Source organism: Pyrus communis, chromosome 9, assembly GCF_041283825.1.
Source record: "Pyrus communis isolate YQ-2024b chromosome 9, ASM4128382v1, whole genome shotgun sequence".
Taxonomy (NCBI): Eukaryota; Viridiplantae; Streptophyta; class Magnoliopsida; order Rosales; family Rosaceae; genus Pyrus; species Pyrus communis.
Window position 1 is genome coordinate 24,956,968 of NC_142573.1, and position 72,089 is coordinate 25,029,056.

Consider the following 72,089-nt stretch of genomic DNA (forward strand, 5'->3'; position numbering starts at 1 on the left):
GACCTTTGACCGTCAGCTTCACACCAAATCGTTCGAGCGTTGACTTCGTCTAGAGATTATACTTTTCTTGGGAAACTCCTCGGCAGCAGACGCTATTCTCACCAATTTCCCCAAAATGAGTTGAGATTCTTGTTGTTGTTGTAGTTGGACTTGGATGATGAAGATCTAGTCTTGTTTGGATAAACAAACTCCTTGAACTTCACCTGGGTTTGGTACTCGGCGGTAAACCCTAGCTCATTGTCAAGTACTTTTTGGTAGAGGTGAACTTAGGCTCTTGCTTGTAGCCCAACTGACAAGTGTTATTGTCTACTAACTATTCAGCCTTGTAATTTTCAGTGTAATGGCTTAAGACTCCACCATATTCATCATTGTACGAAGATTGAGCTTTGCTCTGAACTTCTCTAGACTCATAGAGCTTTGGTTTGCTCAAGGGCGTCACTCTAAGGTAGCCAATCGAGCCACTGCATGCATATGTAGGCTGCTTTGTATCTTTCTTCTTCGTCATTCTATTGATTCAAAGGTTCTATGTTTAATTTTTGAACTTTGAAACATCTCTCACAAAGTATTGTGAATTACGATGTCTTTGGCCTTGTCAAATCTTATTAGCAATTCTTAACTATTCTTTGATATTAGACCTTTTTTGGCTAAGAAACCAATTAACCTTACTGTGATGATTAACCAAATAATCATAAACAGTGACTTCTATTCCTGGTTCAAATCCTGATATCTTGTACTCTAAATTTTAATGGACTTGTTTTAACCCTCAAATTCTTGAGTGTTCTTTCAGCCTTCTCGACATGGTTTCTTGCTCAATCAGTGAGGAATTCACACTCGATCGATTTGGTGGAAGTGTGCGCTCAATTCTTATCGATTCAGACCGAAACGTTAGGAGCATAACCTTTTCACGAGCTTATCGAACTTACCAGGAAGAGTTCCACATGGCTGTGAGATTTGAGCCGCCTATTAGTAAGGATTGGTGAAGGTAGTGGTGCGAGTGGTTAATGGATTGCATCAGCAATCACTATCTTCATGCAGAAATGATTAGCCACCTCATATTATCTTGCTATAATTCATAGGCATCACATCCTACTCTAGTAATTCTTTCCCACCAATAGATAAGTTCGGTTGCTCAATTATTTTCAGTGTATCTTCCACCCAACCCTAATGCACCTTTGATAGACATCTATTGAGATTAAATTCCATCTTGAGTTTCGAGTCTTGTATCTGAACGATCTATCTAGACCTTGGAGGACGTGTTGTGTTCACTCGTATTGTAGCTTTGGCACATTTAGAAGTTGCACTTCTCTCGAAAAGTTTGTATTCTCATGGGATTTTTAGGTTGATCACTTGAGAGTCCTTCTTCTTTCCACTAACTTGGGCTTTGTTTGGCTAGAAATCTACGACTAAGCAAAAATGGAGAGGTGGTTTAAACACTACAATAGCTTCCTAAAGATACTGCTTATTGAGGAATACGACTTCTCATTTTCTGCTTGCTTGACTTGAGCTTTTGGTTATACCATTAACACGGTAGCCACTTCTCTTGAATTCCAAGATACTGTTTTCAAATGGATTCTTTAATGGTGAAACACTGGTGTAGTTAGTCACATTTGGAAGAACTGAGAAAGATGGTATGCTTGGTATTGGATGAAGTCGTCACGACGACATTTCTTATTTTGTTCGCATGGGGATGGCACTTTTTGCAACATGGTACGAGAGTTTTCTACATGCAACACTAGTTAACAAAAGAGTTTTGTGAACTTGTTTTCGGAGGATTGAATTTATGACATATGAAAGTGTGCACCCTTAGGAAATCACTGCTTGCTTATCGAGACAACAAAATGTGTGGTCGATATCGCGGGCAGTCGACTGTGATATTAATGGCTTATTCGTCAAGCAAGTGTGCATGAAGACCCTTCTACGGTAGATGTTACTGATTTGTTATTGTTGGGGCTCGGCCCAAAGATAACTTTTCTCGTAATACATGACATTACATATGTTTGGGCGAGACCCACTTTCGTTTTCGGTTTTGGCTTTTAGTACGAGTTTTCAACCTATATGTTTGTACATATTTATTTTGACGCTATCAGATTTTACGTACATATTTTTGACCTTGTGTCGATATATGTTTTTAGCTTTATATCTTTATAAAGTATGGTTTTTATTTGTACACTGACAGGGGAAGAAGGTATGAGCCTGGAGGCATGAAAGATGGAATCATTGCAACTCGATCATGACGGTGTGGCATTTTTCCTTTTATGCAACTACTCTGACTTGATTTATTTGTTACGTGTGTGTATATATATATTTTAATTTTTATTTTCTTCTCCCTATTTTCGAGTATTTCAGTGTAGTAAGTTATTTCAAATTTTGGGGACGAAATTTTCTTTAAAGGGGGTAGATTGTAAGACCTCATCCCTGTTTTATTTAAAAAAACAAGGTTTTTGGGTCTTAATTGGTGAGCTCAAAGGGCCCACCCCTTTACTTGTGTCCCCCGACTCCAATCTCTCTTCATCTTCTCATTCTCTCTCTTTTCCCTAACTCTCTCCTCTTTACCTATGCTCTCTCTCTGCACTCTTTTTTTTTGGCTCGAGCACCACACCCACGCACCCACCACCAACCTTATCCCTCAAGCAACCATCATTCTAGATCCTAAACTAAGCAAGGAAAACTCTTCTTCTCCTTCAAATAGCACGACATAGTTACTATGCATCCATTTCCGACGATGTATCGCCGTCCCCGTTGAAGGTGAGCTTCGAAACTCCTTCTATCTTCCTCCCCCTTAGGCTAGATCACTTTATTGACGATTAAAAGTGATTTTGGTGAAGGTTTGGACGTGAAAACAGATCAGGAATTTTCCCTCATATTTTCCGGCGAGAACTCGGCCTTTGCAGGCGTTTTTCGGTTAACTCCAGCCACCATTTGCCTCGAAATTGGTAAAGATCTCTTTCTTGCTTCATGGGCTTCATTTTGGTATTTTGGTTTATGTGAAATGGTTATGTTTCGAGCTCTGTTGGAGCTAGGGAAGTCCCCGGCTGTGTTTCAGCCTTTCTCTTCCTTTGGGTTTGGCGACCTATGTGTTGAACTCAGGTCGGGCTTTCAAGCCTAAAGCCCTAAGGAGCCAAGGCTTTTTGGGCCGTGCAAAGAGGGCCTAAGGCCCGTGAAACCCCCAACCTTTTTACTTAGAAACCTAACCCAAAATCATAAGTGAACTAAGGCCCTTGGGCCATGTGAAGCTTGGAGCCAACTCAAAAACCCTAGGGCCATTCGGCCCAAACCTTCCAGCCTATCAGACGGAATATTCCCTTGTTGACTTTTTTTTTAACTTTTTGAAAATTTAACCGGGACCCTTCTTAGGGTAATTCAATGTCCTGAATCCATTTTTTGACGTCCGTTTCCCAAATTCAATTGTTATAATATAGTTTTATTAATTGGACCCTTTATGTGCTTAGGTGCATATATTGTGGCATCTCCATCTTCCCTAGTTTGCGCGGCTTTTCGGCAGCGAAGTATATGTGAATTGACCCCTTCTAAAATGCATGTTTTAATAGTAGAAATGCATACATGAAAAATATGATTTACTATGTTTTGTGAACTTTTTATGAGAAATTGATTATCATGCTATACTAAGTTTATTTTGGAATACCATATTTTCTATCAAAACCATGTTCTTGTAGGGTATTTGATGGATGACGATATACTATTTAGAACATGTTTTCATACACTTCTTTATAATATAGATGATGGATGACTTTATACTATGAAGATGCTTTTGAAATACACGTACCTATGTTTGGAAATATTATTTTCAGTGGTTTTGTGCGTATCTAGTGGTCCTTATTAGTGACCTTCGAGTTGGGTGCTGTAGGAGCTTTCAGGTGATTGATACTTATATACCTTCAGGTTGGGTGCTGGGTGCTGTAGGAGCCTTCGAGCGATTGATACTTATATTGACCTTCAGGTTGGGTGCTGTAGGAGCCTGCGGGCGATTGATATTTGTGAAGGAAGTGTTCCGAAGGAAGAGTTATATGTTCTGCCTTTAAGTGATTATGATACCACTAGTTAGCACACTATATACGAGATACGTTTTATGAAAAGTTTTATGGCATGCTAGGGTTTTTCGGAAAAACCTACTATATATTGTGCTATTAGTTTTCATAAAACTTGGTCCACTCATATTTGTTTTGTGCCCCCATCAGGACTTAGAATCGAAGCGTACAATCCCGATGTCAAGGCAGTTCCGCATCGGCATCTTCGAGTGCTCTCGGTGTATGACCCACTCCTTTATTCATTAAATTTTATATTGCTTTCCTTTTAGTGTTCTAAATTAGTGTATGCTCTGAACATGTTCCTCATTCGTATATTAATTATATTTAAATTTCAATTATTCTTATTCATATTTTTTTAGTTTTCAGCATTTGCACTTAATAAATGGCTTTCGTCACCCTCGGGTGTTGTCCAACAAATGACCATCCCAATATCCCACGGACATCGGGATCAGCGTGTGACATCGGGATCAGGGCGTGTCACAACATGTCACGTCAGAATTTATAGTGTAATTTAACCTACTTTAATTACCTTGGAGATTTTTGCCAAAAAAAAATTACTCTTAAAGATTCTCTACACATGAGATTAAGGTGAATAAAATTGTGGTAATAGTTTGAGCTCCAAGGTGATTGATGACTGCGTTCCCAGTTGTGTAACTTAGAAGAGACTGGGAGCGGAAAACAAGCATTCTATCATGTTTAAGTAGCAAGGGTGTGGAGAAGAAACAACCTTATATTAGGAGGTTACTAAGTTGGGTTTTTGCCGGTCCTATTTGTAATTGTTTGATTATTGATAGGATTTTTACCACCTGTAAAAGTTAGGATAAAGACACTTAAAAATACTTGTAAGAGTACAAGGTAATCGTAATATAGTCGGCTCTAGCAATGTCATTCTTTACATGGGTTGAATGAATAATTTATGTTAAAACCAAATCTTAATTAATTATATGAAAACAAAGTTTAGAAAAAGATGATTTTATAACCTAAAATTTAGAAACAAAATTTTAGTAAAAACAATTAAATAAACTGAGAAAGTAAATAAAAAAAAAAAGTTTTGAAAGTAAATTTGAGCACTACGGTTTTGCTGTCACCTTAATAATCCTACACAGTTCTTCCAATTACTTATGAATTACATATGTATATTTTGAAGGTTAGGTTTTGCTAAAGTATGTCCTACTTGGAACCTCCAACATAGAACCTATATATAATCTGCAACCCGTCCTTGCTATCTAGATCGAATGTGAACATGCAAGACTTATTAAGTTTTGTGAAACTTTTGAAAAACCATATAACCCTTAAGACGTGTCGTCTATCCTAAGAAGTTACACATATTAGTCACAAGAAGCCTTAATCAATTACAGGGATATCCCTCCGTCAAAATTGCATCTAATTACTTTTCTAAATATTCTAATTGTGCCCAATCAGTAAGACAAATAAAAAGTTTCAACATAGTGATTAATAATTCAAAACTTGTATGCATAATATCATAAGCAAATTGAAAAGAAACTAGATATTCTTGCTAAGGCTTGTTGCCTAGCCCTGGCAAAAGAAACTAGTTACAAACAATCATAAAATAAAATATTATTAAGAACATGGATAAAAAACACATTAAAAATAAACTTAAATCATCAAAAGTAGGGCCTCCCTAAAGTCTTACCTAAATAAATCTTACCTAAAAAATTGTCTTCTAAACACTAAGAAACATAATAGAATAAATAAAAGGTTTCTATTTATACTGAAATTCGGATTGCAGAGCCAACTAAATCAACTTCGATTTCATTTTCCTCTGCTTTTCCTCTCTCTCCGCTCCCCATATCTCTCGGCTTCAAGCCCACAAACCAAGTAGTGACGATCGAGCCTCAAACATGGCGGAGGCAAAATGGAGGTACAGTGACGGTCGACAACCACCTCCGGTGTTGATGAATTTGGCTGTCGGAAAGCGTCCTCGCTCCGATTATGGTATGTTGAATTTCTCGATTTTCCCTTTATTTGAGTTTCCTCTCTCCTTTTGCGTTTGTTTAGGGTTTATAAATTAGGGTTCTTAGGGATTTTAGGGTTTTCTCGCTCTCTCTTTTTTTCTTCAGAATTGCACTGTATTTCTCAGATCGGAGCTGTTCTTATTTTGAAAAAATTGGACTAATGTTGATTTTAGCTTTCGTCTCTCTGGTAATTACTCTGAACCCCCAAAAGATTTGAAATTTTTGGGAATTATTCTCATTGTTTTTGACAATTTGTTGTTGGAATTTGTATAAATTGCTGCAATTATGTTGTGAAGTGTTATGATTATTTCAAAGAACACCAATTCTATCAGTTGCAATCTGCAGATGGCTTATGAAATAATGCCCTGCGAAAGGAAGGGAAAAAAAGCCTAGAAAACACCATCGGATGATGTTTTAATCAATGGAGAAAACTGTAATTACCCACATTTTAACAAATGAAGGTTTCTTATTTCACTTTTTTGCAGGAAGCTATTAATTCTGCATCATCGGTGACTCAAACCTTAAGCGGAGAAGTGGCTGACGTTCAACGTAAGCTCATAGCTCTTGCAGCTGCATAAGGAAACTCAAGTGCAGTAAATCCTCTGGTCACACAACTCACTAATGGACCTTTGGGTGGTCTTCATGATAAGGTTTGTTCTATCTTAAATATGTGGAATATGTGGATATGTAACTCCACATGTTCAATTTTATCAAATGAGTGTTGGTTGGTAGGCTATTTTAATCATGAAAAGAAATTTATTTTAGTTGAGCAAACATTATGCACGGACTTGGAACTTCTTCCTTTGAATTGTAGTTGGAAGGGTGTATGATAAATTTAGTGGGATTTGAGCATAAGCCGGTTGCCAGCCCAATACAACTGATTGCATCCCGCAAGATTAATTTATCCACATTGAAGAATTTCTCATTATACAATTCTACTACATTTTTTTTCAAATTTAAATTTAAATATAAATTTTAAAATTTTGGTTTTGATTATGCAGTTCGTGGATTCCGTCTTGCTGCGGTATATTTAAATACTGCTGCCTGCTGTCCTCCACCATTTGAGCCTGGGCCTCCTCCACCCCCATAGTGGTATATTTTCTTAGGAGCGTACTTTGCATGAATTATTTTGTGTAATTGGTTGACTTAAATCTTTATTTGATCTAACTATTCCAATTTGGCTAATTTGTTTTTTAAATTTTTATTATATTGGAGTTGAATTTGGTATTTTGGGTATGCTATCTTTGGATGCTTAGAAAGATATGGATATGTTATATAAGAAACTGTAATTTACTTTTGTCTTTGATTTTTTACTAATGGGATGTTGTGATGGGGTTTAGTAATTTCCAGTATTCTTCAATTATTTTGAATTTACAAAATCAAATAACTCATGGAAATAAATTAATATTTCATTAATCTGTATGTAAGAGGACTTTACAATATGTCATCAAGTTTAGACCGACAACAATGAATGGCAAACTTAGGATTAATGCCTCTATTAATGTGATGTTTTCTCATGGTTGAGAAATATATACAGCTGTCTTATTTAATGGACAACATCATTCATCCTCTATATTTAATATTAATTGCTTTTCTTAATCTATTTTTCCGTCAATCTTTTCTGCTACATAACCTCATTTGGTTTTCCATTTTGTGAAATGTTTTGGAAGCGGGAGTGTGTGAAATGTGTTGATGCTGATGATAGTGCCGAATTTGGTGACACTCCTTAACTAGCAGAGCAGGTAACATAGCTTCTTCCAACTCAAATTTAATGATTCAAGCTGCCTAAGATTTGCATAACATTCCCAAGTTGTAGTTGATGTGCCTGAGTGGTTGAGTGCTTGACTAATGAATGTAACCACTAAGATTTGGATTGTTTTTGGGGGGTAAGAAATAAAATTGCTAATTTCGGATTTATGGGTTTGAATTTTTCTCGAGTATATGATTTTGTGTTTTGTGTGTATTGATTGACTGATGAAAATATGTAGCCATAAAATATTGATTTTGACATTTTTTTTTATAATAAAAAGGTTGTATGATTTGTAAAGATCCATGATTGATGATTTGGTGTTTTTGGGTTCGTGGGTTATTTTGATTGTTGAATGCCTTATCAATTTGGTTTTTAATGTCATTGTTTGTTTATCTATTTCCATAATAATCTTTTCAAATAAATGTTACTTTTTGACTTGTGAACTGTAATTTACCTTTCTTATTTTATCTTTTCTTGTAAATTTGATTTATAGGGCTCTTGGGTTGTGAATTGTGACTGAAAATTTGATCCTCACATGGAGTTAGGCAAAAACCACTATTTTTTTCTTATTACTTTTCTTTTAAATGCATTCTGATTCTGAGATTGCCTCTTTATATAATGTACAATTTTTGTAGTTGCCTTCAATGTTATTGTCATTGGCTCGGGTGCTCAAAAGATCTATACAATATGGTTTTGCCAATAATGTGGGTATTGGGTTGAATATCATAAAAGCGAATATCTGTAACTATAGATCTGCAAATGTTTGGTAGATAGAGCAATTTGGGAATTTGTTACCAAAACATTGATGGATAACATGTATATCATTTTTTTTTACGTGAATGTTGAATGTTGAATGCCTTATCATTTTGGTTTTTAACATGCCATTGTTTATCTATATCCAAAATGAGTCTGAATCTTTTCAAATAAATGTTACTTTCTGATTTGAGAAACTGTTATTCACGTTTTATTGATCTTTTCCTACATATTTGATTTACAGAGCTCTTGGGTTGTCAATTGTGACTGGAAATTCTACTCCTCACATGGATCATAGGTAAAAAACACTATTTTCTTTTCTTATTACTTTTCCTTCAAATGTGTTTTATTATGAGATCGTCTCTTTATATATTGTAAATTTCCAGCACTTATGCAAACTTCAGAGCATATAGGAAAGCAAATGTTTTCCATTTTAGATGCAAAGAACCAAATATGTTATCTATGTCTTCAATGAAACGCTTTAGTGTTATTCCTTTTAATTGTTTAGTTTTAATTGATGTTTGGATGCTTAAAAATATTCTTCATTTTGTCCTTTTGAACCTGAACGGATAATCAAATTGGAATAGTTTCTAATTTTTTAGTTCATTTTGCTTATCAGTTTATCGTACTTCTTTGAACCAAATGCAAATTCCAATCTTGCATTGTTAAGCCCTGAAATTAGAACAAAAAAACTTGCATGAAATAGAAGTTCTTTCTGATTGAGAACTCATTGTTCTTCTACTTGAAGTTTTCTCTGAGTGATTTCTGAATAATTTAGAAATGGGTATGTTAAATTGTGGGTTACGATTTCAAAACCCACGGTAGAGCACGGGCATTTTTTTTTTAGTTATAACTAAGATTAGGATAAAATATAAAGTATAAAATTGACTCGTCAATTATATATAGTGATTTGTTTTTTGCCTGATAAAATGCCTGTGAACGTTAATTTCTCTAAGTGGTGAGGTTTTACCTAGTTAAATCATGTTCACTGCGAGTTAACTTGTTGCTTCGCTTACTGTTATATAATATAAAGAATTGAATCTGTTTGTTGTCCAATTCTCATAAACTAGCAGAAGACTAGATAGTAACGCTATTTCAATCTTACTACCGGATTTGAACAAATTGGTGCATCATCCCATTGCGTTTTCAATTGGCACCAAACCCATCTTGCAAGTATTTTAATCCTAATGGATGTATGAGGTGCGTATATCCAGTTAGGCTTATGTACTCTATATTGGTGTTATACACGTTATAAATAGTATCTCCATTCAATATCATAAAATCAGTAGATATTATTTGTACCGGAATTTACGCTATTCGGTGTAATTAGCTTTAATCTAGCAGTTCAATTACCTAATATGGGAATGTACGGCTTATATAGGTTTAGGGCCGAGATCCCAGACTAATCTAAATTGAAATACAATGTGGGCCGAAATGACTTTAGGGTTGGTTGGGTATTGCTGTGCTTTGAAAAAAAGCTGCTTTAAACTGCTTTTGCTGTGCTGTGAGAATAAGCAGCTGTGAAATAAAGCAGCAGAGTGTTTGGTAAATTTTTTTGTAAAAGTGTTTTTGAAAGAAAAAAAAAGCAGTATTATAGTGTTTGGTAAACTTTTATGTAAAACAAATGTGAAAATAAAAACCAGTTTTTTAAAGTTGGGTTTTGCAGGTTCTTGTTTTTGGCTTTTTTCACTCAAAACTGTGAAAAAAAGCTGAAGCTGAATGTTTACCAAACACAAAAACAGCTCCCAGCTTTTTTTGATACCAGCTTTTTTCAGAATCATCTCAGTACCAAACCAGGTCTTAATATCGTCACGCCACTATTCGAGTTAATGTGATTTTGTGTTTGCCCATGTTCACGGTTAATTCAATAGTGCGGCTGCACTAATTTATGCAAGTGTAGAAAAGATGAAAATAAAAGGTTTAGCGTAAATTTAGAATTCTCTAAAATTTCATAGTTCTCAAATACTACCTCAGTTCTGTTGTAGATCTATTTAGCTGAACTATTCTAAGGGAATAGAGAGGGGGCTGACGGTAGCAAGAGAGAGGAGAGATTTAATTGTGAGGTGTGTGTTGTATCATCTCCATTGTGCATTTATTTATAGTAGTAGGATAAGTAAAATCCTTATCCTTTGAGGATTACAATTCTTAATAGGTAATCAACTCCTAATAGGAATATAAGAGATATTCCTAAATCCATTAGGATTTACATAATCATGTTCATATTCTAAATATGATTGCAACACTCCCCCTTGAGTATGTAAATACTCAACAAACCATCACATCATATCTTCATCAGATAGGGTAGAATAATTGATGAAGTTATCAGCACAACGGGTGAACGCAAGTCTCAAATTTAAAGAAAGTATGAATTGGTTGTAAAACTCATAAAATCTCGCTATGGTAAAACCCAAGGCATGGGGAAAACACATAGACTAAGGAGAAAAGTGAGAAGTATGCATAGTGTCTAAAACAAACGTAAAACATGACGAAAGCAATGAACTCAACGAAGTATGATCATCCTAGCATGGGTGCCTCATCAAAACCTCGTTAGGTGGCAAAAACTCAGGGGGAAAAATGCTCCTAATCGTAGGAAAAAGAGGAAGACTAATGAAAAGAGTTTGAAAACTTTGAATTTTAACGAAAAAGACAAAAATGTGTTGTAAGTGAATAGTATAAGGATTGACTTTTTAGAGTAAAAATGTGGTTTTTCGTTAAAATAAACAATACCGGGAGTTTTTCGTTAATGCTCCTAGGAAAAAGAGTATATTAAGATCAAGTGAGTATGCTTCAGGATACTCCCATTGAGTTAGGCATAACTTCCAAATAAGAGAACTACAAATGATTCAACTCAGATAATTTACGCATACCGATTCCTTGGACGAGTTTCTGAAAATTAGACTTGGGCAATGATTTGGTGAAGAGATCGGCCAGGTTGTCCTGGGAATAGATTTGCTTAACTTCAATGTTCTGATGTTACTGTTACTGGTGAGAGTAAAAGAATTTTGGTGCTATGTGCTTGGTGTTGTCTCCCTTGATTTATCCTTTCTTTAACTGTTCGATACATGCTGTATTGTCTTCAAAGATCGTCGTAAGAAGGTCAACGACGGAAGTAAGACCACTTGTACTTCGAATATGTTCCATAACTGCTCTTAAATAAAAGCACTCAAGCGATGCTTCATGCAGGGCGATAATCTCATCATGGTTCGAAGAAGTCGCAACTAGTGTTTGCTTGGTAGACTTTCAAGATATAGCGGTGTCTCCAACGGTAAAGACATAGCTCGTTTGAGAACGTGCCCTATGTGGACCAGCCAGATATCCAGCATTTACGTAACCAATAAGGCAAGAATTAATTTGATAACCATAAGGGGCAGCAATACTCGAAGATTCGTGGGTATAGAACAAGCCCAAATCCGTCGTACCCTTGAGGTAGCGGAAAATATCTTTAACACCATTCTAGTGCCTGTGTGTGGGCGCATTAATGTATCTAGCCAAAAGATTAACAGCGAAGGAAATGTTGGGTTTAGTGCATTAAGCCAAGTACAATAAAGCCCCAATTGCACTTAGGTATGGAACTTTGGGTTTCAAAATCTCTTCCTCATCCTCATTTGGATGGAAGAGATCTCGTTTAGCATCTAGAGTCCGAATGACCATAGGAGTACTCGAAGGCTTCACTTTATCCTCATTAAAATGGCGCAACACTTTTTGAGTGTAGTTCGATTAATGTACTAGGATTCCATCCAAACAATGCTTGATCTCTAGGTTGTGGTAATATCAAGGTTTCCCAAGATCTTTCATCTCAAATTCTGATTTCAAGTGTGCAACAATTTCCTCAAGCTTTGCGGGAGTTCCAATGAGGTTCATGTCTTTGACGTAAATTGCAACGATTGCAGATCAAGAATGTGACTTCTTTATGAACACGCATAGGCATAATTCGTTGTTCACATAATCCTAACTTGTCAAATATTTACTCAGACGGTTATACTACATCTGCTGGATTGTTTCAATCCGTAGAGTGATCTCCTCAATCTAATCGAGAGTGTTTTGTGGTCTAGATCTATTTGAACCAGTCAATAGAAGTCATTCTGGAACTTTCATGTATATTTCCGTATCTAGATCCCCATAGAGATACGCGGTTACTACGTCTATAAGCTGCATATTCAGTTTTTCAGAAACTACCAAACTTATTAGGTAGCAGAATGTTATAACGTCCATTACGGGGGAATACCTCTCTTTGTAATCAATCCCAGGGCGTTGAGAGAAGTCTTGCGCTACGAGGCGTGCTTTGTATTGCACTATTTCATTCTTCTCATTGCATTTCCTCACGAAAACCCAATTGTAGCTAACGGACTTCACGCGTGGTGGTGTACGAATAATATGTCCAAACACTTTACGTTTTGCAAGTGAATTGAGTTCGGCTTAGATTGCTTGTTTCCAGTTTGACTAATCCGTTATGCGTCGGCATTCATCAACGAAATATGGTTTAATGTTATCACTAAGCATGATGTCAGTAGCTACTGTGTACGCAAATGTATCGTCGACGATCATCTCATTCCTATTCCAAACCTTATCCAATACTGCGTGATGGGCCGAAATCTCACGATTCTTGGGAGGTCGGTTTATCTTATCTAAGACATTACTGTAATCTAGAATAACCTCATGCGTTGGAACAGATAAGTGAGTGTTGGTCGGATTCAAACTAGGGTCATTAGTTGGTGTCGATTTCCTCTTTCGAGGTTGTGAATCCTTTGAATCAAAGGGTCTGCCATGCTTTAGGGTCGGAGCAGATGATTGGCTAGCCGTCAATGTATCGAGCCACGTGGAAGGTGCGGCCTTCCCGCCTTCGGGGACGGTCCAGCCTTCCCAGGCGGGATTGTGACGTACATGGGGTACATATATCCTTGCATGTGCTTTTGCAGCGGGTTTATGTGATCTTGTTACCTTAGCTAGATCATTAAAAGCATCTGGCGTACTCTAAGCAATGCTCTGAAGATCTATAATTTATCGTACTTCAGTTTCAGATTGGGCAATGCGGGGATCTAAATGAGACATAGTGAGAGTATACCACGACAATTCACGGCGTTCTCTAAGAACGTTAGTATGCTTAACTCTTCCTAGTGACAGGAAGACTGTCTTATCAAAGTGACAATCCACAAAACGTGCAGTAAAGAGATCTCCTGTCAAGGGTTTTAAATAGTCAACAATTGATGGTGAATCATAATCGATATAGATTCCCATTTTTTTTCTGAGGATCCATTTTGGTATGTAGTGGTGGCGCTATTGGCATATAAACTACGCACCTAAACACACGTAAATGTGAGACGTTAGGCTCGTATCCAGTAACTAATTGTAACAGTGAATCAGGTTCGATAGTGGTGGGCTTCAGGCGGATCAACATGGCTGCGTGCAATATTGCATAGCCTCAGGCAGATACCGGCATTTTGGTTCTCATAACCAAAGTTCAAGCTATCAATTGAAGGTGCTTTATGAAAGCTTCTCCTAGGCTGTTTTGAGTGTGAACATGAGGTACAAGATGTTCCACATCAATCCCTACTGACATGCAATAATTGTCAAAAGTCTGTGACGTAAACTCTCCAACGTTATCCAGTCGGATCGACTTAATCGGATAATCAGGATGATGAGCCCTTAGCTTAATAATTTGTTCTAGGAGTTTCGCAAATGCAACGTTGCTTATGGACAACAGGTAAACATGTGACCATGGTGTCGATGCATCAACCAACACCATAACATATCTAAATGGTTAGCATGTTGGTTGGATAGGTTCACAAATATCCCCTTGAATCCTCTGAAGAAACTTAAGGGGGTTGTGAATAATCTTTGTAATCGAGGGTTGAGTTTCAACTTCTTTGAAAACAGTTTCCATAAGTCAAAAAATATATCAAATGTTACAAGAATTAAAGCAAGAAAAAACAATCAATGTTTTAGAACATCCAGATGAGTCTCATGTAGAAACAATTTCTACAGTATGAGATTCAGAAAATGAAACTGAAACTGATTCCATTAGGAAAGTAGAACAAGCTTTTCAAAATCTTGAATTAAAACGAATCACAAACAAAAAAGTCAACCTAACAACTCTTACAAAAAATTGGTACCCGAGGCCAACATCCCTGGACATTCAATTTGAGGAAAGAAACATCCAAAACCAATTCTCAGTCTCTGCTGATAAACTCTATGAATGGAATATAGATGGTTTATCAGAACAAGAACTATTGAACAAACTACAACACATTTCCATGGTTGCTAATAGTTATATTACCAATCATAATCTTAGTCAAACACAAGTTGTCGACTTTTTGGTCATCGGATTCACGGGAATGCTTTATTCCTGGTGGGAGAAACATCTCACTAAACAGTCAAGAAATGAAATCAAACATGCAGTGAAAAAAATGAGGATGAAACACCCATCTTTGATGCGCATATTGGACAAGGAGTCCCAGATGCAGTTAATACCCTACTCTTTACCATCATAGAACATTTCATAGGTACACCCAACAATGTCACCTCCAGAATCCATGACCAACTTAGTAACCTAAGATGTCCTATCCTAAGCGATTTTAGATGGTACAAAGATGTGTTTATGTCTAGAGTCATGATTAAAGAAGATAGTAAACAACTATTTTGGAAAGAAAAATTCATTAATGGATTACCAAACATTTTTGCCCATAAAATCAGAAATGTTTTAGTTAATGAAGAAGATATCATACCATATCATACCCTTACTTATGGAAATATAATTAACATTATCCAGAAGGAAGGATTGAAAATATGTATAGATATGAAAATCTCAAAACAAGTTAATAAAGATAAATCAATATGAGTTAGAAACATTTTGTGAACAATATGGATTACCTCCTATTGCTCCATTCAACCAAAAGAAAAAAATCAGACGCCTACAATAGGTACCCATACAAATACTCCTGTAGGAGACACCCTAAATATAAAAAATTCAATAAGAATTTTGAAACAAATAAATTTTACGAGACACCCAAGTCCAACAAGTGGAAGAGAAAACCCTTAGGAAAATTCCACTAAAAAAAAACAAGAACAAAAAGAAAATTGCTACAAATGTGGCAAATTCGATCATTATACAAATAAATGCAGAGTCAAGAAAACAATCAACCAATTGAAAATCTCTGAGGAAGACAAAACCCAATTAATCCAAGTCTTAGAATTAAAGGACACAGACAATAGTCAATCAAAACATGATTTAAGTTCTAATTCGTCTTCTTCCAATAATTCCTCAAGTAACCTTTTATCCCCCGACATTAAAATAGGAAGCACTGATACTTGTTGTAAAAAGATTTCAGTCCTCAACAAACAAGAAGAACAAGAAGATCTTCTTATTGAATTAATCAGCAAGTAGATAACCCTGAATTAAAATCATTTTATTTAAAGAAGCTAAAAAAGCTAATTTCTTCTGAAGAAGCCAGTACTACTCAGCCCAAAGTATACCAGAAAATCAGCCGTAGTACAACTTTAGAAAGATTCAATAAGTCTAAAAAAGAGATTATAGTTAAGGATTTACAAAGTCAACAAAATCAAAGATGAAATTAGGTTTCTAAAATTAGAAAACCTAGAAATTCGTACATATCTCAGTAGAGTTCAAAAACAAACGCTTACCAACAATAATGACGAAGAACATAATAGTTCTTCCTCAAATCACAATTCAGACTCCTAGTTTGAAGAAAAATCAACAAAAGGATTAATATTAAGATTATTAGACAAGATAAGAATCAAGAAATGGTATTTTAAAATCAAAATAATAATTGAAGACTTTCATTTAGAAACAATTGCTTTGATTGATTTTGGCGCATACTTGAGTTGCATTCAAGAAGGATTAGTTCCTACTAAGTATTTTCATAAATCAACGGAGATACTTAGTGCTGCAAACCAATCACCAATGCAATTAAAATATGAAATTCCAAAAACCCATGTCCGTCAAAACAATGTTTGTTTTAAAACCCCATTTGTTTTAAAACCCCATTTGTTTTAATTAAAAATATTTCAGATCTAGTTATTTTAGGTCTTCCTTTCATAACCCTCCCATATTCTTTTAAGGTACACCATAATTGTATAACTATCAGAATGTTGGGGGAAAAAAAAATCATATTTGAGTTTTGCACGGAGACATATCTTTAAAAAATTAAGACAATTACAAAAAGATAGCATTTTAAAAGCCATCAACTTAGTTATAAAAAAATCACAACAAATTAATTTCTTCTTTCCTTTTAAGGTACACCATAATTGTATAACTACCAGAATATTGAGGGAAAAAAAAAATCATATTTGAGTTTTGCACGGAGACAGATCTTAAAAAAATTAAGACAATTACAAAAAGATAGCATTTTAAAAGCCATCAACTTAGTTATAAAAAAATCACAACAAATTAATTTCTTAAAAGAAGAAATTAATTACAAAAGAATTGAAGAACAATTAACAAATGAATATTTGTTACAAAGTATTGACAATTTTCAAAAGAGACTTCTTAATGAATTTTTTTGGATATTCACGAGTCAAGAAGTCATAGAATTCTGCAATACAGAAATCCAAAAACTTCTCAATAAAGGAATAATTAGGAAAAGTAAATCACCTTGGTCATGTCCTGCTTTCTATGTTCAAAAGAATGCAAAATTAGAACGAGGAACCCCTAGGTTAGTCGTCAATTACAAACCTGTTAATGATGTCCTGGAATGGATACGATATACAATTCCTAACAAAAGAGATTTAATTAAGAGACTTAGCCAAACAGTAATCTTCTCAAAATTTGACATGAAGTCTGGATTTTGGCAAATTCAAATTCATGAGGATGATAAATATAAAACAACATTTGTCACTCCTTTTGGTCATTATGAATGAAATGTAATGTCATTCGGTCTTAAGAATACACCTAGTGAATTTCAAAATATTATGAATGAAATATTTAATCAATACAGTCATTTCTCAATTGTTTATATTGATGATGTTCTCATTTATTCCAAATCGATAGATGAGCATTGGAAACACTTAAACATGTTTGCTATGATAATTAAGTCGAATGGATTAGTTGTCTCAACAACCAAAATCAAGTTGTTCCTAACCAAAATTAGATTTTTAGGATACAATATCCACCAGTCAATCATTGAATCAATAGATAGAGTAATTCAATTTGCAGATAAGTTTCCAAATGAAATCACTGACAAAACCTAGTTACAAAGATTTCTAGGATGTTTAAATTATGTTGCAGAATTTTACCCACATCTTAGACAACAATGCAAACCCTTGTTTGATCGTCTAAAAGAAAATCCCCCATCATGATCTAATACTCATACTTCCATAGTCAAGCAAATCAAATCACATGTTAAGACTTTGTCTTGTCTTGGCATTCTAACCCCCAATTCATTCAAAATTGTTGAAACTGATGCCTCTGAAATTGATTACCAAGGTATTCTCAAACAATTAATTTCTTCTGGATTTCCTGAACAAATTGTTTGTTTTCATTTAGGACTATGAAATCCAGCACAAAGTACTTATAGCACTATTAAAAAAAAGTTTTTAGCAAATTGTTCATTTTCATTCCGGATCTATTGTATTATGTATTAGCAAATTTCAAGATGATTTATTAAATCAAAAGTTTTTAGTCAGAGTCGATTGCAAATTTGCAAAACATGTTTTACAAAAAGATGTTCAAAATATTGCATCAAAACAGATTTTTGCACGATGGCAAGCCATATTAAGTATTTTTTATTTTGAAATTGAATACATTAAAGGCAGACAAAATTGCATTCCTGATTTCGTAACTAGAGAATTTTTGCAGGGGAAGAATGACAGCAAGAAAACTTGATCAGAGGAGGCTTCCAACCACTCTACCACCTTCACCAGTCAAACAAGAATCAAGCCTAGCTTCTTCATCGGCCTTAGCCATTACCAACCGCTTCACTCCCTTAGGTTCCACAATAGGAAACTTCAGGCCAAACTACCAAACACCACAACCAAATTACCAAACGGCATTAGTTAGTCAATATGATCCTTATTCAACCTCGACATACCAATCATCATCATTCCAACCAGTCAGTTATACCAAAACATCACCATATGTCAAGAAAAATCCCAATGAATATCTTTTCAGTATCCCTTTCAACATCTATCAACAACAAGCACTAGAAAAAATAGCCAAAACAGTTTTCCCCCCAATTTCCATTATCAGCCTACCGAATCACATAAAACCCTAAAATATTATCAAGCTATTCTCAGTGAGACTGAATCCATTTCAATAAAACCACTCTACAGCAAAACCCATGAAAACAAAATCCTTTTATTATTCTCTTTACATTGGAAAATTTCTAACTGAATCAGAATGGGTACTCCCCCTTTACCAAACCAAACCCCTTCATACCCTACATGTTCTTATCCCTCACAATCATTACAATTATTTTGATTATATTCAAGCATGGACTAACGATTTCCTTCATCAAACAGAAGACTTTAGCTATTCATGGTTTATCAATATTGACAAGAGTTTTAGATTAAATTTCCCTGCATGGTTCCCAAAATGGTGGTCAATTCACAGCCCAACAACCAACCTTTTACCAGAAGAATTCATGCAAGCTCTATCAACCAGCTTTCAAAAGAAATTTGACAGAAGCCGATTCAATTACAGAATTACACTTCTCCCATTATTTATGGCCAATTACAAAGTCCCATGGATTTTAAAATAGAATTATGAAGTTGAAACCGGTGAAGTTGTACAGATCAAGATCGGTAAAGTGGTGGGATAAATTCAATCATTAGAAGATCATCAATCTGGTCCTTTCCGAGTTTCCCATCGACCCAATTCTAGCTATTCCAGCTCCATCAACAATGGCGTTGCTAACCATTCCAGAGCAATCTCTATCAGACATTAGTCCATCATCATCTCTCAAAGGAACAACTAAGTCATCCAAATGAACAAGTTCAAAGAAGAAAGAAAAATCATCCCAGCTCAAAGATTTAGCTCAATAGTTAATTGCAGAAGCAGCTTTGCTCTATGATGAAGACTCAAACTTTGCTGCTTCGGACACATTCTCACGACATCCAGCCAACTCATCAAGTCAGAAAACACAGGCAACATATTATCAGAATTCCTAGGACCCATTTGAAATTTGAAAAATTTAGCCATTTGAAGTCACAGTAATAAGGCATGTGACCCTAATAGGAAACATGTCGCTTATAGCACCGAAAGTTGTAGCCATCATTCCAAATTCTGGACAAAACACTATTCATCCATCATTATGTTCCCAATTATGGCCGCGTGATTCAACAGTCATCTACTTTTAGCATATTTCCAGCTCATAGCACAACCAGATTTTCCGCCTCAATTAATATCAACAATCCATAAAAACACAACCTAAGTTTCATTCAAAGGAGGCTGAAACTTCTGCGCATTTTCAGATCATAACAGAAGTAATATTCAACTTACAATATCTCAGTTCAAAAATTGTAAAATTTTAGAATGTCAAGGATGCCTGCGTGCACCAATATCCTTTGCATCAGTTATTTTCTCATTTGCTGCCTCAATCGTCAGTAAATCAATTGTAACTTTCAACGTAAGTTTTGCAACAAAACTTATTTTCAAATTATACCTGCATCATTATTTTGAATTCATTATTTTCATTAAGAAGAATATTTTCATAACAACTGATTTTGAATGGCACAAAATTCTTACTCACAGTAAATTCATCGAGTATCTCAAGTTCAAGGTAAACACGGACCAATCATTTGTTCAATTCTTTTTTTTTTATTTTTTTTTTATAACAGTTGGTTTCATGGCATCTTTAATCCAGGATATCCTCATCAGATTTCACATAATTCCATGAATAATTCTTTTAACAGCTCATTCAATCCTAATTATCATTACCCTTGGTATAATTGTCCTCATCGTCATTATTGTCATTAGCTTCCGCCCTATTTGCTATATATATATTGACAATTATATGAAACATATACAATATATGTATCGTAAGGAAAATATGAACACAGAGGGGTTCATGCATCATGGGAAATGTTTTCATGCTTCGTGGTTCAAATATCTTCCTTCATTTTAAGTGTACCTGATCGGCAGAAAACAAATAAAAGCCTTTGAATTGGAAAAAAGCCTCATCCTACGATCCATCAGTTCCTCAGCTTCTAGCAAGAGCGTGTTGATAACGTGTTGGAGGGCTCTTTAATTGAGGTATTCTAAGGAAATAGAGATAGGGGGCTGGCGGAAGCAAGAGAGAACAGAAAGATTTAATTGTGAAGTGTGTGTTGTATCACCTTCATTGTGCCTTTATTTATAGTAGTAGGATAGGTAAAATCCTTATCTTTTTAGGATTACAACTCTGAATAGGTAATCAACTCCTAATAGGCATATAAAAGATATTCCTAAATTCACTAGGATTTACACAATCACATTCCTATTCTAAATATGACTGCAACAAATTCTTTATTCTTCTTCAAAATGAGGTATTTATTACATTACAAATGAGCAACACTAAGAAATAAATCAAAACAATCCTTTGTCTACAAGACAATGAAACCTAGGCCAAATCAAATCATATCAAAATCCTAATTAAATCTTATAAAATAAAAAAATAATGCCCTTTTTATTTTTCAAAAAGAAACAACTCATTCGGATCCAAAAGTCACAAGCACGTAGAATGCCATGATGGCTAAGAGAAGATCCTCGTGTGGAAAATCTAAAATTGTTAAGGACCAAGGTCCAGAGAGTAATTGATGTCCAATCCTAGGCAATCAAGGTCCATGATCAATCTATATTCTGTTCAATTCCTATCATACCATAGTGTAGCCGTGGTCGTTTTTTATTTTTTTTGTTGGTAAAAATACCATGCCAAAACATGGTGAAACATTTATTTCAAACAAAACAAACTTACAATAAAGGCCCAATACATGTACATAAAGAAAAAGGGGACCTTCCAAACAAACAAAAAAGGGCCCAACAAAAAGTTGGGACCCAAGAAAACAAAAACTAAAAACAACCGAGGATTCGTTGCAACCAACGCTAGTACAACAGTGCTTGTCGATCCGCACAAATCCCATCCTCCAACCGAGCCTCACGTCAACAATCCCATCAACCAATTCCAATCTTTAGTCCAAGCACAGCCACAAACTACAAAGAACCTGCATCAAAGTGAAAAAAGCGCGTGGAAATCCACGAGCAACACTGCCATCCAAGGCAGATAGCAAAACAAAGGTGATAGTGTTTGGAACACCTGACCCAATGGAAGCACCAAATCAGAACTCACCAACTCGACAAGCCGCAAATTGCAGTGAAACTTGACTAAAGATCGAAAATTAGAGGAAGGAGGAGGAGATACACCAGTGGGATGAGAAGAGGGTAAATCGAACGGGAGCCGTAGTCTAGATTATTTTGTTTTCATGTGCAATTTACTTCCCACACTTGTCTCTCAATTTCTTTACATTCTTCAATTTAATCAACGCATTGTATTTCAATTCTCTTTTACTATTGCAAATTCAATTCAAGCACTCGGCTTTTTTTTTTTTTTTTTTTTTTTTTTTTTTTTTTTCTCTTTTTTTTTGAGTTCATCGATATTTTTACACTAAGCGGAGGAGGAGTTTGGCAAAGCCACACAATGGGCAACCTAATTTGGTATCGAATTTGCCATCCACAAGATTTGAACCTAAGACCTTTCACTTCCAAGTGAAGAAGATTACCACCACACAGTAGTACTGATTAGCTAGCACCTTTAAAATTTTTTATTTTACACACTTTACACTTAGTCTTGTCTTAATTTTATTTAATTTCGAAGCGCCTTTATTTCTACTCACTAGTTCTTCATTTAATTTATACTTTCTCACAAGTAGGCTAACTTACTCTTGTATATTCTCTATTCCTTTTTCTCATTCCATTTTCCCTTCCTCCCATCTATCTCATCACTTGGTTGTTCGATCAAAGCATTTGAATCTGAGGTAGAGAAAAAACCTAAGTTGAGAGAAGGTTCCTTGCTTGGCCCTCTTACATTTTTTCTATGTCGATCATTCTAGGCCACATGGTGGCACACTTGCACATCTAAATCAAAGAAGGATAAAAAAAATCCTTCTAGGCAACCCAGCCTGGCCAGGAAAAGAGAAACCAACTCTTGCTAGCACTTGGAGAGATTCAACACAAAAAAAAGTTTTTATATTTCCGATCCAAGTTAGTACTCTAGCGTGTTTTAATTATATGGACATTGGTATATATTAACTGTTATTTCTGTACTGTTTTATGTACTACTTTGGAAGTTCCAACAATAAAAAGCAGCAGATTTTCCTTTCAAATACTATTTGGTGGAGATGCATAATATAAAGAGATGATTATAAAATGGAAATAAAATTCTAAAAAAAAAATATTTGTTCCTTTATTTGATCTTGTAATTAGGATTGCAAATTCTTGACAAAAGCAATGTGTCAAGCTCCGTGGAATTTATTCTTCTCCATTATTGTTACATAAAGATATAGATATCATCATATGCATATGTAATCCTATTTCGTGCTTATGGGCAGAATGTAATGACGTAGTCAGGTCCACCAATGCAGGTAAATGTGCTGTTTTTATCATCAAAAGCGTAGCTATAAGCTTGAGGGCACTGCTGCTCAAAGATCTGAGAGTACTTTGTGGGAGGACATTTCTCTGGCTTATTATTCGGCGGAGGGCAGCAGTACTTTGGATCGCCAAATGCAACGCAAGCGCTTTTGCAACTGATGACACGCCCATCAGCTGCTTTCACTTGCAACTCAGCTGGGCACGCAGCGTTAACATTGACAGGGCAAGTCGAGGCCTTGCACTCGCCCGTGCCACCTTTTGGTGCAACAGACATAGGCAAGTTGAAGCCGTCAACAAGGCTAACATCGTAAAAATCTTTACCCCTGTTTTCCGCAATTGTGATTTCAACTAAAGTTGCTGGTGGAACTGCGCCTGCCCCGTTGCATTCGACCTTGCCAGAGCCACAGTTTGCAGTTTCACAAGTGAATTTTCCAGCGGCGTCCGTGGAGCATCTGGTTCGGGCCCAGAAACGACCAGACCATGGAGATGGAGCATCCACTGATCGGCTAGCTTTGGATGCTAGTTCAAAGCCGGTGAGTGATAATTGAGGTTTTTGGTCACCGGTTAGGGTTCCTGGCCAGATCGTATTGGGGCAGTTATTTGTGAAAGTGATTTTCGCTGCATGTGCACCTGCATTTATGTTCAACATAGAACTAGATACTAAGAATATTGATACTGAAAAATTTACATACAATTATAAATATATCTAATTAAATAATTAAATAAATATCATTTTTTTAAGAACCTTTTCATAAGTAAGCAGTAATTTTATTATAAATATACTTTGATGATTATTTATCTAATCTCATGTTCGCCTCATTGGTTAGTTCACTTATATGTATCCGGATTGAGAACTTTTACGGTATCCTTTTAAAAAGTACTATCCTTTTAAAAAGTAATAGTACTCCTTGTTTTAATAAAATTATTAGTGAACGTCACAGAATTATCCATCATCGTTATTCTCTTTTAGACTTCCTACTTGAGACTAATATGAAACAAAAAGAACAAAAAATATAATGAGAAGTTTGTATGATATTACCTGAGAAGAAGAGGATGGCCAAGGTGAGGCCGAGGAGGGAAGCTACTTGGCTCTTCATCATCGACATTGAGTATGTCTTAACTGCCTGTTTGCTGCTAATTAACTTCTGATTTGATGATAAACTTAGGAACGAAGGGGGGTTCATATAGGCTTAGAGCGTGCCTAACTTTTTTGATCTTTTGCATGAGTAAGAATTATGGGTCTAAGCTGCCTTGGGAACTAGGAAAACGAACGCGCTAACTAACAAATAGATAACGATATTTGGTCTTGGATGAAATGAAGGATATAGGATGAAGAAAGAATGGTGAGACCGTGAGAGACATATAGAAAAATGTACAAAAAATAAAATTTAAAAACAAAACACTAAAAATTATGTAAAGCTTTGCAAGTGGTCCTTTACTACAGTGGTGGAAAGGTGTTGAGCCATTGCATGACTGCGTGGGTTCAAATCCTATCGGTGGCTAATCTAACATCTAATCTAACAAATTTCTTCTCACAAAAAAAAAAGAAAAGAAAAAAAAGAATTATGTTAAGCTTTCACTTCCATAAATTTGGTTCATTCATTCTTTTTTCTTTCTTTTCCTCTCACCACTCTTCACCATTCATCCTTTTTTTTTTTTTTTTATGTAAACTTCATATCTCAAGTATAAAAATTAAAAACTAAATGGTTATCAAACAAACCTTATTATGTAATGTAATATATGTCTTTTTGAATGAGATTTTAACAGTGTCATGCAATGTTTATCGCCAATCACATATTATACATATGGTTTGTAAACACATTTTCAGATAATGGAAAAATGAATGAACAAAATAGTGTTATAATATGAGTTGAGTTGATTGATCATGCGGGCTAACTATTCATCTAGTATTGCAGTCTAGAGAGCTGTATTTCTCTTTACTTGTTTGTATGAGATTTTAGATTTGCCTCACATAAATGACAAAGACATATTATATTTATACTGAGTTCGATATCCAGTTAGTAGATGAATAACCCATTGTGCGGTCTATTCAATTTTTATTTTTATTAGAGTAGAATGTCCTCTGTTAAAATAGAATTTTTTTGTTATTTTTTATTTTTTTTTTGTTCTAGTACATGCAGCTGTTGGATTGGCAGTACATATCTCTTATTCAATTAATATGATCCATAAATATCAAATCCTAAAGAGATCAATTAGAAGGTTGATTAGTCATCTCATGATTTTGATTGTTTGACAAACAAGCTACACAGATGGCTAAGCTTACGATAGACTGGTTGGGCTACCGTGAAGGTAAGGGTGGAAAAAAAAAACTGAAAATTCCAAGCCAAACCGAAAAAATGCCTCATGATTTTGATTGTTTGACAAACAAGCTACACAGATGGCTAAGCTTACGATAGACTGGTTGGGCTACCGTGAAGGTAAGGGTGGAAAAAAAAACTGAAAATTCCAAACCAAACCGCAAAAATGCCGATCCCGAACCAAAAAAATTTCAAACCAAAAATCCTAAAAGTTTCAGTACTCAATACCAAACCGATCCCCAAATTTTGGTACGGGAATCGGTCTCATACTTTCATTCATTCGGTAATCCTGAACCGAATCGAAATTAAAAAAAAAAATGTTATTTAATTTTAAATATATATTTGGAATTGTAACAGCTGTCGGATTTAGTTGAGATTTAATCTCAATCGTTGAATACAAATCAAAGTTCAAACCCTCAGAGAACACAAATCAATCACTCTCTCTCTCCGTCTCTTCTTGACTCGACAACCTCACCGCCCTGCTCGACCTCACCTCAGACAACCTCATCTTAGAATCCGACCACACCCACATCGCACAAGTGAGTCACCTTTCTGATCTCTCTCTCTCTCTCTCTCTCTCTCTCTCTCTCTCTCTCTCTCGACTTCTCATCCCTCAGACCCTCACTGTGGAGGAGCCCTCCTTCACGGCACAGAGGCAGAGCCATGGCCACCGGCACCGCTCACCTCTCTGATATCTTTCTCTTGACTTCTTCATCCAGATTCCTGTGCACTATGCATTGATTCTTCCCTAAATCAAGTAAATTTTGGAATTAATTTAGGGTTTGTGAAATTTAGATTAGGGTTTATGAAATTTAGCACTTGGAACTGATATGGAGGTAGAAGATGAGAATTTATCAATAATAGTCAAAATTTAACACTCAATTTTATAAATGTCATTTTTTTTATAAATTCTTTCAAATATGGCAGAAAAACCACTTAAACATACCAAAATACCCTTATAATTAAAACGAAATAAACATAAGAGACAACACCCTATTAGATCAGAATTAAGGAAAAATGGGAGGCACATTTCGTGATGTCAAACCAACTGTAAATTGGAAACCAAAAGAAGTCCTTAGATGAAATTGAGCAATCCATGTCACCAAGAAGAGAAGAAACGAAAGACTAAAGAGGAGTAAAAGAAACAACGTGAGCAAAAATGTTAGAAGCTGTAGTAGTATTGCTAACAGAAATTCTGATGCCAATGAGAATTCAGAGTCCAAAGCTAAGATGGAAAAGAAGAGTAAAGGGTCTAGGCTTGGAGGAGTTCGAGTTGCTGCGGACAAAATCAGACCAAAGAGAGTTGGTACATGATACAAGAGGATGTTCGGGGCTTCCATCTTTCCATTTCAAAACCTTGAGTTCCTAGCTCCCCAAATTGCCCAACTTAACATAAAAAAGAGGTCAAAATTTGGGGATCATCTGTGAAACAGGAACACGAATACGACGATATGACATGACACGACACGCCAATACAAAAAATCTCTAAAAAGTAAGATACGATATGCGAGAGATACAACAATTAAAATTATATAATAATAAACAAAGATAAAAAGATATAATTTAGAACATATTTTGATAAAATAAAAATATATAATTTAGAACATATTTTGATAACACGAGATCATCCAAATTCAAGTTCATTTGATTTGTTGGATAAGAAAAGTTGGAAATCTAATTCTCTTGGCATAGATAAAAGAAGGGTGACAGTTGTATTCATAGTTTCAATTAGAGGTTGGCTATTCATAATTCATATTCACTGATTTCTGTTATATTTGAAAGTTTAACAGAAAAAAAATGACATTTATAAAAGTGAGTGTTAAATTTTGACCATTATTGATAAATTATCTTAGAAGATATGTAATGGCTGAACGATAGTATTAGAAATTTTAGAGAGAGAAGCATTCAATTGGTTTTTTCTCCAAGTCAGTCGGGTTATCCCAGAATAATCATTACAAGTTATAAGTCAAATGGTTAAAATTAAGGGAGTTTTAACAAAAAGGGCTTGACACTATTCATTCTTAATCAAAAGGACATTTTGTGTATAAAATGTCCATAATGGATCAAACTCTTTTCTTTATTTACTCTTATGCCATTTTTATTATTATTGCGGGGTTCATAATGATGTTGACATTTTCGTCTGGAAATACATTATTTTACATGATGCTATTCAACTTATGCTAATTTGCTACCAGCTCCTCATGCTTCTATCATGTTGTCGATGTTATGCAGCTCTTCTTCTGTCAAATTGTTCCAGTACTGTTCATCGCCTTCTACCAGCTTTTCATCTCTTTCTCTATCTTCTTTCACCTTGTAGTACATTTATGCTATTTCTTCTTTGAAATTTTGAGGCTTCCAATAGGGCTGATGACTGATCCTTGTCTTGCTATAAATATACACTTCTTCTTCTTCTGCTATACCATATCATACTTAAAATCTTCAAAATCATCTAAGACTAGCATTTGGATCCCTCGAAATTTTAGAATATTTTTGTATGAAGGAGTCCACCTATGTGAGGAGATAGGGGATAGTCTAAAGGAATCTTAATTAATCATGGGTATATGCCTAGCTTTCTCCTTATGCATATGTACATAACAATCTGGAGGACACTAATAAAACTTATGCAAATATCTTTCCATCTTTCTAGATAATCTTCTGCTACTTTCAAAAGCTTTTCAAGAAATAATTCTAGTTGGGAGACATGGTTGATAAATATTTTATTAAGATAGCCAAACTCTAATAATAAGGCTGGGGTAACTTCCACCACATTATGCTTTTTCTGATACTCATAACTAAAATGCCATGGGCTATAATCTCTCATGTTAATTCTGGCTACAACTATGCTAACCTCCGGTTTACAAATACAATTCTTTGTACTATCACAAAGACATGGTGATACATCTTTGTAATAATATCCATCCCTGGTTTTAAATCAAAGATGGACTGATACAAAGCACATTGTAATTGTAATTGCAACTCTTTCATAGACTGTGATGCTCTACTTAGGATCTCATTTTGCATATCTGGTGGCATTATTCTTAATTTTGCTTTTGAAATTTCTTCTAACAAAATATCATTTGTTATTAAGTTTAAAGATATATTCCTAAGAAAACTTTCATATTTTTCTTGTTTTTCTTTGTCACTCAGAAGCTGATGCTGCTCATTATTTTGATGTTGCTCCATTTCAATATCTTCTTCTAAAAGCTCAATTTTAATTTCTTCTATGGCCTCATTAGCCTCTTGTTCTATGGATTCAATAACCTCTTTTCCTTTGTTCTTATGTTGATTAGTTTCCAAACCTATTTTCAATTTTCTTTTCAGGATGTCACTTGCCTTCTGCTGCATTGTAAGATATTGGAGTTCTTGGTTCATTTTGGTAAACTTACTAAGTAATGACTCATGGTCCCTAGAGATAACTTGAAGGTTGTGCTCAAGAGAATGAATATGATGCTGGCTTTGATGGAAATTAAAATTAAAACTATCAAACTCTTGTTCTAAGGCTCTAATTAGTTTTTCATGGCCTAACCTCATAGTTGGCTGTTTGATTTGGATATTCCAAAAATTATTTAAGAGAACCTGCTACCTATCATAAAGTCCTGATACTCTTGGCCTATATCTCAAGGTAGGATTTCTGATTCCTTCAATAATATTGCCATTAAAGTTGAGGTGTTGATGGTGATGTTGGTCTGCTATTTTGAAATCCATTGAATGGTGGAGGTCCATGATGCATCATTATGCTACTGAAAGGTGTTATTCTGCCTTGTGGTCTTATGCTATTTGAGGATGATGGTCCATGATATTCCATACCTGTTCAACAAATTAATCTTGATAGGATATCAACTAATGTAGTGTCATTACCTTTTATATTTCAAAAATTGGTTTAAAACCATTTCCTATAATTGAATCAACAAAATTAACCCATCTTCGGGCTGTCTGTTTATTAGCATGTATCTTATTATAATGAGAAACTATATTTTGACAATCTGTTCTAATCGTAAATACTTCATTATGTAAAAATAAAGAAAATGCTTCAAGTGAATTAATTATCTCTAAAATTTCTAAATCCGTTGATAGTAATCTTGACTGTACATCACTAAGTATTCCTGATGAATATCTACAAACTTGTTCGTTAGACTTTGGTGACTCCTTATGCTTTTTCTGGTATAATATACCTGTCCATCCTAATGATGAAGTATCTGTTTCAACTATTTTGTAACTATCATCTAATTGTAATGTTAATGGTTTAAGTTTAGTAATTTCTTCCTTTATATTTTGAACTGATTTAATATCTTCACTATTAAAATATTTTTGTCTTGTTTTGCTAGTTTTACAATGTAATACTGCTATTTTTCTTCCTAAATCAGGGATAAATTTTTTTGCATAATTTAACAATCCTAAAAATGCTTGTAAATGTTTCTTATCTTCTAACTTATCTGGAAATTCTAAAACCTTTTTAGCTATATGATCTTGTAATTGTATTGTAACTGACTTGATATACATTCCTAAAAATTCTATTTCTACTTTTCTAATGCTATTTTATTTTTGCTAATCACAATTCCCTTATTGATAAATTCTTGTAAAATTATCTCTAAATGCTTTCTATGTTCATTTCTATTTTTACTATGTACTAAAATATCATCTACATAAGCACTACAAAAATTATCATATTTCTTGAAAATTTGGTCCATCTTTCTTTGAAAGATTGATGGAACATTTTAAAGGCCAAATGACATAACAAGCCACTCAAAATGTCCTTCTGGACAAGTAAAAACTATCTACTCAATTCTTCTGCTAATCTTATTTGCTAAAATCATGATTTACAATCAAATTTACTAAAATATTTACTCTCTTGGATTTTATTTATAAGCTTATCCTTATTTGGTAACTTATAACTATCTTCATATGTATTATCATTTAATCTCTTGTAATTATAAACTATTCTAGCCTTACCTCTCTTAAGCTCTGAATGTTTTTCCACAATAAATGCTGCTAATCTATGTCTAGACTTTGAGGGTCTAATTACTTTTAAATTTAACAACTCTTTTATTTGCTGCTCAAATTCTTGTTTATCTAATAAACTACAAGGCATATCAGCAATTTTTATGGTTAAATCAGGGTTAATTATATCTAATTTTGCTAATATTATTTTTACTACAATGTAATTGTGGGTCTTCTCCTATAATCTTAGTTTGTTCTGCTAATTATAACAATTCTCTTAAACTCTTTGGTCTATCTAACTGTAATATTTCTATACGGATTTCTTCTTCTAAAATCGGATATTCATGTTCAAATATTTCTTTATCAAACTCTTCTATGTTATTATGCTCATCATTTTCTTTTGAGTTTTCCAAATAATAACTATCTTGACTACTAGATTCCTCTATACTTAAGCTTTTGTATGCTGTTACAGTATTACTTTGATCAGTTATTGTAATACCTTTTTTGAAAAATGTTATGTTAGGATTCATAAATAAAAAACCTTGTAAACTTTTCAAAAAATTTAAACCTAAAATGAACGGGTATGATCCTATTGGTGAAACAAATGTTAATGGTAAATTAAATTGTTGTTTTCTACTTTAATAGACTCATTATTAATGCAATGTGTTAAGTAAACTGGTCTCTCATCAAATTGTGTTATTCTCACAAGTTTTGCTAATTTTTGTCTATATTTTTCTGGTACTAACTCTTCTCTTATGACACTCTTTGTAATTTATGCATCTATCATATCTGTTGTTTGTATCTTATGTTCTTTTGCTAATTTTATTTCACAATTTATGGTAATTAAAGAATTATTTTTTTGCTTTTCTATACTATGAACAGTATTTCATAATGTTTCTGACACACCCCAACCGAGATTGGAGCGTGCTAGCCGTCACACCAAGGTGACGTAGCCATGTGCACGTGCAGAAGCTAATAAAGTAGTAATGTGAAAGTACGAATAATTAAAAACAACTAGCATACAAAGTACTAAAACAAGTGCTAGTAAGTGAGATACAATTTCAGAGCAGGTCTATAACAGCCCAAACGAAAACGACGACAATAGTACACCCGAAGGTGACCCTACAATGGTGAGTGTCTGTCAGAAACGCCGGAAAGCCCTCAGGGGAAACCACCGCAACAGCTAAGCAACTAGAACCTGGAGGGGCGCAAAACAAAAGCGTGAGTGGGCAAAAACAAAGCTCTTTGAAAATCATTCGTAAAAATACTTTCTAACCCCTCGCCGTAAAACCTGTATACTTCCCAGAAAATAAACATATACACATATGTATAGATATGCTAGTCATGCTCAAATATATGCCATGTACTCTAAAATATGCCATGCCGAAGTCTCATAATGATATGCAAGTGCCCAGGTATAAACATATCAATATCATGTAATCTGGCAGCCGGAGTCACCTAACGTGACCTGTACGGCTGCATATAGAGCTCAAATCTCAATCTCAATATCTGAACCTGCCCACGAGTCGGAACCACCTAAAGTGGTCTGTACGACAGGCCTGGGTGTAAATAAGTGCTACGATCACGTGAAGACTGGGCGAATAATCGCGGGTCACCTACGAGTCGGAACCACCTAAAGTGGTCTGTACGACAGGACTGTGCACCTACCTTGAATCCAAGGTGAGCATAAGGTGCGGGAGGTGAACATCACGTGAAGGACTGTGCCCTGGCCACGGGCGGGAGCACTAACACCGGGGGTGCAGGTTATGAGCTCTCTAACTATCTCAAACTACTGCTGAATGTAAATATGAATACCACTTACCTGGCACTTACCTGTGCGTCCACAGCACCCAATATGCATATGTATAAATATATGCAACTACTAATATATCCATCAATGCACGAATAATGATGAAGTAATGCATGGCATAAACTAATAAACATTTATTCAATTTCTGGGAAAATATAGTATATAGGTATATACGGAAAACAAAAGCCCACTCACTGATACGTGGAAGGGTCGTAGCTCCCCTGTCTCGCGTGACCACGCTCGTCCTCGGGGTACGTGTCACCTATATGCGAAATAACTATAAAAACGTTAACTTTAAAGCACATAACAAACTTCTCGTAATAACTTCTCATACATTGCTCAAAATGGACAAATGAATATACCAACGTGCTCTACACAACCTCAGGATCACAACCATATTTTTAAAATAATTTTTGGACCTCTCACGCGCCCCTACGCGCCAAAATAGGCACGGACCTACGCGCCCCCACGCGCGGCCACGTGCCATGCACACTGACGGTGTCAACTGACACCGTCAGGAATATTCCGTTAGAATTCCGGAATATTCCGTTAGATTTAACCGGATACCGTTACTGCCGTTAGGAATATTCCGTTAAACTTAACGGAATATTCCTGTTTCTTCTCCGGCCTACCCTCGTCGGACTCCGGTCACCGGAAAAACTGGGAAAACTTAAAACTCACTATTCTCCTTCGTTTTTCATCCATTTTTCACGTACTTTATACCAAAACGAAGCCCTAAGCATAATCTACCACGTTGGACTAGTTTTAGGGCCTAAAAACAACTGGAATAAACTTTTCAAAAACATGGAAATTCGGCCAAACTTACAGTTCTTGGTTCCAACGTCCAAAACCGTCCAACGATGCACTCCCAAGCTCCTTGGGACCTCACCAACACATCTACAAGCTTCAAAAGTCCAAAAACTAACTAGATTAAACTTGCATGAACAGTACACAATTCGGACCACTTCGAATCGACGTGAAAATGGTAGTTTTCTTACCTGAAAATGGTACCACTGGACTCCTCTCAGCCTCACGAACTTGATGGTGTACTTGGTTCCTTCGATCTGTGATGATTTGGGTGGTTTTGATGTTTGTCCGTACGTCGAAGGAAGAAGAAGAAGAAGAAAGGGAGAGAGAGAGACACGGGACAGGGACAGAGGGAGAGGGAGAGTGTGACAGTGTGTGTGTGTGTGTGGTCCAACACATGACACACCACACAAACAACCAAAAACGTGATAAAAACGAACTAGGGGCAATAATGTAATTTCACACGTGCGTTTTAATAATCCCGCGACGGGATGTCACAGTTTCAATATTTTCTTGTGATTCTATTGAATTAACTTCTAATAATCTATTACTATAACACTTTTTAAATAATATAGAATATGAATTACAGTATTTGTTTGCAACTAACTTGCTATACTTATGATATTTTTTTAGCCAACCTAAATTTATATATTTATACTCTTCTTCATGTTGTTCTTCTATAAATACAAACATATACTCTTCTAAATCACTATTTGTGCTACTTGAATCATCCAAGTCTGAATCTATCATATGTATACTGTATACTATAAATATTCTCGTTATCATTTAAATCATCTAAGCTATATAGTGACTGTATATCTTCATCTTCTTCTAACTTAAACAACTCCATTAAATGTACTTTTTCTCTCGACTGTTTACCTAATTTTGGACATTTAGGTTTAATGTGTCCAGTCTCTCCACATGAATAATATTTACAACTACTCTTATCTTTTGGTGCTTTATATTTTCTAATCCAAGGTCTACCACTTCTTTTCCTAAATTGTTTTGGAATATATTTTCTCTTCCTATATGTTCTTGAAGGTCTTATGCTGAAATTCTTGTGCTGTTTGTATGATTTGTATGACTTATATTTCTTTTTGTATATTTTCTATGCTTATTCTTTTTATGACAACCATACTGTTGTGATATTTTTATAACTCATGTAAAATTGTTTCCTAATTTGTCTCTTAGCTTTTATTTGACTACACTCTTGTCTAAGTATATCATATGCATGTTGAATTCTAGGTCCTATTGCAATATCATTTTTCTTTGGATGCTTTTGCCATTTATTCCAAATTTTTTCTCCTATTGGTTCTTTTATTTTTGTCTTGTAAGTATCTAATAAATTAATATCACTAATTCTACCTGTTCTTCCTAAATATTTAAAGAAATTTGTGGTGTACTCAGCTATATACTGTAAATCACAAATTTGTAATTGTTCTAAATTTCTAATTGCTCTTATTTGTTCTTGTTCGCTTCTGCCATCTAACCTATTATGATCTAAAAATTCTTGTTTAATCAAAGTAACAAAACCATCAATATTAAAATGTGCTTTAGCTGCCTGATGCTTTTGGATTTTGAACTTTCCATGACTGAAAATAATAAAAAACTAAACCATCTAACGTATGCTCAAAATAATCTAACATATTTTGTGAATTACTAAAATCTAACTTAATGCTGCATGTACGCAACCTTTTTCCTATCTTTCAATTGTTCTCTCCCAATCTTGTGGATATACATTATCTAAGTTTAATATATTTTCTGCTATATTAATTTGTTCTAACCCTCTCAAATATGGAATCCTATTTTTTCTAGATGGTTTTATCATACTTTCTTCTATGTACTCTACTTTTGCTTTTTCATTATATTGTTCATTTGTTGGTCTCAAAAATTGTTGGTCAGTTCTACTTGTGTATCTTGGATTTTTATTTTCTACTCTTGATGTGCTACTTTCTTCTGCTGGATTACATGCTACTTTTAATTCTAATAAATTATTATATTCTTTTGATCCTAAAATATGTTCTAGTCCTATTTCTAAAATTAAAATTTCATCTCTTCATCTGAAATTATGTGCAGTCCTAAATCATGTCTTATATTTTTCTAAGTATTGTTCTTCAACTAAATGATCGATATCTTCTATAAGCTTATCTACAATATGCTCAAAATTTTGCTCAACTAAATTAATATCTAAATTATCAAAAGCCATATGTATACTCTCGTTTTCGATTTCACTTTCATCCTCTTCTATTTTTTCTAGTTGCTTGTAATTACTAAGCCTAATTGTTGCTTGACCTGTACTAGCTTCATATATTTGTACTGTATCTGGTTGTCTATTTCTTACTACTTGTAAATTAGGTAATGTCCACTGAGTTCCTTCTAAAAAGCTATTATCTACGGGTTTTGCTTCTATCATATTTACATGTTTATTACCAAATGTTTGAACTAAATTTTGAAATTTTAAATTAAACTTATGATTATATCTGTCAGACACTTTACCATTATACATTAAGCTAATACACAAATTTTTATACTCTCCCTTCATATTATAATTTTTTGTTCTTATGCTTACTTTAATATATTTACTAAATTCATTAATTATCATAACATAATTTGGAATACATCCTATGACTGCTAACTTTGAACTTAAATCTACTTTAGTTGTTGCTATTGCTGATTGTTGGTGATTATCCCATCTATCATCGTATATATATACACTAAAGTTTTTATGCCTACTTGTGCTCTGATTAATCCTGCTATCCCAATTAATATTGTTCCTATGTGAATCTCATTGAAATGTGATTTTCTCAAATGAGTAACTGCTTCTTTACTAATTAAATTAAGTGTAACTTCTTTATCGATACAGCTAACTGCTTGTTGACTGATGCTACTTACAATTCTACTTCTGTTTTCAAATAAACTTAATTGACACAAATTATATTTATTTTTTTGTGTTATCTCAAAACCTCTTCGAATAAATTCTTGTGCTTCTTCTTCGTTTGGATAAATATTTTCTGCTCTAACTACTTCTTTTCTTTTTTTCCTAAAGAGTTCCATTTTCTATTATCAAAAGGATTTAGCTTAGGTCTTCTAATATTATTATTTGCACTTAAAGTTAAATTTTCTAATTTATCTAGTAAAGATGGTGGAAGTGATGAAGATGCATCATGTAAAACTTGGTTTATTTCTGCTATTTGTTCTTCAACTTGATCTAATTTTTCAGCCAAACTTAAAATTAATTGAATAATTAAATTATTTTGCCTAATGAGAATATTACTACTGGCTACTTGTGTTGAAAAATCTGTTAAACCTACTGGTTTTTTGTCTAACTTACTAATTTCTTTCAAAGCTTGGATATATTTTCTGCTAGTTCTAGAATCGGTCATTAAATTAATAATTAAACCAATAATTTATCTATTTTATTATGCAACTTATCTACTTGTTCACTCAACTCTTTTTGCACTAATTGATTTTTTTGAACTTCTAATTTTAACTGCTCAACTATTTCTAATGATCAGAGTTCTATTTGCTTAGGCTTACTATCTTTGAGGTCAATAAACTCTTTTATCTCTCTTTTGCTAGAAAACCTTTGAATATTTTTATTATTATCTTCTAACTGAGATGTAATATAATCTAAATTTTGTCTAATTATTTTTATGAATTTTTTCTAAAAATGGTCTAACAACTAGTTTAGCAAATGATTATGCTTATTATCTAATTTTATATTTTCTGCTTGACCAATAATAAGATCTACAATACTATTGGCTTGTGGATTTTCTTCATTATGCAAAATATGATTATGCTTTCTCAATGGAAAATAACAAACGAAACTATTTTGGTCTAAGGTTATTTTTCTTTTTTGAGGTTCACTAATTTCTAATTTAAGGTAATCTATCATAAACTATAGTCTATCTCTCTCTAAAGTTACGGTTAATTGGCTTCTTGGAAACTCTCTTTCTTCTCTAAGGGTTTGTAAAGTTTGATTTGTTGCTCTTTTTGCTTCCAAAACTTTATGTTGCACTTATGTGTTATTATATTTACGAGTAAATGAAGGATGTTCAAGATAACCAAGATAAAACTTTTGCTTCTTCAAAGTCCTGCTAATTCTTTTGGATATATATGCTAATCTTCTCTTTATGCTATTTATAGTGGAGTGTCTGGGACAATAAATACCTGATGGTTGTGGTTGACAAGGTCTACAATGACAATAATATTTGTTATTCATACAAAATAAATAAGTGTGATATCAGTTGTATTAATGACTTCTGTCCTCAAGGTACTTTACTATTATAAATATACTATTAAAATGCTAAACTTGGCTTTGATACCAGATTCGCAAGGCAGGCCCGGTTAAATAGTCGGATGACCATTATAACAACTAGACATAGAACCTTGCACATGGAACTTGACATGTTTCAGCATGACGGCCATTCACAGTATAAGTATAAGGCCTTAACAGCTGAACTTAGGTACCCTAGTTAATGTCTAGTTATTTGTATGGCAAACATTCAACTATAACAGAGTGCTCAAACAAAGTGTGATCGTCAGTTTAGCAGGTTAATAATATAACTACAATAGTGTTTCCTTGTTTTGGACTAGAAGTCTAATTAAACAAACACACTAAAGAAAGAAAAGAAAACTTACTTAAGACTTGGGGATTGCTTGAATATGTACACTTGAACTTTTATTGATATATAGAATGTTTACAAAGATAGTTGTTTACAAGAAAGTGTTTACAAGGATGCTATGAAGACTACGGATGCTTGAGAGTATGAAGATGGTGTGAGTATATGGTGAGAGTAGGGTGTTCAGGTGTTGAGATGCTGAGGTGTTGAGGTCTTTTGATGTTGAGGTATGTTTTCAATGAATAAAACTCTACTTATATATACTAAATGAGGATACAACGGTATAAAAATTTACAAATGGTTGGTGTGGACATCTCTTTGGTATTTGTCACTTTGCTTATACTGTTGCTCGAAATATCAGGATTGTTTCTGAAACGTGTCTGATTTTTGCTTTGCATGTGAATTTGCTTGTCTCCTTTTGCTTTGCATGTGAACTTGCTTGTCTCCTTTTACTTTGCATGTGAACTTGCTGCATGATTTTTCTCCTAGAATTTTTATATTTTCTTTGATAAAAAGCATGTGACATGTGATGGATGTTGGAGATTGAGATCTGTTAGAAGGTTTTCAAGGGCAACATTGCCATTTTTGAAATTAATTGTCCTTAAGGTTAAATGAAAGTTTTCTAGGGTGTTTCCATTAGTTTTCCCTACAATTAAATTAAGCACTTCTTTTTTAAGAATGCTAATTACTTTCTTCATGTGCCTTTCTTCTTTAATTTGTAATATTGGTACGCAAAATTAATGATCAAATTGTATAATTTTGAGACTATTTTTAAGAGATTAGTATTGACAATTTTATTAAAAATTAATATTAGCAATTAAAAAAATCTATTCATCAGGCATTTCTTTTTAGTGAAGAGAGAAGAATGCAAAATATTTTTCTTAGTACTATATAAATTTCTATGGAAACTAGTTTAGTCTTTCTTTTTTTTTTTTTTTTTTTTTTTTTTTTTTTTTTGTTGCCAAGAAAACTAGTTTAGTCATTTAATTATTATTCTACTGTTAATTAAAATACTCTTTATTTACTTAGAAACTTTAGTAACCATCAAATAATTAAACGATTTGAAAAATACACAATTTCAACTATATGTGACTACATCAGGGCAATCCTACTGGCAATTTTAGTATTGTTTTTACACGTTTGCACTTTTCGATCCGAAGCCTTTGAAACTACTCCAAGCGCCGGTAATGATCTTGTTTAGCTGATGAATCATATCAAAATTACTGAACTTTTTTAGGAGATCTATGAACCCAACTTCCATTAGCCCTGTTGACCAAAAGAGAAAAAAAAAAAAAAAAGAAAAAAAAAAAAAGAAGTTGCTCTAAGCTCTCTTTCTAATAAACTTTAAGGACCAACACGTGACACTGGCAACTGGAATTTTACCTAAAATCCTAATTAAATCTTATAAAATCCTAATGAAATCTTATAAAATAAAAAAATATTGTCCTTTTTATTTTCCAACAAGAAACAACACATTCTAATCCAAAAGTCACAAGCACGTAGAATGCCACGATGGCTTAAAGAAGATCCCCGTGTGGAAAATCTAAAATTGGCAGGGACCAAGGTCCAGAGAGTACTTGATGTCCAATCCCAGGTAATCAAGGTCCATGATCATTCTATGTTCTATTGAATTCCTATCATACCATAGTGTAGCCGCAGTCTTTTTTTATTTATTTATTTTTTGGTAAAAACACCATGCCAAAACATGGTGAAACATTTATTTAAAACAAAAAAAACTAACAATAAGGGCCCAACACATGTACACAAAGCAAAACGGGACCTTCCAAACAAACCAAAAAAGAGCCCAACCAAAAGTTGGGACCCAAGAAAACAGAAAACTAAAAACAACCAAGGATTCGTTGCAACCAACGCTGCTACAATAGTGCATGTCAATCCGCACAAATCCCATCCCCCAACCGAGTCTCAACTCAGCAATTCCATCAACCAATTCCAATCTTTAGTCCAAACACATCCACAAATTACAAAGAACCTGCATCAAAGTGAAAGAAGGATGTGGAAATCCACGAGCAACACTGACATCCAAGGCAGACAGCAAAGAGAAGGTGATGGTGTTTGGAACACCCGACCTAGTGGAAGCACCAGATTAGAACTCACCGACTCGACAAGCCGCAAATCGCGGCGAAACTTGACTAAAGATCGGAAATTAGAGGAAGGAGGAGGAGATACACTAGCGGGATGAGAAGAGGGTACATCGAACACGAGCCGTAGTCTAGATTATTTTGTTTTCATGTAATTTACTTCCCGCACTTGTCTCTCAATTTCTTTACATTCTGCAATTTAATCAATGCATTGTATTTCAATTCTCTTTTACTATTGCAAATTTAATTCAAGCACTCGGCTTTTGTTTTGTTTTTTTTTTTTTTTTTTGAGTTCATCACTATTTTTACACTAAGCGGAGGGGGAGTTTGGCTAAGCCACACAATGGGCACCCTAATTTGGTATCGAATTCACCATCCACGAGATTCAAACCTAAGAACTTTCACTTCCAAGTGAAGAGGAATACTACCAGACCGTAGTATTGAGTAACTAGCACTCGTCTTTTGAATTCTTTATTTTATGCACTTTACTCTTAATCTTGTCTTAATTTTATTTAATTTCGAAGCACCTTTATTTCGAAGCACTAGTTCTTCATTTAATTTATACTTTCCCACAAGTAGGTTAACTTTAATCTAGTATATTCTCTATTCCTTTTTCTCATTCCAGTTTCCCTTCCTCCCATCCATTTCATCACTTGGTTGTTCGATCAAAGCATTTGAATTTGAGGTAGAGAAAAAACCTAAGTTGAGAAAAGGTTCCTTGCTCGGCCTTCTTACATTTTTTCTACGTTGATCATTTCTAGGCCATGTGGGGGCACAGTTGCACATCTAAATCAAAGAAGGATAAAAAAAAATCCTTCTAGGCAACCCAGCCGGGCCAAAAAGAGGAAAACAGAAACCAACAGAACTACTTGATGAGTCAATTTCATATTATATATTTTACCCTATTCTTAGTATATTTCGGTTAATATTTTGGAAGAATTTTGATACTTTGAATTGTATTTCCAATATAGGACTTTCGACTTCTCCTGGAGCAAAACATGGTCAAATGGACGAATTTTGAAGTAATTCTAGTTGGAGGACAATCGTGAGTCACTTAGCTTGATCGTATGAAAATATTAGATTTTTCTACCAAGCGGTTATTTTCTGGCAATAAAATAAAGGAGTGATGGGCGGTGCTGAAATAATGACGTTTTGGGCATGAATTGCATTTTTGGATCCCAAGATGATCTCGGATGGGTCCGTGGCCTTCTAGAGATGTGTGCAGAACATCTTGATCTTCAAAATAAGCTATTATGGACCGGATTTGGAGGACATTGAGGCTAAAACGTGGCTGGATAGTTTCTGTGCAGTTTCTCCTAGTTTAATTAGGACTTTATGTTTTAATATATTTTATTATTATTTAGCTTCCTAGTGGATATAAGAGACTTGATTCCTAGGGTTTGTGCGGCTGGCTTTGAGGGAGATATTAAAGGTTTTAGTCAGCCCTAGTTTGGGACTACGCTTTCTTTTATGCAACTTTGGAGACAGAGAGAATTGCTAGGGTTTTTGGAGGTTTTCTACTTTAAGGTGTTTTCAATCATTTTCTTAATAAGATTTTCTATGATTTCAATTATTAATATGTGTAACTAATTCCTTTTGCTAGGGCGAAGCCTTGAGCCTTAGCATGAATATGTAATTTTTATGTAATTGCTTATGATTGATTGCATGTGCACTTTGAATTACTAATCACCGTGATTAAAACTATCAAATTGTCTTAATGCCTGATCACCATTAGGATCTTTAGAAAAGTAATTTGATGCAATTTTGGTCGGAAGGTTCCCTGAAATTGGCGCTGGCTTCTTGTGATTAATAATTATAATTTCACTTAAGATGAACACCACGTCTTAAGGGTTACATGGTTTTTCAAAGGGTTTTTATAAAGCATAATGAGTCTCTCATGTTCAGATTTGATCCAAATGTCCGGACGGGTTGCATGTTAGATATAAATTCTATGTTGGAGGTTCCAAGTAGAATATAAATTAGGAAAACCTAACCTTCAAAGTGGCATGTGTAGATCATAAGTAATTGGTAAAAATACATAGGATTGCTAGGTGATGGTGGAACCCTAGTACTTTCTTAATTTGATTTTTCCAAAATAGTTTTCTTTCCCCTTCATCTTTAATATTGCAGATTACTTTATTTTTATTAATTAAATTAGTTTTAATTTAAGTAGGTTATAAAATCAATCATCTCAACTTTTTGTTTTACAATAATTAATTGAAATTTGGTTTGTTTCGAATTATTTAATAATCCCTGGGGAGAACGACCTTGCGAGAACCGTTTATACTACAACAACCTGGTCATTTTTGCAAGTAATATAGGAGTTTTTGACCCGTTTGCGTGTGTGGTAAAATCCTTATCACCCATGTCCACGGTTAATGCAATAGTGTGGCCGCACCAATTTATGCAAGTGTAGAAAAGATGAAAATAAAGGGTTTAAGGAAAATTTAGAATTCTTTACAATCTCACAATTCTCAAATACTACTTCAATTCTTTATTATTCTTCAAAAGGAGGTATTTATTAGATTACAAATGAGCAATACTAAGAAATAAATCAAAAAAATCATTTGCCTACAAGACAAGAAAACCTAGACCAAATCAAATCATATCAAAATCCTAATTAAATCTTATAAGATAAAAAAAATATTGTCCTTTTTATTTTCCAACAAGAAACAACTCATTCGGATCCAAAAGTAACAAGCACGTAGAATGCCATGATAGCTTAGAGAAGATCCTCGTGTCGAAAATCTAAAATTGGCAAGGACAAAGGTCTAGAGAGTAATTGATGTCCAATCCCAGGCAATCAAGGTCCATGATCATTCTATATTCTCTTCAATTCCTATCATACCATAGTGTAGTCGTAGTCCTTTTTTTTTTTTTTTTTTTTGGGTAAAAACACCATGCCAAAAACATGGTGAAACATTTATTTCAAACAAAATAAACTTACAACAAAGACCCAACACATGTACACAAAGCAAAACGGGATCTTCCAAACAAACTAAAAAAGAACCCAACTAAAAATTGCCACCCAAGAAAACAGAAAACTAAAAACAACCGAGGGTTCGCTGTAACCACGGCCGCAACCAACGCTACTACAACAATGCATCCTATCCCCCAATTGATCCGAGCCTCATCAATCCCATCAACCAATTCCAATCTTCAGTCCAAGCACAGCCACAAATTACAAAGAACCTGCATCAAAGTGAAAGAAACGCATGAAAATCCATGAGCAACACTGCCATCCAAGGCAGACAACAAAGAGAAGGTGATGGTGTTTGGAAAACCTAACCCAGCGGAAGCACCAGGTCAGAACTCACCGACTCGACAAGCCACAAATCGCAGCGAAACTTGACTAAAAATAAGAAATTAGAGGAAGGAGGAGGAGACACACCAGTGGGATGAGAAGAGGGTAAATCGAACTAGGAGCCGTAGTCTAGATTATTTTGTTTTCATGCAATTTACTTCCCACACTTGTCTCTCAATTTCTTTACATTATGTAATTTAATCAACGCATTGTATTTTAATTCTCTTTTACTATTGCAAATTTAATTCAAGCACTCATTTTTTTTAGTACATCGATATTTCGCCATCCACAAGATTCAAACCTAAGATCTTTCACTTCTAAGTGAAGAGAAATATCATCAGACTGTAGTACTGAGTAGCTAGCACTTCTCTTATGAATTCTTTAATTTACGCACTTTACTCTCTGTCTTGTCTTAATTTTATTTAATTTCTAAGCACCTTTATTTCTACGCACTAGTTCTTCATTTAATTTATTCTTTCTCATACGTGGATTAAGTTTAATCTTGTATATTCTATATTCCTTTTTCTATTCCATTTTCCCTTCGTCCCATCCATTTGATCACTTGGTTGTTCGATCAAAGCCTTTGAATCTGAGGTAGAGAAAAAACCTAAGCTGAGAAAATGTTCCTTGCTCGGCCACTTACATTTTTTCTACGTTGATCATTCTAGACAACGTGGTGGCACACTTGCACATCTAAATCAAAGAAGGATAAAAAATCCTTCTAGGCAATCCGGCCTGGCCAAAAAGAGGAAAACAAAAGCCAACAGAACTACTCTTGCTAGCACTTGGAGAGATTCAACAAAAAAAATGTTTTTATATTTCTGATCCAAGTTAGTACTCTAGTGTGTTTTAATTATAGGGTTATTATACAAAATGGTCCCTGAGATTTGCATGATCAATAGAAATGGTCCCTGAGATTGAAAATCAATAGAAATGGTCCCTAAGATTGTTCACTATCCATGATTTTGGTCATTCGTTAAAAACTCTTTGGGCAATTTTCAAAATTTCGTAACTCAATCGATTCTTCACCAAATTTGACCCATAATATATCATAATGAAGATAAGAAAGTGTAGAACAAGATTATACCTATTTGGAAGCCCAATGATTGCCATATATGGCCGAAAAATAGCCTGAAAGGTGACTGGTTCGCAGGAAAATTGGAAAACTCACCGGAAACTTGGTAAACTTTAAATGTTCATAACTTCTTCAATACTCAACGAAATCAAGTGACTCAAAAATGAAAATCATATTTCTTGACGAGAGGAAGAGAATGCTATCTTTCTTTACTGCTAAATTGCCGTGGTTTTGCCAGAAAAACTGCTCGAACGTGGCTAACTCAAAAATGGTGAGCCACTTTTGAGAAGTTCGACCAAAAAACAGCGAGTTAGCCTTCGAAAAAGGTACCATTCTCTTCGTCTCATCAAGAATTATTATTTTTGTTTTTGAATCACTCGATTTGGTTGGGTATTGAAGAAGTTATGAAAATTTAAAGTTTACCCAGTTTCCGGGGAGTTTTCCAGTTTTCCCGTTGACCAGTCACATTTCAGGCTATTTTCTGGCCATATCCGGCAACCATTGGGCTTCCAAATAGTTATAATCTTATTCTACAATTTCCGATCTTCATTTTGATATATTATGGGTCAAATTTGGTTAAGAAATGATTGAGTTACAAGGCTTTGAAAATTGCCCAAAATCGTTTTTAACGGAAGGACAAAAATCATGGATGGTGGACAATCTCAAGGACCATTTCTATTGATTTTCAATCTCAGGGACCATTTCTATACGGCAGATTTTCCTTTCAAATACTATTTGGTGGAGATGCATAGTATAAAAAGATGATTATAAAAGGGAAATAAAATTCTAAAAATAATATTTGTTCCTTTATTTGATCATGTAATTAGTATTACAAATTCTTGACAACAGCAATGTGTCAAGCTCCGCGGAATTTATTCTTCTCCATTATTGTTACATAAAGAAACAGATATGATCATCTGCATATATAATCCCATTTCGTGCTTATGGGCAGAAAGTAATGACGTAGTCAGGTCCACCACTGCAGGTAAATGTGCTGTTTTTATCATCATAAGCGTAGCTATAAGCTTGAGGGCACTGCTGCTCAAAGAACTGAGAGTACTCTGTGGGAGGACATGTCTCCGGCGTATTATTCGGCGGAGTGCAGCAGTACTTCGAATCACCAAACGCAAGGCAAGCGCTTTTGCAACTGATGACAGTCCCATCAGCCGCTTTCACTTGAAGTTGAGCTGGGCACGCCGCGTTAACATTGGCAGGGCAAGATGAGGGCTTGCACTCGCCCGTGCCACCTTGTGGGGCAACAGACATAGGCAAGTTGAAGCCGTCAACAAGGCTAACATCGTAAAAATCTTGACCCCCGTTTGCTGCAATTGTGATTTCAACTAAAGTTGCTGGTGGAACTGCACCTGCCCCGTTGCATGCGACCTGGCCAGAGCCACAGTCTGCAGTTTCACAAGTGAATTTTCCAGCGGCGTCCGTGGAGCATCTGGTTCGAGCCCAGAAGCGACCAGACCATGGAGATGGAGCGTCCACTGATTGGCTAGCTTTGGATGCTAGTTCGAAGCCGGTGAGTGATAACTGAGGTTTTTGGTCACCGGTTAAGGTTCCGGGCCAGACAGTGTTAGGGCAGTTGTTTGTGAAAGTGATTTTCGCTGCATGTGCACCTGCATTTATGTTCAACATAGAACTAGATACTAAGAATATTGATACTGAAAAATCTACATACAATTATAAATATATCTAATCTCATGTTCGCCGCATTGGTTAGTTCACTTATATGTATCCGGATTGAGAACTTTTACGGTATCCTTTTAAAAAGTACTAGCACTCCTTGTTTTAATAAAATTATTAGTAGACGTCACTGAATTATCCATCATCATTATTCTCTTTTAGACTTCCTACTTTCACTAACAGTATTACAATATAGTGTGGACTAACCCCTCTCATATTTGCATCCGGCAGGCATGCATACAATATACTAGAGACTAATATGAAACAAAAAGAACAAAAAATATAATGAGAAGTTTGTATAATATTACCTGAGAAGAAGAGCATGGCCAAGGTGAGGCCGAGGAGGGAAGCTACTTGGCTCTTCATCATCGACATTGAATATGTCTTGATTGCCTGTTTGCTGCTAATTAACTTACTTCTGAGTTGATGATAAACTTAGGAACGAAGGGGGGTTTATATAGGCTTAGAGCGTACCTAACTTTTTTGATCTTTTCCACGAGTATGAATTACGGGTCTAAGCTGCAATGGCAACTAGGAAAACGAACGCACTGACTAACAAATAGATGACAGTATTTGGTCTTGGAATGGTATGGTTATCATCCTTGACTGCAATTACTCCCTCCAAAAATTCATTTTTAATCCAAAATTAAGAGTCATTTGATAATCATTTCATTTTTAAATTTTAGTTTTTAGTTTTGTGTTAAAAAAAGAAGAAGAAAAATATGGATGAAATGAAGGATATAGGATGAAGAAAGAATGGTGAGACCGTGAGAGACATATAGAAAAATGTATAAAAAAAAGTTACAAAAATTAAAATTTAAAAACAAAACTCTAAAAATTATGTAAAGCTTTGCAAGTGGTCTTTTACTACAGTGGTGAAAAGGTGTTGAGCTCTTGCATGACGGCGTGGGTTCAAACCCTATCGGTGGCTAATTTAACATCTAATCTAAAAAAAAAAAAAGAATTAAGTTAAGCTTTCACTTAACTATTCATCTAGTATTGCAGTCTAATTAGTTGTATTTCTCTTCACTTGTTTGTATGAGATTTCAAATTTAATATTTCTCTTCACTTGTTTGTATGAGATTTCAAATTTAACTCACATAAATGACAATAACGTATTATATTGATACTGAATTTAATATCTAGTTAGTAGATGAATGACCACATAAATGACAATAACGTATTATATTGATACTGAGTTTAATATCTAGTTAGTAGATGAATGACCCGATGTGCGACCTATCCAATTTTTATTTTTATTAAAGTAGAATATCTCTCTCTTAAAATAGAATATCCTTTTTGTTTCTTGTTTTTTGTTTTTTTTTTTTTCTGGTACATGCAGTTGTATTGGCAGTACATGTCTCTTAGTTAATTAATATGATCCTCAAGAGATCAATTATAAGGTGACAGTAACTTTTAGATTTATAGTGAGTTTAATATCTAGTTAGTTGATGAATGACTCGTTGTGTGGTCTATCCAATTTTTATTTTTATTATAGTAGAATATATCTCTCTTAAAATAGAATATTCATTTTTTTTTTTTTGGTACATGCAGTTGTATTGGCAGTACATGTCTCTTAGTTAATTAATAGGAAACTTTAACGAAAAACTTATGATACTGTTCACTTTAACGAAAAACCACATTTTTATACTAAAAAATCAATCTTGATACTATTCATTTTATCTTTTATTTTGTCATTATCGTTAAAACTCAAAGTTTTCAAGCTTTTTTCATTAATTTTCCTTAATTAATATGATCCATAAATGTCAAATCCTAAAGAGATAAGGTTTGATTAGTCATCTCATGATTTTGAATTTTTGACAAACTAGCTACACAGATAGCTAAGCTTGCGCCATTTGTGCACCGTGATGGACGGATCGGGCTGCCGTGAAGGAGATGAACAAGTGCTAGAATGCTTCGGTTTTCCTCATCCCCTCCATTTTTAATAATTTATATACATAAAAGGAGGAGCACACCGATTACGTGTTTACGTAATGAGTTATAATGAAAAGAATGAGAATTGCACTCAATCTCGTTTATTGGCGGTGACTCGAATTAAACATTTATAAAAGAGTAATGTTAGGAAAAATAAAATAATAGATATAATTTTATAAACTAAATAATATGAAAATTAATGATTGAATTATTATTTAAATGTTGATATATATGTTTATTCGTATTGATGACATAATATTTAACTTGCGAATTTTGTTTACAAATTTAATCTTTCTAATGTTACTTTTTTTTTTTTTTTTTTTATCGAACCTAGCATTACCGTTTACAAAATCAAGAATAGGAGGAGAGATAGGAAGTTGTTGGGGCAAGAGAGAGTGCGCAAGGGGAGTCGACTGGTGGTGACATGTGAGGTGGCTTGTGGTGATTAGTAACAAGAATGGCGGTGGCCATGGGTTAAGGGGTAGGGAAGAGAGATGGGGTCACGGTGAAAAATGAAAAAATGGGAAAGATAAAATGGGGCAGCACAGGCTTCAATAAAAGATAAAAAAATGAAAAAATAAAATAAAAGTTTTACTAAAAAAAAATTACTCTCTCTACTAAAAAAAAAATATAATAAAACAATAAAATTTTACTAAAAATAATTGGAATATAAAATAGATTAGTTAAAATAGGGGTATTTTAGTAATCACATTATTTTTCATTCTGATTGATGTGAATTAGTAAACAGTTTTATAGATCAATGATTACTCTAACAAGAATCTAATATGATTCCACCTCATTTCAATTCTTCTTCAATTCAATTTCTCCTTAATCTGATTACATATTAATAAACGAGCCGCAAAATAGTGAAACATACAAATATCTCTAAAATGCCATCACTTGATAGAAAAGAACAATGGACAACTACTCAAATAAAATAAAATAAAGGACAAAATAGTATTTACATGTTTCAGTGCATCTTCAAACTCACATTGTGGATGGTTAATTATTCTTCTTCCATTTTTTATTTAAAAAATGTAATTAAATCTAAGGCAACATAAATAAAAATTTGACTTTAAACTTAAAAAAGTTCAATTGCTACGCGTACAGTACTTCCAAGTAACAGATGTGGGAATCTGTAGACTATTGTGTTTGCTCTTAAATTGCTTGTGTGACATGTTTACTAATATAATTTGAAGTAAATTAGTGGTTTGCATTACTAATATTAATTCTCTGTCTACATTTTCCTTATTTATTTATGGTTAAATAGGCTTTGGTGGGGTAAATTAGTGGAGCATTCAAACAGAATTATTGCATTACTAAGGTATTTATCTACCACACTACGTATTCAGTTATGGACAATTATACGTGGCTTTATCAAGAGGAATTTCAGCATCTATAACAAAATCTTGGTAAAGAAAGAAGAATTACACGGTCCGGAAGGAGTCTTCACAAGAAATATAGTGTACAAAAATATTTTGCTTCCCTCAAATTCATGATGGTTACAGTCTTTCTTTTAATGTTTAATTCCCTTTTTCAATTGTTAATGCAATTCTATTCCAAATAATGCTAATATTTGATTTTAACCGAACTCAATAAATTTTCAACAGGATGGAACGATATGACTTAATATGTTTTACCGTCATGTGTATCAAGGTCAATTAAAGTTCTTGGATTGTTATAATACTTTTTATTTATCTTTTGGTTGCAACTAAATTATAAGAATTTTCTCTCTTTGGTTTAACATATTCTAGGCAAAAAGAACATGAATAATTTTAAGAATGCGTCTCTTCTTAAATATATTGTTCTAAATGTTTAGGATACTATTTTTCATGCTTTCCAGATTTTGTCCCACTATGTTTACCACGAACATTGTTTCAATTTCACAAATATTTCCGTCAACTTTAGTAAACTTTAAATTTGTGCCTGTATTATTAGAGATAATAATTGTATTTCTTTTATGTTTCGAAAAATTGAAGCAATCCATATATATAAATACATTTAAAATGTATAAGTGGCGCGTAACGCGCCGTGATTAAAAAACCGCTTTTCACATGCTCATGAACGCTTGCAGGAAGACGAGTATAATTATTAGGATTCGGATCTTGTATTTTTGTGAATGGTTGGCATCTTCATATTATTTGACAGTTGGATTTGTGGTGTGTGGCTTGTGAGAACCAACGTGTACCCTTTGTCCTTGAAATTTTGTGACAGTAACTAGTCACCGTGTGCCTTAGTCGGTAGGGTTAATACATATTATCTATAGGTAAAAGAGGAACCACATGATTTTCACAAGGAAAGTTATATTTGAGCTCATATAATTTTTTTCTACATTCAACTTACTCTTTGTAATCTTATTAATTTAATTAAGGAATGAATATCCAAGGATGAGTAAAATACCTACGTGTATAGCTAACCACAGTTACCCATCTATTTAAAACTTATGTTTAGGGTTATAAATAACTGTTTACCCGTAAAATTTAAATAAATATTTATAAATATTATCTATGATTATAATGGAGTAGCTATTTAACCGTTTATTTAATATATGAAAAATAAAATACATAACTAATTATCCTAAAATTATTTGATTTTCACAGACTCCCGCCGCTCATTTTTCTCTCCTCGGGTTTGTCTTTCTCATCTCCAACTCTCTCATCTTCGGCAAAACAGTCAAAGTTTGATTAATTTCAACAATGCATCTACAACAACAAAATAAAAATAAAAATATATTTATATAGGGTAGCCCTAGAAGACATCAGAGATTTGCACGTACTATATATATATAGATCTTTTAACAAGAGTGATTCTATTTTTAAAAAAAAAAAAATAGAGACACTCTCTTGACCGATACGTTTGGTTTTAATGAAACTGTGTGGTTGAGATTGTGTGGCCTGTGATTTAATCTTAACCACATAATTTTATTCAAGCCAATCCAACGATTAAGAGTGTGTCTCCAATTTTTTTTTTTTTGCTGAAAAATAGAAATCCCTCTTATTAAAAATGCGTGTGTGTATATATATATATGTGTGTGTGTGTATATATATATATATATATATACTGGACAACAAAAAGATTTCTTTAATTTCAACATCCTTATGGATGCAGATGCATGTCGCTTGAATGGGAATTCTACTGCCAAACTTTCTCAGATATACAATTTTTTTTTGTTAATTTTTAAATTGTTAAAAAGACTTGTAGATGGATAAAACAAGGGTAAATAGCTAAAAATAAGGGTAAGCGGGTTAAAAAACAAAAACGAGTAAACGGTTAAACAGGTATACGGTTGAACGAGTCTACGGTTATGGGTATGGTTAACCATTTATAAACAGTTATGGGTATGTGTATATTGTATAATCGTTTATGCAATTATCCAACTGGTAAATGATTATGCGAGTAAGAACTTAGATGGTTATGGGTAAATAATTGACGTTACCCGCCCGCCATAACCGTTGCCCATTCCTATGAATATCTCCTTAAACCTAAATTTACTACCTAAACTACCCTCACAAATCCAATTCAAAATGTAAATTTATCTTTCCACTCATTTAAAAATTAAAATCCCAACCTGAATAATTTGGTGAAGTTTCTACTTGTTTATGGGAATGAAAGCTTTTTGGACTTAGACTTTTGTGCACAAGTTGAATAATTTGATGAAATTTCTACTTATTTATGACAAGTTGAATAATTTGATGAAGTTTCTACTTATTTATAAATCTTACATATCTTTATATATAAAGTCAACAATCCCTTTTGGGGTCTCAAGTTTCACCAAAAATGTTTGGACCCAAATGCCCGCAAGACAAAAAATTTCAAAAGCAACCCAATATAATGCAAGGTATTTTCATCATTTTAACAGTGTTTTTTAATAATTAATTCTTTTTGTACAATTTTTTTTTTTTAATTAGTACTTCACAATAGGCTAGTAATAATGTGATTCAATCAGTTGTTCATTAAATATTACTTTCACTATTTTAAGCACGTTCAAAACATCTTAAGAGGTGTGTAATGCCAGTTATAAAAAAAAGTGTTTCGCATGCGCATAATAATGTGATTAAATTAGTTGTCAAATGGTTTTTTTTTTTTTTTTTTTTTTTTTTTTTTTTTTTTTTTTTGTACAAATGATATTATCTACAATAAGGGAGAGGGGGTGGTGACACACCCTGACCCAAAAAGTCCACTTGGACCCTGAATCGAGCTGTACTGGCTGACACCAAAAAGGTGACGAAGCCAAAAAATGTGATAGAGTGTAGAAAAATGTGAATAATTTGAACTTAAAAATTTTAAATACTAGAGTGCCTTGTGAGCGGGAGCGAACTCATTTCACACAAGACGTCAAAGTATAAGTAAGGTACAAAAGTGTGGGTAAGAATCATACCCTTAGAAGTATCCATCAATACTAAAATTCGCCACAGATCCTTGTCAATACAAACTCAGCAGCTAAAACCTGGAGGGCACCAAATAGAGAGTGTGAGTGAGCAATAAAACCAAGCTTCCCAAAGTTATTACCTCTCTAAAAGTAATGCCCCTCAATGTAAAACTTGTATCGTTTTCCATAAGGCAATACAACATATATACATATATCCAAACCATACTAAAAAAATGGCCAAAACCACGATTTGCCATGTCCATCAACTCCACCATGCATTAATAAGTAGGCCAAATGAACTTAATCAATACAAAATGATATATCAGTCAGAGTCATCTAATGTGACTTGTACGACTGCACCCATATCTCATCAACCAATGCTAGCACATAAGTCGGAGTCACTAATAGTGACCTGTACGACTTATCCATATCTTATCAATCATGGCTAGCATATAAGTCGGAGTCACCTATAATGACATGTACAACTTATCCATATCTCAACACATATCTCATCAATCATGGCTAACATATAAGTCGGAGTCACTTCTTGTAACCTGTACAACTTATCCATATCTCATCAATCATGGCTAGCATATAAGTTGGAGTCACCTATAGTGACCTGTACGACTTATCCATATCTCATCACATATCTTATCAAGCATGGCTAGCATATAAGTCGGAGTCACCTCTTGTGACCTGTATGATTATCTTGCACGCACATCGAGACATCACGATCTATCATCGCCTGTGACCAATTATCAAATCACGTCTGAAAGTTCTTACCGATAGAATACATAATTTAGATAAAACATATCCTCAAGGACCTTCAAGAATAATTTGAGACTTATTGACCAAAAGTCAACCGTCGATCTTTGATCGACGGTAGGGTCTACAACCCTATATAACTCGATTCGGAAGATCTGTATATCAGATTTCCGATCCGCAACTTCCAAAGATCCACATTATGCTTCTAGAATAACATACTAAAATTTTATTACGATCCAACGGTTGGATCCTCGCAAATTCCCAAAACTGATTAGCAGTTAACGTTTCATTTTATGTACTTACAAATCCAATTCAGAAAGATCTGTATGTTGGATTCCTAATCCGTAAGTTCCTAAAATCTTCAAATATTATGTACTACAATGTAACAAAGTTTGGTGATGATCCAACGGTTGAATCGTCGATTCACATAAATACCTATTAACGTATCGTAGAAAATTTAGGTTTGAACGATCAACCTACGTCATTCAGATATCAAGACTAAATTCAAGACATTTAACAGAGCCTAAAAATAGCATTAGCGGCCCACTGGCCACGCGCTGCTGCACGCGCCTCCGTGGGTGGTGGTCGGCCATCCTGACTCACCGGAAAATCCAACTATTTCCAAAAATTACCAAAATTTACAGGAATAAAGATCTCAAAGAGAGGAACAACTTTCATACCTGCCACAAAGTCCAAAAGTGGATGGAAGGGGGTCAATGTTTCCCACAAAGCCGGTGGGTGCCTAAAAATTTTTCGACGTCGATTCGTCGTCTACGGTGGTCCAACGGGGTCAAGGCTGGTTGGGATTTTCTCCTGGGATGATGGGCTACAAAGCCCAAGTGGTGGCATCGGCCATCACTTTGTCGATTTTCTGGAAATTTGAAAAAGGTGGTCGAAGTACTATTGATTTTTGTCGACTTTCGTGGCCTCAAACCGCCACATACCGTGGTTAATCAAGATGGTTCATGGGTGGGTTTTGTAGAGGGGAATGAGAGCTTCAAGATGATGGTGGTGGTGTTGAAAATCTCCACCGGAGTTGGCCGGAATTGGCCTTGGAAAATGGGAGCTCGCGGTGGGTGTGGGTCGACGTGAAGGCTACTCCCCCTTTAGGCTGATTTCCCACAAGGTGGGAGTTCAAATAATTTAACTACCTTTAAATAACCAACTTCAAACGTCCATAATTATACCATTATAATTCAGACTCGCAAACGGCTTTCGCCTATGCGTTCGTAGTGGCAAGTACTATGGGGATATGCTAAAAGAATAAGTCATACGTCAATCTAACCGATGATCAACGGAAGTCAAAGTTCTTGCTCTAGGGCATTTTCGTAATTTCACGCTTCTAAAATTAATAAAAACGTAAAATTTGGGATAGGTTGTCACAATCTACCCACCTTAAAAATTTCGTCCTCGAAATTTAAAATCAACTAGAGATGTTGTATAAAAGAGAATGTCCTTCTGTCGCGATCAGAGTGCAGTGATTCCTCTTTCATGCCTCAAAACTCAAACTTTCATTCTCTTTCAAAAAAATACTGCAATATAAAATCTCTTACGAAAGCATCAAGTCAAAATAGATATATTGAAATCAAAATTGAACATTGAAAGTTTTCGCCCACACACTCGTAGTTTTACCTATTCTGAAGGTAAGTGTATAATAACATTGGGTTAAGCCCAACAATTAGTGTAATCGAACGAGGGTGCAACATTACCATCTTGTCCCTCATTGGAGAAATACCCATACATTATATGAACAAGCCTCAAATGTGCTCACACACTACTTTACCAAGCAACATCATCAATACTATATAATTTCCGTGTCACAATTTCCATCATTCTAATACCTACCCACAACTCTTTGCTGAAACTCACATATTGCTACCATATCTCAATTGATGCCGTACTCATAACCAGGAATGTAACCTCAGTTACACATAACTCTAATAAAGCTAAGTGTCTAACAATCATGTACCGAGCATAAAATCTCCATTTATCGATTCCAATGGTATTATAACTAAGTATGGATGCAAACAACTAAAACAGAGATAGTGATATATTACAACCATAGTACTCGTGGGACAAACAAAACGCAACATGTCCACTAAAGTCTGAGTAATTCGCTTCAGTCAAATCTTTAGTTTACGGGTGGAAATATGATACTAAACAACATCTCATACTTACAACATTTTAAAAGACTTCCAAAGACTTGGAAGTGAAACACGTAACACGATGAAATATAATTACACCAAGATGATAATCTTGTTGGGTTTCTGATTGCCTGAACTTGTATAAAAATCTAGAAGCAGCTTTCTCATAATGCCATTATCCTCCGAAAGTAAACAGAGAAGAAACTGTGGTTATCCAGTTTGTTTGGACTTTATTTCCTCAAACTCCTTCTACTCTAACCAAAGGCGAGACGCCTAGACCAAAATTTTTCTTCAATCACCTCAAGTGGAGCCTCAATTTTAATTTCTGTTTTATTTCCACATTTGATCATATGACGAACGAGGACTTTTAGATCACGTCCCACGGATAAATTAACAACATCTCACTTCTATCTTAGTTGTCTGCACACGTGTCTTGCTGTTGAAATTCCAACGCCCATTTTAAAGAAAGAAATCATCACCAATACCTTAAACTTTGAGGCTAAGAAAATACTACTTTCTACTTAAGAAAAACTACCACCAATTGGAACATCACTTAAGCGTATCATTGGTTTAGCATCACGATTAATGAATTTCACATTCTCTACACATACAACATATCTCGAATTGAGCATATAAAAGGATACTTCCTAATTCCATTCATATAACAAAATGATTAAAATCATTCGAAACATTTCTTGATAGATTAAAGGTAACTCCATATCGATACTCATATTTCCCAACTAAATAGCATAGGACAGGTTGAAAGTGTGTGAGAGTAGATACACAATAGTGCACTCATAGATGCTACTTTAATTATGTTATTGCCTCTGACAGAACTTAGCTTGTTCAAAAAAATAAATGTAATAAAAGTTCTAAGGTCAATTAAGATTTGGACACACTTTTCTACTTAAGAGTACCAATCGATTTTCTAGGTCATAAATATGATGGTTCATCTTTAGCGGTTTTACCACTAAGAAAGTCTGAACCCAAATTGACTTGTCACATCAATCGACAATCACCATACATCATCAAAATCTCCACAGAGAAGTGTCATCTAGCTTTCAAAATAAGGTGATGACTGTTGACTTTAGGTCATGAATAAGATGGTTCGTTTCAAACGGTTCTAACCGTTGGAAAATAAAAGCAATACTCCGTCATGTTGCCATACCAACTTAACAATGTGGTGGTATCATAGGTAAGATTTTTGGGATATGACGCCAAAAGTATACATCCTAAAAATGAACAATACTACTAACCAACTCTACAACACGAACTAAAGGGTCTTCACAGTTTCCTCGACACTCAAAACAATCTAACAGTGAGATATCATCCCACATTTCGATTCTAATGTCTACCTATGGAAGTGATCGAGAGATGGTTAGTCAAAGAGGTTTCGTTTACCTAGATAAGTGATAAGGTAAAAATAACAATCATGAGTTTACCATCCTATTACAAAGCTTATTCCTAAGCTTCCACGATCCTAGTTTATTTGGCTTAAGCAAAGTAGTTCGTTGATCCTAGGAGGATTTGATGACTGCTTTTTGGATTTCTACAACTCCTAGGATATGACAACTTACATTCGCAAGCCTATTCTCACCCATTTAATAAGTACAACTACGAAAGCAAAAATTTGGGAATAGCGTTGATTGAAAAATCCCAAGGCTAGAAAAAGACCTTGCTAAATATCTACTTTCAAAAAGACTTTATCGAGAGTCAATCTTCCTCCTGAAGATCCAGCATGAACACAAGTACGCTTGAAGATATTAGTGCTAACAGGGACCAAAAGTAATTATCTCTCAGATGATCTTTCGCGAAATGCTACTAAGAAATCAAGACTAGCTAAGATTTCGAATCTCTAAAGGATCAATACTAACAATGGTAGAACAATGATAGAATTATTTGGTAATATCTTTGGTGATACATGATTATCAATACATTAACTTAGGCTTTACCTCAATTTTATACCTTTCCACCACAAGGAAAATCTTCATTTTAATTCTAAGGAAAAACGCCAAAATGATTTTATAAAATGTCGTCAAGACCATAAAACTGCCCAAAACTGAAGAAAAGTTAACATATTTTTCCGTAATTGACGAGGCGGCAAAGTGTGATGAACACAATACTGCCCAACTTATGCTTTGATACCAAACTGACACACTTAGACCCATAAAGTACACTTAGACCCTGAATCGAGTTGTGCTGGCCGACACCTGAAAGGTGACGAAGCCATAAAATGTGATAGAGTGTAGAAAAATGTGAATAATTTAAACCTAAAAATTTTAAATACCAGAGTGCGTTGTGAGCGGGAGCGAACCCATTTCACACACGATGGCAGAGCATAAGTAAGGTACATAAGTGTGGGTAAGAATCATACCCTCAGAAGTATCCATCAATACTAAGATTCGCCATAGATCCTTGTCGATATAAACTTAGCAGCTAAAACCTCGAGGGCACCAAACAGATAGTGTGAGTGAGCAATAAAGCCAAGCTTCCCAAAGTTATTACCTTTTTAAAAGTAATGCCCCTCAATGTAAAACCTGTATCGTTTTCCATAAGACAATACAACATATATACATATATCCAAACCATACTAAAAAAATGGCCAAAACCACGATTTGCCATGTCCATCAACTCCACCATGCATTAATAAGTAGGCCAAATGAACTTAATCAATACAAAATGATATATCAGTCAGAGTCATCTAATGTGAACTGTACAACTGCACCTATATCTCATCAATTAATGCTAGCACATAACTCGGAGTCATTTATAGTGGCATGTACGACTTATCCATATCTCATCAATCATGGCTAGCATATAAGTAAGAGTCACTTCTTGTGACCTGTATGACTTATCTATATCTCATCAATCATGGTTAGCATATAAGTCGGAGTCACCTATAGTGACCTGTACGACTTATCCATATCTCATCACATATCTCATCAATCATGGCTAGCATATAAGTACGAGTTACCTCTTGTGACCTGTACGACTTAATTATATCTCATCAATCATGGTTAACATATAAGTCGGAGTCACCTATAGTGACCTGTACGACTTATCCATATCTCATCACATATCTCATCAATCATGGCTAGCATATAATTCGAAGTCACCTCTTGTGACCTGATGCGAGATTTATACGCACACAAATTAAACCCTCTTGTTGTCAAATTGTAGTAAGTATGTAAGTAGGGATCGTTCTGGACCGGGGATTAGGAGGGATTGTTAACCACTTGGATTTGACTCAAAAACGTAAAATAACAATATGAAACACTATACTAGACTCAAAGAATGCAAAACTAAACTTTAAAACACTAAGACAAACCAAAAGACTCAAAACAACACAAACACACTCAAATCTGCCTAAAAACCACTTTCTGGGCAGATTTGAGCACAAACACAAATTTGGACGAAATTAAATAATAACTTGACTCAAGAACGTAAAAACACAATATAAAACACTAAACTAACTCAAAGAATGTAAAACTAAACACTTAAAACATTAAAACAAACCAAAAGACTCAAACATCACCCAAAACACTCAAAACTGCCTTAAAATCACTTTCTGGGCAGTTTTGAGCACTTTGGTGAATTTGGACGAATTTTGGGAAATAAATTGAATCAAAACACTTTAAAACATAAACTAAACAAATTCTAAGCACTAAAGAACAAGAAAGTAAAGGGGGGTTTAAAATTGACGAATTTGAAATTAAAACAGATTGTAAGTAAAAACAGATAGTAAATATGAAATTGAAATAGAATGAATGGAATTGAAATGAATGAATGCTAGCTAAGGGGTTCATCTTCACATATGTTACACTTGCATAATAAAATGATTTCCAATTGCATTTCAATAAACCATGAAACTCAACACCCCAAGTTAACCGTGATGCACTAATTAACCTTCAAATCTTCCTAACGTTATTGAATTGGATGGGTTAGCGCATACAACAATTCAAAACATTCCCCACAAGTCCCCTACATGATTGCATAATAGAGATACAAGCAAGAATCATTACGCTCTATGAAAATTATAAGTGTTGACGAGGCATTCGTTACTATGGAATACGCATGAAACTTATGCCAAGAATTCATTTAACGCGATTGTTTATAAGCAACCTCCACTACTTGTGAATATAAGTTCATAACTATTAGGTGAAACTCACTTATATTCTAGCGTCATATTCATGCATGAAAATTAAGCGTGCACTCTCAATAAACATACATAAATAAGTTATCAATCAAACAGTTAAACAAATTGAATCCACAACTTATGAAACGCAATTAGAAGTATTCAAATCAAAATGCAAGCATAAACATATATTCGAATTTCCTCATAACTTTGAAATCAAAGAAACACCTAAACATTCCAACAACTCAAACTTGAATTGTATGAACGTTTAGGCACTCTTCTCTTCCATTCCTCATACGTACAAAACAAAGAGTATTGAAATTGAACATTGAAATCAAAGAAACACCTAAACATTCCAACAACTCAAACTTGAATTGTATGAACGTTTAGGCACTCTTCTCTTCCTTTTCATTGTAGCACAAGGTCTAGGGATAGTTTGATGGTGTGAATGGTTTGGGGAGTGGTGGAAATGGAAGGATGGTGTTTGGATTGTAAGGGAAGGGCACGGCACAAGGGAGTTTGATGGTCTACATTTCTGCAATGGATGAGTTTGAGATAGAAATCTGTATGAATGAGAATGAATGAGTGTTGTGTGAAGTGTGTATGGTTTTTATAGGGAGATGAATGGATGGGAGAGGGAACATGACAGCTAGGTTAAGTGAATGCATGTGCAAAATAGCTAGGATGGCTGAAATTGTAAGGGGAATGCATGTGCAATGTTGGAAATCTGATGGGAGAAAGGTGGATGCATGTGTTGGCTGATTTAAAGAATGTGAGGGAATGATGAAAGGGGAAACATGACAGCTAGGATGAATGCATGTGGAGTGCATGTGCAATGTTTTAAAGGATGGAATGCATGTGAATATGCTAGAAATCTGATGGGAATGAATGATTAAATGTGAATGGCTGATTAGAATCTAGGGTGCATGTGGGTTAGAAATGCATGTGGGTGAATGTTTGAATGATTAAAGGGGAAACATGAGAGCTAGGTTGGTTGGTGGCTGCCATGGAGGTGTGGAATGATGGAATTGCACAAGGGGAATGCATGTGCACGGTTTTGGTGTGGAGAAATGATTATGGATGCATGTGTTGAATGATTTCTTGGTGAGGGATGTGGAGTGGCTGGAATGATGAAAGAATAAAGGGTGCATGTGGGTTAATTAATTAAAGGGAGTGCATGTGCAATGTTGTTGTTGGTGCAATGATGGAGGAACAAGTGCATGTGGCTGAAATGTGGAAGGTGTGTGGCTACTTCAAGTAGGAATCCTTGTGACATCAACTCTTCAATTTCGTCCATTCCTTTTGCTCCAAGTATAAGTTATCCCTTCCAAGTCCAATTTTGCTCCAAAATGCTCCAAAATGCATCTTTTTGCTTCCTTAGCCACATGAACCTAAAAACACACGAAAATGGCTTAAACGCCAAAAACAACTATGAATTAACAATATAAATGCACGAAAACAAGCTAAGTAAGTCGCCTAAATATGCTCCTATCAAATTCCCCCACACTTAGCTTTTGCTAGTCCTCGAGCAAAACAAAACAAAAGAAACCAAAAACAAAACAAAACGAACAAAACACAACCTACACCTTCCAACAATCGTCTCAGGGATTTCCAATGCACATGACAAGTTAAAAATCATTATTCCCACAGATTTTAGCCATCTTTACACTTAAGTACATTCTTACTCATAGTCACCACATACTATTTCACAATTAAGCAGTTAAAACCATGTTTTGAATGAAGTAACATGCCTTAGAGAATTTGCTCAAATCCTTACAAGATATGCACTCGTTTTTCACACAGATTTTCTGACTACACACCTTACACAAGTTATATGTGAGAAGATTGATGTAAATATGAATTCTAACACTCACATCTGTTATATCAAAGAAAGCATTTTCTGGATTTACGACAATGACATGAATATGATCTCATGAATGGAATGCTACTACTTAGAATGAGAACCAGTGATTCCATAAGCTCATATCAATTCCAAACTCCACACTATTGAAACACATAACACTCAAGATAGAAGTCAAAGGGTTGTAACGGGGCTAGGGTATTGGCAAAACAAAGAAGGGATATGGAAAACAAAGGTTCTTAAAGAAATAGCGAGCAAAGCATTTGAATCATCTTAGAATTCACTTTTGAATGAAAACTCAACTTTGAACACCCAAGGGAAAGTCACTCAAAACTTAGGGCCATATTCAACTTTTTGGACCCTTTCTTCAACCATCAACGCTCGTGAGTTCATTCTTACTTATTTTCACTCCTTTTTTTTTTTTCTTTTCTTCTTCTTTTTCTTTTGAATCTCAAAACATACATATAAACGTAAGAACAAACTTTTACTCCCCCACACTCATTTTCTTGCATAATGTAACTCAAAAGGAATTCATTTAAGTCATGCTCACTATACTTTAAGAACAAGGGTATAGGAAAGTCCTACTCTAGGCTAGGTAAGGGGTGATGTGGTTAGCAAAGAAAATAGGCTAAACGAGGCTCAACGGGGTTAAAACTAATATATACGAAATATGGGAAGTAAGGCTATTTGGCTATGGTGGCAACTACACAACTTCATCTTGATATATATTATGCAATTCAATGTCATGCTTTGAATGAAACGGATATAAGTTCTAGCATTTAGTTCTATCATGATACAATTGCATTCTAAGTAGCAACCAAGCAAGGAATAATGAGATCATGCAACAACTTTAGAAAACAAAGAATCACAGAAAATAACTCTCCAAAGAAAGTAATGGCTCGAGTCTCACAGGGATGTAGTGTTATTATGAGTTTCTTCCTTCAAGCATATTACAAAAACGAATTTTTCTTTTATGATTGCATGTGAAGTCATATATTATAACCATAACCAAGCATATACCAAGAGTAAATCAAACTTTCATCCATGTTTATAACTCTTTTTAACAGTCATGCAATTACAAACCAAATCCTTGTCATTTTGTTGGAAGGTACCCTAAGACACAAACACATAAAAACGACTCAAAACACTCTTTTTAGGCTTTTCAAAACATGTTTTTCAAATTTTTATGTGATTTTCGGAGTTATAAAACAAAACACACTAAAAACTCTCTAAAACAACTTAAAAACACCTTAAAACAGCAAGGAACAACATTTGAAGTTATGGGTGATAAAATCCCACGAATTTGCATTAACAACATTAGTTACCCCCCCCCCCCCCCCCACACTTAAATCAAACATTGTCCTCAATGTTTTAAGCATAGATTCATACAAAGCATAAGTAAACACACAAAAAGTATTTAAACATACTAAACATGGCAGAATGTAACTAACAAAGAGAAGAGTTTAGGGACGCAAATCTGGTTGTGGAATGTAAATTCCATCTTCTCCTTGTTGATTGCATTGAGGCTTGATTTTGTTGATTCCACAGGGGTTCCTCCCATCGTTGATTTTCCTTTGTGCTACTCTTGAACTGGGCAGCAGGATTCTTTTGGTCTCCCCCGAAGGTCTGAGCTTACTCCTTTGGTCTGTTTCTTTGTTCAATCTTTCCAATTCGTATTGAAAAGGGTTGGAGGATAACTCAGCCTATGTTTGTCTCCACATGCTTCAATGTATCATTTTCCTTGCCTTGCTTGCTCCCCTTGCAGAAGTGGTCGAGAGCAACGCTAGGTAAGCAATCAGGAATGGATTCCAGGCAGTCGGTTCCAGAACAGAAGACTGACTCCAAGTGCCTCTGATTGCTTTCGTTTTACTTTGCCATGCGAGTAATAACAAGGACAAAGGAAAGGACAGGGAAAGAGCATGATATGAGATACTTTTGCTTTAGACCTTGATGATATGAGATATCTTTGCTTTTGAAGAAACGGCAAATGAAGCAGCACATGTATTTGTTGTGGTTGTCTCCACATGCTTCGATCGACCGTTTCCTTCTGCCTCATTTGTACTCCAGATTTCTGGTATCTTCTTTGGGGGAGAAAAAATTGAGTATTTCAAGAGGCTTTGCTGGGAGTGCGCCCTCAGAGGTGAGAGAGAGTTGGACATTTTCTTCAGGTTTGCCTTGCCATAAGAGATGAAGTCGACATATATAGAGATAATATCAAGTGGTGGTACTGTTCTTTTACCCTTGTCGACAAACGTTTTGATCCCGCAAATCCGGCTTTTTGAAATAGTGGCACCCCTTCGATTTCTGAACGACGCCCCTTCGATTTCTGAACGACGCCCCTTCGCTTTCTGAATGACACGTAGTAGTGCGGATGCGGCTCCTTTTGACAAAGCTGCACGCGTTTTCTGAAAAGCAGAGAAGCGTCGCCGAACTTTGCGCTTGTCGGCTAAAGATGTGTAGTTGCGATGATGGCCTCCACGTGTTTTCGACTTTGTCAGATATCTTTTGACAAAGTTGAACGCGTTTTCTGAAAAGCCGCGAACGCGTCGCCGAACTTCCCGCAGGAAAATCCGGATTTTTGAATCGGTGGTCGCGGCGCCTTGGCTTTTTATAGAGGTATCGATCACCCCAACATACACACTCTGAAGATTTCCCATTCTTGAAAATCTACTCCGGCCCTTTGAGAATTAACTCCATCCATCCCTTCTCTTTGAACACTTTTGAAAAATGGCAAACCCATCGAACCTTAGCTTAGAATTGAGTCTCAGCAGTGACACGGGCGCGCCGCGTCAAGGTAACGTATGGCGCCCTTCTTTCTTATCTTCTAACGGTCCTCTTTCAGGTGAAGACTCCGTGATGCAAGACGCCACAACAGCTACAGTAGTAGCTAAGACCCTCCTCACTCCAAAAGATAGTAGGCTGCTGTCAGGACGGTCCGATGAGTTGGCCATTCAAGAGTCCCTCGCTCTTAGTGTTCAGTGTGCGAGCTCTGTGTCCAACATGGGCCAACGCCTGCTTACTCGGTCCCGCCAAGTGGAATCGTTGATGGCAGAGGTGGAAAGTCTTAAGCAGGAGATCAAACAGCTTAAGTACGAGAATAGAAGTTTGCATGTGCTTGCAAACAACTATTCGACGGGCATGAAGAGGAAGCTTGATGAGCTGCAAGAATCCAATGGTCGCATGCAAAGTGACCGTCAAAGGCTTGCGGCTTACTTCCAGAGGCACATTTTTCCTGGCTCGTCCAGCGTTTGGCCAAGTATTGAGGCCTCGAATGCTTTATCTTCGATGCCTCCCGCTCCGATGCCTTCCGCCCCGATGCCTTCCGCCCCGATGCCTTCCGCTCCGACGCCTCGTAGTGGGGCTTCACGTAAACATCCTTTGTGAAGGCTCCATCTTTCTCCATGTTTAGTATCTCTTTTTTTTTTTTTTTTTTTTTTTTTTTTTTTTTTTTTAAATCAAATCAAACGGCATGGAATTGGTCCTTGAATGGAAGGTGATACTTGAAGTGAACCGGCATTGGTTTGAATTCTAGTGTAGGTGCCTGATTCATAAAAAACAGCAAGTTAGTATAAAATGTAATGGAATTTGGAAAAGATGACTTACTTGTTTTGTCCGACAAGAACTCAATGACAAACACCACTCCTTTGAAAGTTTCAGGGATATTGGACTTGGCCAGATTGCATGTGATGGTTATGATTTGTCCAATGTCATCAAATTCAACTTCTTTGGGTTTTGTGGTTTCAAGAACGTCCTCTTTGATGAATTCATGACATTCCCTACTTTTCACCTTTGGAAGGGCTTCCAAGATGTCTTTTTCACCTTCTTCTTCCTTGGAAGTCATGAATCTGCAAGGAATAGGGATACTTGTTGGAACGGGGTTAGAACTAATTAAATTTGGAACAACCTTACTTGAATTAGATGGCGTAGGAACAATAGGTGCTTCCGGCAAAGGTGTTTCGAATCCTCCCTTCGGATTTGCAATGGTTGAACTAGGGAGTTCGCCTTGGTCGCAAATTTGTTCTACAAACTCCGCTATCTGCCCAATTTGCTTTTCCAAGTAGTCCAACCTTTTGTCTTGATTTTCCCTCTCTTTGTTTTGAAGTTGGAGTCCCTGCGTCAAAGTAGTAAGTAATTGAAAAATCGTATCATTATCATTTGAATTACCTACATTACTTTGGGCAGGTTGTGGTGGCTGTATAGGCGTTGAATAGAACTCCTCATATGGCTGCCAATATCCTTCTTGTTGAACATTTTGAGGTTCCCACCACATAGAAGTTGAATGATCACTCCAATCCGAATTGTAAGTATTGGAAAACACGTTATTCCTTGATTGAAGATCAAATGTACCAACGCCTTGCATTTGGGACCTTTCCATGAGCTGTGACAAAAGAGAAGCATTATCAAGTGCCATGTTGTGCTTCTCAAGTACTTAAAATCAACAAACAAAACACAAATAAAAAACTAAAACTAAAATGCATAACAGAAATTAAAACTAAAACTAATAAGAAAACGAAAATAACAATCCAAAGGATTAGCAAAGTTGCTAATCCCCGGCAACGGCGCCAAAATTTGATGCGAGATTTATACGCACACAAATTAAACCCTCTTGTTGTCAAATTGTAGTAAGTATGTAAGTAGGGATCGTTCTGGACCGGGGATTAGGAGGGATTGTTAACCACTTGGATTTGACTCAAAAACGTAAAATAACAATATGAAACACTATACTAGACTCAAAGAATGCAAAACTAAACTTTAAAACACTAAGACAAACCAAAAGACTCAAAACAACACAAACACACTCAAATCTGCCTAAAAACCACTTTCTGGGCAGATTTGAGCACAAACACAAATTTGGACGAAATTAAATAATAACTTGACTCAAGAACGTAAAAACACAATATAAAACACTAAACTAACTCAAAGAATGTAAAACTAAACACTTAAAACATTAAAACAAACCAAAAGACTCAAACATCACCCAAAACACTCAAAACTGCCTTAAAATCACTTTCTGGGCAGTTTTGAGCACTTTGGTGAATTTGGACGAATTTTGGGAAATAAATTGAATCAAAACACTTTAAAACATAAACTAAACAAATTCTAAGCACTAAAGAACAAGAAAGTAAAGGGGGGTTTAAAATTGACGAATTTGAAATTAAAACAGATTGTAAGTAAAAACAGATAGTAAATATGAAATTGAAATAGAATGAATGGAATTGAAATGAATGAATGCTAGCTAAGGGGTTCATCTTCACATATGTTACACTTGCATAATAAAATGATTTCCAATTGCATTTCAATAAACCATGAAACTCAACACCCCAAGTTAACCGTGATGCACTAATTAACCTTCAAATCTTCCTAACGTTATTGAATTGGATGGGTTAGCGCATACAACAATTCAAAACATTCCCCACAAGTCCCCTACATGATTGCATAATAGAGATACAAGCAAGAATCATTACGCTCTATGAAAATTATAAGTGTTGACGAGGCATTCGTTACTATGGAATACGCATGAAACTTATGCCAAGAATTCATTTAACGCGATTGTTTATAAGCAACCTCCACTACTTGTGAATATAAGTTCATAACTATTAGGTGAAACTCACTTATATTCTAGCGTCATATTCATGCATGAAAATTAAGCGTGCACTCTCAATAAACATACATAAATAAGTTATCAATCAAACAGTTAAACAAATTGAATCCACAACTTATGAAACGCAATTAGAAGTATTCAAATCAAAATGCAAGCATAAACATATATTCGAATTTCCTCATAACTTTGAAATCAAAGAAACACCTAAACATTCCAACAACTCAAACTTGAATTGTATGAACGTTTAGGCACTCTTCTCTTCCATTCCTCATACGTACAAAACAAAGAGTATTGAAATTGAACATTGAAATCAAAGAAACACCTAAACATTCCAACAACTCAAACTTGAATTGTATGAACGTTTAGGCACTCTTCTCTTCCTTTTCATTGTAGCACAAGGTCTAGGGATAGTTTGATGGTGTGAATGGTTTGGGGAGTGGTGGAAATGGAAGGATGGTGTTTGGATTGTAAGGGAAGGGCACGGCACAAGGGAGTTTGATGGTCTACATTTCTGCAATGGATGAGTTTGAGATAGAAATCTGTATGAATGAGAATGAATGAGTGTTGTGTGAAGTGTGTATGGTTTTTATAGGGAGATGAATGGATGGGAGAGGGAACATGACAGCTAGGTTAAGTGAATGCATGTGCAAAATAGCTAGGATGGCTGAAATTGTAAGGGGAATGCATGTGCAATGTTGGAAATCTGATGGGAGAAAGGTGGATGCATGTGTTGGCTGATTTAAAGAATGTGAGGGAATGATGAAAGGGGAAACATGACAGCTAGGATGAATGCATGTGGAGTGCATGTGCAATGTTTTAAAGGATGGAATGCATGTGAATATGCTAGAAATCTGATGGGAATGAATGATTAAATGTGAATGGCTGATTAGAATCTAGGGTGCATGTGGGTTAGAAATGCATGTGGGTGAATGTTTGAATGATTAAAGGGGAAACATGAGAGCTAGGTTGGTTGGTGGCTGCCATGGAGGTGTGGAATGATGGAATTGCACAAGGGGAATGCATGTGCACGGTTTTGGTGTGGAGAAATGATTATGGATGCATGTGTTGAATGATTTCTTGGTGAGGGATGTGGAGTGGCTGGAATGATGAAAGAATAAAGGGTGCATGTGGGTTAATTAATTAAAGGGAGTGCATGTGCAATGTTGTTGTTGGTGCAATGATGGAGGAACAAGTGCATGTGGCTGAAATGTGGAAGGTGTGTGGCTACTTCAAGTAGGAATCCTTGTGACATCAACTCTTCAATTTCGTCCATTCCTTTTGCTCCAAGTATAAGTTATCCCTTCCAAGTCCAATTTTGCTCCAAAATGCTCCAAAATGCATCTTTTTGCTTCCTTAGCCACATGAACCTAAAAACACACGAAAATGGCTTAAACGCCAAAAACAACTATGAATTAACAATATAAATGCACGAAAACAAGCTAAGTAAGTCGCCTAAATATGCTCCTATCAAATTCCCCCACACTTAGCTTTTGCTAGTCCTCGAGCAAAACAAAACAAAAGAAACCAAAAACAAAACAAAACGAACAAAACACAACCTACACCTTCCAACAATCGTCTCAGGGATTTCCAATGCACATGACAAGTTAAAAATCATTATTCCCACAGATTTTAGCCATCTTTACACTTAAGTACATTCTTACTCATAGTCACCACATACTATTTCACAATTAAGCAGTTAAAACCATGTTTTGAATGAAGTAACATGCCTTAGAGAATTTGCTCAAATCCTTACAAGATATGCACTCGTTTTTCACACAGATTTTCTGACTACACACCTTACACAAGTTATATGTGAGAAGATTGATGTAAATATGAATTCTAACACTCACATCTGTTATATCAAAGAAAGCATTTTCTGGATTTACGACAATGACATGAATATGATCTCATGAATGGAATGCTACTACTTAGAATGAGAACCAGTGATTCCATAAGCTCATATCAATTCCAAACTCCACACTATTGAAACACATAACACTCAAGATAGAAGTCAAAGGGTTGTAACGGGGCTAGGGTATTGGCAAAACAAAGAAGGGATATGGAAAACAAAGGTTCTTAAAGAAATAGCGAGCAAAGCATTTGAATCATCTTAGAATTCACTTTTGAATGAAAACTCAACTTTGAACACCCAAGGGAAAGTCACTCAAAACTTAGGGCCATATTCAACTTTTTGGACCCTTTCTTCAACCATCAACGCTCGTGAGTTCATTCTTACTTATTTTCACTCCTTTTTTTTTTTTCTTTTCTTCTTCTTTTTCTTTTGAATCTCAAAACATACATATAAACGTAAGAACAAACTTTTACTCCCCCACACTCATTTTCTTGCATAATGTAACTCAAAAGGAATTCATTTAAGTCATGCTCACTATACTTTAAGAACAAGGGTATAGGAAAGTCCTACTCTAGGCTAGGTAAGGGGTGATGTGGTTAGCAAAGAAAATAGGCTAAACGAGGCTCAACGGGGTTAAAACTAATATATACGAAATATGGGAAGTAAGGCTATTTGGCTATGGTGGCAACTACACAACTTCATCTTGATATATATTATGCAATTCAATGTCATGCTTTGAATGAAACGGATATAAGTTCTAGCATTTAGTTCTATCATGATACAATTGCATTCTAAGTAGCAACCAAGCAAGGAATAATGAGATCATGCAACAACTTTAGAAAACAAAGAATCACAGAAAATAACTCTCCAAAGAAAGTAATGGCTCGAGTCTCACAGGGATGTAGTGTTATTATGAGTTTCTTCCTTCAAGCATATTACAAAAACGAATTTTTCTTTTATGATTGCATGTGAAGTCATATATTATAACCATAACCAAGCATATACCAAGAGTAAATCAAACTTTCATCCATGTTTATAACTCTTTTTAACAGTCATGCAATTACAAACCAAATCCTTGTCATTTTGTTGGAAGGTACCCTAAGACACAAACACATAAAAACGACTCAAAACACTCTTTTTAGGCTTTTCAAAACATGTTTTTCAAATTTTTATGTGATTTTCGGAGTTATAAAACAAAACACACTAAAAACTCTCTAAAACAACTTAAAAACACCTTAAAACAGCAAGGAACAACATTTGAAGTTATGGGTGATAAAATCCCACGAATTTGCATTAACAACATTAGTTACCCCCCCCCCCCCCCCCCCACACTTAAATCAAACATTGTCCTCAATGTTTTAAGCATAGATTCATACAAAGCATAAGTAAACACACAAAAAGTATTTAAACATACTAAACATGGCAGAATGTAACTAACAAAGAGAAGAGTTTAGGGACGCAAATCTGGTTGTGGAATGTAAATTCCATCTTCTCCTTGTTGATTGCATTGAGGCTTGATTTTGTTGATTCCACAGGGGTTCCTCCCATCGTTGATTTTCCTTTGTGCTACTCTTGAACTGGGCAGCAGGATTCTTTTGGTCTCCCCCGAAGGTCTGAGCTTACTCCTTTGGTCTGTTTCTTTGTTCAATCTTTCCAATTCGTATTGAAAAGGGTTGGAGGATAACTCAGCCTATGTTTGTCTCCACATGCTTCAATGTATCATTTTCCTTGCCTTGCTTGCTCCCCTTGCAGAAGTGGTCGAGAGCAACGCTAGGTAAGCAATCAGGAATGGATTCCAGGCAGTCGGTTCCAGAACAGAAGACTGACTCCAAGTGCCTCTGATTGCTTTCGTTTTACTTTGCCATGCGAGTAATAACAAGGACAAAGGAAAGGACAGGGAAAGAGCATGATATGAGATACTTTTGCTTTAGACCTTGATGATATGAGATATCTTTGCTTTTGAAGAAACGGCAAATGAAGCAGCACATGTATTTGTTGTGGTTGTCTCCACATGCTTCGATCGACCGTTTCCTTCTGCCTCATTTGTACTCCAGATTTCTGGTATCTTCTTTGGGGGAGAAAAAATTGAGTATTTCAAGAGGCTTTGCTGGGAGTGCGCCCTCAGAGGTGAGAGAGAGTTGGACATTTTCTTCAGGTTTGCCTTGCCATAAGAGATGAAGTCGACATATATAGAGATAATATCAAGTGGTGGTACTGTTCTTTTACCCTTGTCGACAAACGTTTTGATCCCGCAAATCCGGCTTTTTGAAATAGTGGCACCCCTTCGATTTCTGAACGACGCCCCTTCGATTTCTGAACGACGCCCCTTCGCTTTCTGAATGACACGTAGTAGTGCGGATGCGGCTCCTTTTGACAAAGCTGCACGCGTTTTCTGAAAAGCAGAGAAGCGTCGCCGAACTTTGCGCTTGTCGGCTAAAGATGTGTAGTTGCGATGATGGCCTCCACGTGTTTTCGACTTTGTCAGATATCTTTTGACAAAGTTGAACGCGTTTTCTGAAAAGCCGCGAACGCGTCGCCGAACTTCCCGCAGGAAAATCCGGATTTTTGAATCGGTGGTCGCGGCGCCTTGGCTTTTTATAGAGGTATCGATCACCCCAACATACACACTCTGAAGATTTCCCATTCTTGAAAATCTACTCCGGCCCTTTGAGAATTAACTCCATCCATCCCTTCTCTTTGAACACTTTTGAAAAATGGCAAACCCATCGAACCTTAGCTTAGAATTGAGTCTCAGCAGTGACACGGGCGCGCCGCGTCAAGGTAACGTATGGCGCCCTTCTTTCTTATCTTCTAACGGTCCTCTTTCAGGTGAAGACTCCGTGATGCAAGACGCCACAACAGCTACAGTAGTAGCTAAGACCCTCCTCACTCCAAAAGATAGTAGGCTGCTGTCAGGACGGTCCGATGAGTTGGCCATTCAAGAGTCCCTCGCTCTTAGTGTTCAGTGTGCGAGCTCTGTGTCCAACATGGGCCAACGCCTGCTTACTCGGTCCCGCCAAGTGGAATCGTTGATGGCAGAGGTGGAAAGTCTTAAGCAGGAGATCAAACAGCTTAAGTACGAGAATAGAAGTTTGCATGTGCTTGCAAACAACTATTCGACGGGCATGAAGAGGAAGCTTGATGAGCTGCAAGAATCCAATGGTCGCATGCAAAGTGACCGTCAAAGGCTTGCGGCTTACTTCCAGAGGCACATTTTTCCTGGCTCGTCCAGCGTTTGGCCAAGTATTGAGGCCTCGAATGCTTTATCTTCGATGCCTCCCGCTCCGATGCCTTCCGCCCCGATGCCTTCCGCCCCGATGCCTTCCGCTCCGACGCCTCGTAGTGGGGCTTCACGTAAACATCCTTTGTGAAGGCTCCATCTTTCTCCATGTTTAGTATCTCTTTTTTTTTTTTTTTTTTTTTTTTTTTTTTTTTTTTTTAAATCAAATCAAACGGCATGGAATTGGTCCTTGAATGGAAGGTGATACTTGAAGTGAACCGGCATTGGTTTGAATTCTAGTGTAGGTGCCTGATTCATAAAAAACAGCAAGTTAGTATAAAATGTAATGGAATTTGGAAAAGATGACTTACTTGTTTTGTCCGACAAGAACTCAATGACAAACACCACTCCTTTGAAAGTTTCAGGGATATTGGACTTGGCCAG

At 35.3% G+C, this 72,089-nt stretch overlaps 2 protein-coding genes and 1 long non-coding RNA gene across 10 annotated transcripts; 1 reads left to right on the top strand and 2 right to left on the bottom strand.

Annotated features, from left to right (window-relative positions):
- Window positions 1-5,702: 5,702 nt before the first annotated feature.
- On the top strand, window positions 5,703-22,043 carry LOC137740901 (uncharacterized). Of its 8 annotated transcripts, none has more exons than XR_015966882.1 (7): window positions 5,736-6,002; window positions 6,148-6,209; window positions 6,508-6,672; window positions 7,024-7,114; window positions 7,693-7,764; window positions 8,770-8,823; window positions 9,599-11,249. It is a non-coding gene; the product is annotated as an uncharacterized LOC137740901 (long non-coding RNA). The 8 variants fall into 8 exon arrangements; XR_015966883.1 differs by lacking the exon at window positions 9,599-11,249 and adding an exon at window positions 8,912-9,025; XR_015966885.1 differs by lacking the exon at window positions 6,148-6,209 and adding an exon at window positions 18,337-22,043 and having other exon boundaries at window positions 5,742-6,002; window positions 9,599-9,725.
- Window positions 22,044-22,890: 847 nt separating this feature from the next.
- LOC137740925 (thaumatin-like protein 1a) lies at window positions 22,891-24,360 on the bottom strand. The gene is made up of 2 exons (XM_068480729.2): window positions 24,140-24,360; window positions 22,891-23,730 (listed from the first exon to the last, which is right to left on the bottom strand). The coding sequence occupies exons 1-2, from the start codon at window positions 24,282-24,284 to the stop codon at window positions 23,051-23,053; spliced, it is 825 nt and encodes a 274-aa protein (XP_068336830.2). The 5' UTR covers window positions 24,285-24,360; the 3' UTR covers window positions 22,891-23,050.
- Window positions 24,361-44,857: 20,497 nt separating this feature from the next.
- Window positions 44,858-46,225, bottom strand: LOC137739381 (thaumatin-like protein 1a). Its single transcript, XM_068478949.2, has 2 exons — window positions 46,071-46,225; window positions 44,858-45,695 (listed from the first exon to the last, which is right to left on the bottom strand). The coding sequence occupies exons 1-2, from the start codon at window positions 46,135-46,137 to the stop codon at window positions 45,016-45,018; spliced, it is 747 nt and encodes a 248-aa protein (XP_068335050.2). The 5' UTR covers window positions 46,138-46,225; the 3' UTR covers window positions 44,858-45,015.
- Window positions 46,226-72,089: the final 25,864 nt, after the last annotated feature.

What these genes read in the sequence shown, in the direction of transcription:
- LOC137740925 (XM_068480729.2), bottom strand. Translation starts at nt 24,284, where the DNA reads ATGAACCCCCCTTCGTTCCTAAGTTTATCATCAAATCAGAAGTTAATT. An exon ending in GGCCATCCTCTTCTTCTCAG is followed by an intron (nt 23,731 to 24,139) that starts GTAATATCATAC and finishes ACATAAATGCAG; the next exon opens with GTGCACATGCAGCGAAAATC.
- LOC137739381 (XM_068478949.2), bottom strand. Translation starts at nt 46,137, where the DNA reads ATGTCGATGATGAAGAGCCAAGTAGCTTCCCTCCTCGGCCTCACCTTG. An exon ending in GGCCATGCTCTTCTTCTCAG is followed by an intron (nt 45,696 to 46,070) that starts GTAATATTATAC and finishes ACATAAATGCAG; the next exon opens with GTGCACATGCAGCGAAAATC.